Genomic DNA, 61,993 nt, shown 5'->3' with positions numbered 1-61,993 from the left:
CTCCAAAAACAAACTTTTGCCTCAGTTTTTAGTATCCCTGTTTCATGCTGGAATAAGAGATCAAATATCACGGTGCATAAGATTATGGCCTCACATCATGTTCTCATCCTGCAAGTCCTCTTTCTATGGTATCAATACTTTCAAATCCTCATTCCCATAAAGGGAGCAAAGGACTCTAAAGTCAAATGCTCCTCCACTCGTCCAAGAAATGGTTCTTGATCTTCAACCATGTGCATGTTTGTACTTTAGGGTCCTTGACACAGAGAGGGAGAACATTTTGGTTTTCCCCTATAAAATATATGTCTCCTTAGGTATCAGACAAGCATCACCCTTTCCAATCAGATCTACAATTGTTTCCTGGGTGTGGTGTTTCAGTTTTGTACAATGAAGAGTTCTGGAGAAGGTGGTGGTGGTGATAGCTGTATGACACTATGAGTGTTTTGAATACACTCAGTGGTATGTGTGCTCTGTCACTAAGTCGTGTCCAACTCTTTCTGACCCCATGGCCTGTAGCCTGCCAGGCTCCTCTGTCCATTGAATTTTCCAGGCAAGAGAACTGGGTGGGTTGCCAGTTCCTCCTCCAGGGGATCTTCCCGACCCAGGGAATGCACCTCCTGCACTGGCAGTCAGATTCTTCACCACTGAGCTACCTGGTGTGTACCTTTACCACAACTGAAAAAAAAAAAAAGGGAAAACAAAACAAAAGCAGATGTACAGAATTACTGTCTACTGTGGAGTTTTAAAAGGAAAGAGATAAATACAAAATGTATGTGCCTGCTCTAGGCCCTGAAAATAGAGGCAAGATGTATGTCCCGTGTCTTCTAGATCTGTACCATGTAGAGATGTACATGGACCATGTACATAGATGTACCATGTCTTCTAGATCTGTTCTAGACACTTCTGCCACTCCACAAACGTTAGATTTATTCTCCACACTGCTTACAATGTGGTCTTGATTATAATGAAATAGCACAAATAAAATACACCCAACTTAACATCAAAGTTCTTGATGAGTAATACAAGAACTTCCTTAAAAAAAGTCACATTTCCACATGAACAATTATATAAGAATAAATTTCTTCTGGCAAAGAATTTTAACCAGAAACTGGTAATAGTTACTGTCCTGCCCAGAACCAAACTAGGAGGCTAGGGCATAGAATTTGGATCCTGTATTTCTCTATGGTATGAATACAGGAAAATCAGTCCCTTACTGGACCAAAGCATATTCAGTCACCTCCTAAACAGGTGTGTAACCTGCTCTCCTTTCCTCTAGTCTGGCTCACCCCTCCTGTCACCTCCATGACCACCATGCTTCCTCTCAGTACCACCATCCACTATCCACACGGGGCAGGGGGTCCTCAGAACACAAACATGCCACCACCAGCCCCACATGCTCAGAAATCTCCCCTGGTGTTGCCCTCGGCCTGCTCACTAAGTTCCAGCCACACTGGCCTTTGGGAATGACCAGGTCCCTGGGCATCCCACCCTCTTTCAAGACTCAAGGCCTTTGCACATGCTGTTCCCTCCAAAGAATGCTCTCTGCCCACAGTTATTTCATCGCTAAAACCCACTTCTTCAAGCTCCAGCTGAAGAGTCTCTTCCTCGGAGAGAATTTCCAGGATTTCTCAATCTACCAATGTTTTCAGTGCATGACTCTCTCTCCCAGTGTGGTATTTTCCTTCACGGCAGGTACTCGGACCCGCGTTACCTGCATTTAACCTCTGCCTTCTGCATGACACTGTTTTGAGGGCCACGGGGGCAAACCTCTTGATTCTGCTGTTTACAACTGAAACACCAGAGCCCTTTATCAGCTCAAAACTGCTGAGTGCATATCTGTTGCATGAACAAATGAAGGACTTGGGAACCTGAGTGCAGGACTTTCCATTTCCCTTACATTTACTGCAGACCTCTTGCAGATAAGTTTCTCGTTCACCAGTATCTATCCTTAAACACAGTCACTGCAAAGTGTTCCTACTGTTCTGTGTACTCCACACACCCTAACAACTCGCTACTGATTTCTATGCCCAACTAACTGATGAAAACACTACCTAACAAGGCCAGGGACGAAATCTCAAGTTGCAGACAGACTTCTTTGCAGGAGAGCTCTCAATAACTCAATTTTCCTCCAGCAGTCAGTAGTCTTCTTCACCCAATCGCAGGTCCTCTGAAGTCTGTCATTCAGCTCAAATTCTCCTCTGTGCCAACTACCATGCTTGGATCTAACAGTCTGCAACTCCAGAACCCTCCAGCCTACCAAGCTGTAGTGTTCCACAGCACGAGTTCCCAGCCAACTTCACTCGAGCTTTTGGAAGTCACTGCTGCTCCTGCTAAATTTGCAAACTGCCTGTTCTCCCTTTAAACCCACTAAGGCCTCACCTGATGAAAACAAGTAGCGGAAGCAACACACTTCACTCATCAGGTCTGTTACTTGCTCCTGGGTCATCTCTTTTGCATCCACCCTAACTCCTTTCAAGTCACACCAGTCAGACAAGAAGCATTTACCGAACAGCTACCATGTGCCAGCACTATTAGGTCCCCAGAGACATAACAACCATTAACACAAATCCTTCTGCTTCTGTATAGCTAGGGTATGATCAGGCTCACAGAGAATTAAAAAAAAAAAAAAAACCATATCTAAAAACTAATGTTAAGATGATCTGACATCAGTATCATATTTCTTAAACTGTTTTAAAAGATCAACTTACCAACTTACACATCAGGTAGGTTTTGCTCGTATAAAGCTTTCATCTCCTCCAGAACTTGCCTCAGTCCATCCTCCTGGAACATATAAAATTACACTCATTAATTCCCCCACCAAGTTTGTAGCAATACTCTATGCTTATGTACCTTATGAAAAACCACTAGTCCTTCCACACCTACTAAGATGGCTATAATGACAAGTGTTGGAGAGGATGGGGAGAAACTGGAACCCTTGTCCAATGCAGGGAGGAATGTCAAATGGTACAGCCCTACAGAAAACAGCCTTGTGGGTCCACAAAAAGTCAAATTTCGAATTCCCATATTATCCAGCAATTCCTCTTCTAGGTATACATTCAAGAGAACTGAAAACCTATGTTCATACAAAGTATGTCTATTCAATGGAATATTACCCAGTCAAAAAAAAAAGTGCTGATACATACACAACACGAACTTTGAAAACACTGCTTAGTGGAATAAGCCAGACACAAAAGGACAAATATTGTATGATGCCACTTATCTGAAAAGTCTAGAATAGGAAAAGTCACAGAAACAAAGTAGATTAGAGGCTACCAGGCTGACAGGGGAGATGAGTGGCTAGTTACTGCTTAGAAGCTATAGAGTGTATCTGGGGGTATGAAAAAGCTTTGGAAACAGGGGTGCTGGTTGCACAACAATGGGAATATAATTAATGCCACTGAAGTGGACACAGAAGAATGGTTAGAAATGGCAACGTTTAAGTTTTGTATCGTTTACCACTATTAAAAAAAATAAAAAGGCATGAATTACTAACAAAATACACAATCAACATAGTCATGAGGGATAATCTTAAAGACAATGTGCTGAGAAATCAGACAGAAAGGAGTACACACTGTATGCTTCTCACTGGCCCTGTACAGAAAAGTTTCCAATTGCTGGCATGCTGACTGCAGAAATACAATAAAAAAGACAAATATAATCTGTAGGGCAAAGAAAATCCTTGGCTGCCTAAGGCTGCAGATGGGAGGTGCCACAGAAGAGAACAGGGAATCCTTGGGATAGCAGAAATCTTGGTTGGGTTGCTGCTTACAAGGATTGTATACATTTGTCAAAACCCTATTAAAATGTGTATTGTGTTGTACATAAATTATACCTCAATAAAGCTAATGACAAAAAACCAATAGTCTACAGAAGTAATAACACATGACAAAACCATGTAAATAACTTATTATTTATTGGAAAAGGATCTTAAAAGGTTACTACCAAAAAAAAAAAAAATAAAACAAAAACCTACACACTGCTAGGATAGAAAACAGAAAGGCCAAAGCAGTTTTTCTGCTACCTACTTTGGCAAATTTCTAAAAAAATTTCCCTTGGAAGGATAAAAATATTAGAATTATAAAATTCATAAATGCTACATAATGTCTGTCAACAAGCAACCCCTACACCTGAAACACTGTAAGTAAACTATATTTCAATTAAAATTTTTACCAAAGAAACCCCAATAATGCTATAACAATGAACCAAACAAAAAAAAATCTCAAAACAACAAGAAGCAACCCATCTCCTCTTAGAGCCAAAATAAATGCTTTAGCACTACGGGTATAACAACAAAATTACACTATTTAATGCTGCTTGGATGTAAGAAATGATTTCTAATGAAAAATGAAAGAATGACTTCTACCTACTCTTTCATCAACTGGTTAAAAAGATATCATGGAAAAGTCTGATTTACTAGAATTCACTAAATATTCCTTTTATCACAAATATTATTTTAAGGAACAGCTGAAGCTCTTGCACGATTAGGAGATCAGCAGGTATACAAAAGACAAGTATGAAATAAACTGGTAAAGATACAACTGAGTTTTCAGATTTAAATTTTTATTTCTTTTTTTAAGACTTAAATTTGTAAAATTTACACTGGGAATTGCATCATTTTGTGCTCCCACCTCCAGCTGTAAGCCCCTGGGAACTCAAGATAATTTTCCTAAAGACTCAAACGATGATCAGTTCTGCAGATACAAAGTGCATCATTCCAATTGGCCAAACACAGCACCTAACCATGAGGGATTCTGGAATGAAAAAGGCAGAGTCCCTGCCCTAAACCAGCTACCATCTGCCAGGGAGGAATGATTCTCAAAAGCATGTGTGCGTCCAGGGTGTGAGGGGTCAATCAGATCAAGACCAATTCTTAGTCTAACCCAGCTCAGCTGTCCCAATGGCCAGCCCCCAAAGGCAGCCAGGACTGCAAGAAAAGGTGCACCAACACCCTCTAAGACCCAGAAAAGCCAGTGATTTTACACTTCTAAGTTCACCCCTGATTCCCCCCCTCCACCCTGCCACTTCCCAAAGTGGGAAACCAACATTCAAGTCTGAGCGAAATAGACCGCTGGCCTCACACTCTGAAAAGCCAGCACCTGTGGGCACCGTCTGCGCCTTTGGGCTCCTTTCTTCCCACGTGGCCTAGTCTTTCCACCCTAGTGGGAACTTATTGGAAAGCCTCCACCCCTCTCAAACATCTGGCTTAAAACTCAGCATTCAAAAACTAAGATCATGGTATCCAGTCCCATTGCCTCATGGCAAACAGATGGGGAAAAAATGAAAACAGTGGCAGAATTTATTTTCTTGGGCTCCTAAATCATTGCGGATGGTGACTACAGCCATGAAGTTTAAAGACCCTGGCTCCTTGGAAGAAAAGCTATGACAAGCCTAGAGAGTGTTTTAAAAAGCAGGGATACCACTTTGCAGACAAAAGTCCCCATAGTCAAAGCTATGGTTTTTCCAGTAGTCGTGTACGGATATGAGAGTTCGACCATAAGAAAGGCTGAGCACCAAAGAATTGATACTTTTGAACTGTAGTGTTAGAGAAGACTCTTGAGAGTCCCTTGGACAGCAAGGAAATCAATCCAGTCAATCCTAAAGGAAATCAACCCTGAATATTCCTTGGAAGGACCGACGTTGAAGCTGAAGCTCTAATACTTTGGCCACCTGATGTAAAGTCCTAACTCACTGGAAAAGAACATGATGCTGGGAAAGATAGAGGATATGACGAAGGAGAAGGGGGCTACACAGGGGGAGATGGTTGGATGACATCACTGACCCAATGGACATGAATTTGAATAAACTCAGGGAGACAGGGAAGGACAGGGAAGCCTGGCGACATGCCTCAGTACACGCGGTCATAAAGACTGGGGCATGACTTAGGGACTGAACAACAAAGGCCCCTCTGAGTACTACTTCTCCAGTGAACCTCCCACTGTGGTCTCCTAACTTTTTAGATAAGGTAACTGCCTGAAGTTGCAAGAATAACAGACTGGAACTGAAGAAAACTGTTCAAGTTGCGGATCAGCTTCCAACACCTGCAAGTTCAGACATGTCCTTTAACTTGATCCCTAATTCCTAGTGGCTCAGCTTCCCCATCTGTTAAATGGCCCAAGTGTCAGACTAAGTGCTTTGGAATGTTCAAAACAAAACTCACCTTACCCAAAGGGTCTTCCTGCTGACCGCCAGATGTTTACCCTGCTGCCTGAGAGAAGCCTCCAGAGACGCGGTCCCTCCCTCCCCTCCCCCGCTACTCCTCTCACCTCCACCCCTGTCCTTGTACCTACAAGTCCTGTCGTCTCAGGACACGGTGTTCAGTGACCCCCGACCAGGCTGTTGACCACATCCATCTCTCCTGCTGTCTATTATACCCCACTCAGAACCAGTCTTTCTTCTATCTGATCCATTCCCCAAAGTGCTGCGTGGTGCTTTAGTCCCTAAATCGTGTCCGACTCTTGCAATCCCATGGACTGTAGACTGCCAGGCTCCTCTGTCCACGGGATTCTCCAGGCAGGAATACTGGAGTGGGTTGCCATTTCCTTCTCCAGAGGATCTCCCCAACCCAAGAATCAAACCCAGGTCTCCTGCATTGCAGGCAGATTCTTTACCGACTGAGCTATGAGGGAAGCCCCTTAATTACTGGGGAAGTCCCTTAATTAGTGAAGTTAAAGACGCTCAGTCTGACTTTTTGCGAAGTCTGACTCTTTGCGAGAGTCCATGCCAGAATACTGGAGTGGGTAGCCTTTCCCTTCTCTAGGGGATCTTCCCAACCCAGGACTGAACCCAGGTCTCCCCCACTGCAGGCAGATTCTTTACCAGATGAGCCCCTAGCGCTCTAACAGCTATCTAAACACAGAGTAATCCCATCGCTCCTCTGAAATGCCTTGGGAGTGAAGAGCGAGCCTCCCGCCCCAGAGCCCCCTTGCTGCCCGCCCTTCCCCGGAGGGGAGGGGAGGGTGTTTGCATGGCCGGCTCCCCGGTGGGGCTACACTCACCGCAGCCCTCAGGGCGCTGCTCTAACGCCCGAGCTATCCCGTCCCCACCTCCCTGGTGTAACTCGCACCTGAGCTCCAGCAGCCCGTCTCCGGGTCTCTCCGCGCGCCACCGGGGCGAGAGGCCCACCGCGCAGCCCGCGCGCACAGAGGCTTCGAGGACGCGGGGCGGCGGGGGTCGCTGAGGAAGTGGCGGCGTCCCCGGCGCGCGGGAAGCCGCCGAAACCGACCTGCCCACAGCCACGGAGTGGAACCACAGGCACACCCGCCATCTCGCACGCGGTTGTGCAGCTCCAGAGCAGCGGCCCCGGGAGACGCCCGCCCGCCCCCGCCCTCACGGCGCCCCGCCTCAGGCAGCCTTCCCTCGGCCGCGCGGGGCAGCTCCCGGGCCGGCTCCACGGGCTTCTCGCAGAACACGGCGCGGGCGCCGGGCGGAGAGCTTAGGCCGGGCCTCTGCGAGGGTCGGCGGCGCGCAGGGGGCGTGTGAGCGGCCAGCACCTGCCCGCGCCTGGGGGCGGGGTTGTGTGGGCGGCGAGCCCGGCGGGCGCCTGCGCGGGGGGCGTGCGGCCGGGGAGCGGGGCTGGCGTCGGGGGTTGTGAGAGCGGGAGCGCCGCACGCCGCACTGGGGTGAGGGCGGCGCGTGAGCGGCGAGCCGGGCCGTTGGGGAGCGGGGAGAAGGATGCGTGTGAGCGGGGAGCGTGAGCCGCTGAGCCCAGAGCGTGTGAGCGGGGAGCCAGTTCGTTGGGGAGCGGGGAGAGGGGTGCGTGAGAGCGGGGAGCGTGAGTCGAGAGCGTGTGAGCTGGGAGCCAGTTCGTTGGGGAGCGGGGGGAGGGGTGCGTGTGAGCGGGGAGCCGGGCCGGCACCGCAGGGGTCGTGTGAGCCCTGTTGGTGGGAAAGGCGCGCCGGCGCCCCGGGGCCCTGTGAGCCGAGGGGGCTGGCAGTCACCTTCTGGCCTGAGGGGCGGGCAGCTGGCAGTTGAACCCGGGCCCCCTCCGCGTGGGGCCGGCGAGGCGCCCAGAGAAAGCTGTGAGGCGCCAGCAGTGGGCTTGGCCAGTGCCTGCGTCCCGCTGCCACCGGGCTCCTAATTGTTTTTAATTTGAGGATAATGACAATATCCTGATTTTTTACCCTACACTTTGGGTTCTGAAGTGACGTTTATCTAAAAATTGCTGCATTATTCCAGGTCAGTCTATAGCCAAATGTTTGTGTCTCTGCCTTCCGTTCTCCCCTCGATTTTTATTGGAGTACAGTTGATTTACAGTATTGTGTTAGTGTCAGGTGTGCAGCAGAGTGAATCAGTTACGTGTATATATCAGCTCTTTTTAAAAAGCATTTTTTTCCGTATGGGCTCTTACAGAGTGTTGAGTTCCCTGTGCTATACGGTTGGTCCTCATTAGTTATGTATTTCCTACACAATAGTGTGTAGTGTGTATGTGTCAGTCCCAGTCTCCCAACCAAATGTGTGTTTCTTTGGTACATGTGCACCTGTAAAACTGCTAGAGAGCGTCAGAGAGCAACAGGCTGAATTGTGGGTTTTTTTTTTTTTACTTTGGCCTTGAAAAGAGAGTTCTTGAAACTTGAAAGTATTACTGCGTTTGAATTGTCAAGTTGATCTGCAAGGAACATTTCAAGAGACGCAAAGTATGGGGGATAGTGATAAATCTGTGGGCTTATGACAACAGCAGTTTGCTTTAGTGATGTTTTAACAAGGGCTTCCCTGATTGCTCAGTTGGTAAAGCATCCGCCTGCAGTGCAGGAGACCCCGGTTCGATTCCTGGGTCGGGAAGATCTGGAGAAGGGAAAGGCTACCCACTCCAGTATTCTGGCCTGGAGAGTTCCATGGACTGTATAGGGCATGGGGTGGCAAAGAGTCAGAGACAACTGAGTGACTTTCACTTTTACGCTAATAATACAAAGCATTTTGGATGTGCGGAGTACCTTTATGGCAGCCATACTTGAAGTAACAGAAAGTAAGGGTGCCCTGTTTGAAGGTGGCTCCAATGCAAGGAGATAGGAAGGGCCTGCTCTCTTCATTGCAGGCGGCTGCTGCCTGGTGATCCAGCACCGTGCCTGAAGTCAGCATCCTGGTTCTGACACTTAGCAGCTGTGGGATCTTGGCAAAACCTGTCTTACCTGGATTACACGTGGGCAGTTTGTAAAAGTAGGCTATTTTCTTAGAAAGGGTTTAGGAAATCTTCATGCAACTCAGTGTTCATTTTAACAGAGTATCTCTGAGAGCCTTCCACAGAAGTATGTGGATCATTTATCTGGAGCTGCTGGTCAAAGAGGAAAAGAAGACATTAAATGGACAAGTAGAAGGTAAGAACTAGATTTGATAGAAAGGTCATTTGACAGAACGTTGAATTAAAATGGGACTGCTGAAGTATTCTAATAGCCAAAGCAAATCACCTGTCGGATGGGTAGTGAGGAAAAAGTCGAGGAGGGATATAGTGTATCTTATCAGGTGTCAGCCACAGATTAAATTGAGAATGCCATTTAAGGAGCTAAATTATGAGTTCCTGGACTTCCTTGGAGGTCTGGTCCAATGGTTAAGACTGTGCAGTTAAGACTCTGATGCAGGGGGTGCAGTTTCGATCCCTGGTCAGTGTGATCCATGGCTGAAAGAAAAAAATTACTAGTTGTGTTTCAAGATACTCTACAACCTCAGGAAGGTTGAGAACTAAGAGGAAAGAGGGAATGAAGGATGAGAGAGGCATAGAGTTCAGGGAGGAAATGAAGGAAAAGAAAGCAAGGGTCTATGGGGGAAGGTGGCAAGAAATGTTAGGTCTTTAGAAAAAGGGAGAGTATTTGACATGGGCGATGAATTTGAAGTGAGCTTGTCCGAGAGGAACAGCAGAGTTTTCCTTGTCTTATTGTTTTTCTGGCTGTGAGAAGGCATTCAGGATTGAGGTCCCTGGGCACGCAGAGCTGTGTGTTAGCCTCTGTGCAGGAACATGGGCATAGGCGCTCAGCTGTAAATGTGTGCAAATTGATGTCATATGAGATGATGCCTCTTCATAGGATGGTGTCAGCTAGGCCAAAACAAAAGAACTGGAAGGAAGGAGAGAGCAGGGGCCATGATGGGGAGATCAAGGAACCGACAGCCTGATACAGTGTCCACTGGAAGTTTCCAGCTTCTAATGCAGTTTCAGTTTGGAGGGAAGTGTCTCCAAAGTGAGGGTAGAGTGAAGGTATGTTGCTGCTGCTGCTAAGTCGCATCAGTCATGTCCAACTCTGGGCGACCCCATCCACGGCAGCCCACCAGGCTTCTCCATCCATGGGGTTTCCCAGGCAAGAGTACTGGAGTGGGTTGCCATTGCCTTCTCCTGAGGGTAAGTTGAGGCTAAGATTTTAGAAGAATAAATTAAGTTGAGGTCATGTAGAAGCAGACTCAGTGTAGACCAGAGTTTCTCACATTTGAATTAGTTGCCTGGGGATCTTGTGGGAAGTGTACTTGCTGAGCAGGAGATCTGAGATTCTGTGTTTCTAACAGGCTTTCTGAGTAGCAAGGGTGTAGCCTTGCCTTTAGAGAAATCTGGAAGAGGAGCATCGGATAGTGCAGGACTGAACAGGATCGAGAAAAAGCATTATTTTGTTTTTCTTTCTGAGCGTGTTTATAGCCAGAGGGAAGCAAAGAGTTGCAGTAGCAATTACAGGTGTAAGATACCATTGCTAAGCAGAGAGGGAGAAAGAAGTGGTGGAGATGATCCATAGAAGGAATGTAAAGGGGGAAGAATTCAGACCACAGATCCAGAGATTACCCTTTGGAAAGGAGAGATTCTAGTGACAGGAGGAAGGGAGGAAAGTAAGTCCTTAGGGAGGTGAGTTTGGAGTTGATGAGGACACTTGAGAGAATTCCTTCTACATGGCTCCAGTGTATTTCCACTGAAAAGATAAAAAGTCATTGTTGCTCCAGAGAAAACTGGGGGTGGGGGAGAAGGGTGGTGGTGCTAGAAGTAGGGGAAACCCCACCCCTCTAAGTAACTCTCAGGCATCAGACGTATATGTTGTACTGGTGTTTGTTATTTGAAGTAGACTAATTTGAATATGGAAGGCATTGACTTTTTTTTTTTTTTTAAGATAGCTGATTTTTTGGCACTTGTTTCACAGAAATCCTCTGAAGCATTAGCATGATGTAGGAAATGAAACTAAGTTTTGAAACAAAACAGATTAATAGGGTTCTAAATGCTAGAATTGTTATTTTCAATAAATACGACACTGACTTTGAAACATGCAAGATTTTTAATATCTAATAATTCTGTGGCAATTTAATTATTCATAAAGTTCTTATGAAATACAGAATAGGGAACAGATTGAGTGAATCGATGTAAGTAACACTAGAAAAGTAAAAAGTAGAAAAAATTAGACACAGTAGTTAGCATCTCTTCATGAAGAGACGCCTACAGTGACATGTAAGATACAATAAGCTGTGAAGCAGTAGTGAGCTTAGGGGAGCAGGTCAGAGTTGTATTCTTCCTCACATTCTAATAAATGGAGACTTTGTTTTCATATTTTTCAGGTTGGGATTCTACCAGTTTGAGCCTCAGTAACGAGACTTGTCAGAGAGCCAGGCATTTGCAAGTTGATGATCAGTGTCTGTTGATTTCACAATCAATGACCAAAAATCAGTCAGCATCCACAGAATTGGGACAGATGACCTTGTTAGGTAGTTAGAATAGGAAAAACGAATCCAGAATGGCTGTGGCTAAAAGACAAGGAAGGGTAGAGTCCGCAAAGATAGAACAAAGGAAGGTCTGAGGACTGGAGTGAGGACCTCAGGTAGAAAAAACAGCACTCCTGGCTAGCCTGGTTTACATGGGGCAAGCCCAGGGGGAGGAAAAAAACATATAAAAAGAGAAGCCAAAGGTCCAGGGGTCTCTGTCCCATGCGTGCGTGCTCTGTCTCTCTCCCTCTCTCTCTTCGTTTCTTCTCTTCGTGTCTTTTGGGTTGGCGTGCCCTCATGCCTTGAGGATGTATTTTCCTTTATTTTCTAAGTAAAACTGAGCTGTAACATGGAGCTGTAACACTGAGAGCTGTGACACGCTGAGGGCTTTAACGTCCTTCGCTTCAAATGTTTGCTGTGACAAGACAGAACCGAGGAAATTACACACTCCCCTGACAACCTTAATAGATAAAGAAAAGGTGAATATTGGAGTGGTGTTTCTGGCAGGGACTTACACGCTCTATCAGCTGTGCAGGTCTCAGCTGCCAGAAAACAGAGAAAGCAAACAAGGTAGTGAAGAAGCCCAGAGCTTTCAGCCCTGGGCCACCTGGGCACTGACGTTTCCAAAATTAGATATTGTGGCAAAATCTACCGTGTGCTGACTCCTTTTATGCCACCTACAGGCAAACGGTATTTCTTAGAAAGGTGTTTGCATTCTTCCTCTTACCATAGTAAGACCATCATACCTGACAAAGAGAGTTAGGAGAAAGTAAATTCATTTAGGCTAGTATGTAGCACACCTGAGAGTGTGTAGCAGGATTACATTTGGAATTTTGCATCTAGTTGGGAGACCTAGGTAGACATCTAGAGATTGCCTTCTCAAAATGTGGCTTCTTAGATATATTTTTACATAGCTCTGAATTCATAAGTGTTCATTATAAATTATACTCAGTATGACTGCAAGAGCACCTCTGAAGCCAAATGCTAAAATATTTCTTGTGTTTTCTATGACTTTATATATTTTAGAATTGGCTTTCTGAGTGACAATGGGAGTCATGGGAAATTTGCTACATAGTACCTCCTCAGTTGTATCCATCTAATGTATCAACTTGTTTTATTATTTGTAATGAATTAATAGTTCAGAAGGAATATTGGTTTTAAGGAGTGCTGGAGGCCTGGCGTGCTGCGATTCATGGGGTCACAAAGAGTCGGACACGACTGAGCGACTGATCTGATCTGATCTGTATCATTTAAAAGCAGTATATAGAAAAGCAATTCTTATTCTACTGCGATGCCCAGTCTATTGAATAACCACATCTAATACGTGTTGTCCATAAATACCAATTAATTTAGTGCCTTCAATCAGTCATACAATCAGGGCTATGGTAAGAAATCATACACTTTCTTTTTTCACTCCTATCGTTTTTTTCTTTTCCTTCCTCACCTGTAGAAGTTACCTTTGCATTTACAAGATTCTCAGTTATCTCCTAGAATAGTGACTACAAGCTATAAACTCAAAGTGGTTTTTTTGTATTTTTTTACATCTCTACAAGTGACTTGTTTGCTGTTGTTTTTCAGTGAGCTTGGTAGGTCCAAGAAGCACAAATTCAAATAAAACACCTACACATATCCTTGCAACACTGGAAGATGTGACATAGGAAACCACCAAATAAATAGAAGCAACTTCAGACAGTTCACGCATATCATTTCTTTTCTCAGTCGATACCTTTTATCGAGTAACCGGCAGAGTCTACTCCTTCAGCATCCCAGGATTTGTACATGTATTGATTTCATAAAGATTTATTCTGTACTCAACCCAGAAAGTTTTATATCCTAAATATTTCTGGAAACACTCCCCCAGTTCAGGCCTGCATCACCTTTTTTTTTTTTTCATTATTAATGCCTTCAGATTCTTCTCCCCCCATTTATTTGTATGCCCTTCAAATTCCATCTCCTGTAGTGTTTAGAGTCACCTGTCTAAACAGCACATGTGACCATGAACCACTCGTCAAATCACATTAATATCTAGACATCTGAAAGTGACACGTGATGCTTTCATAATCTGACTTCTGCCTGACTCTCCACCTCTCGTCCTTTCTGTCCTTTGCTCTGGAATCCTGAACTTCTGTGGATGCCCTCCTCACCTGTCTTTGTACTTGGAACAAATATTTACCCTCTCATGTGTGTGCTTCTCTCCCCATCTTGCTGCAGCCTTCCGTGCTCTCCCTCACCTGCCCTCTGTTCCCTTGAACTGTAAGTCTGCGCTCAGGCAGTATCTCTTGAAAAGCCATCCCTGATACCTTTTATCTACATTTTTCTTTAAACTCCAGTGTATCATACTGAGTAGGAACCCCCAAAATAATTATTGGATAAAAGAACTAAAGACTTATGTATACCAGAATGATTTTTAAGTGCCTGTCCTCTGCAGTCTAAGGGCCAAGAGGGTAGACATGTGAAGAAATAATTTACATTCAGGTGATGAAGATACACTTGAAAAATCTATAAAGTCCTAAGGTAGCTACAAGGAAAGAGATACCTGTTTATCTGGGGAAAGACAGCTGTAATCAAGGACAACTTTACAAAGCAGGCTGAGTCTTAAAAGATGAAAAGTAATATGTTGGGAAAGAAGCATTTCAATTTAAGAAATTGAGAAAAGGAAAATCAAGGAATTTTGTAAACTGTGAATAATGTTGCAGTTGAAGCTTGGCGTGTTGTTATAAAAGGTCCTGTTATGAAATAGAGAAGAGAAGATATTGTGGCTTTATATATCTGTCCTGTATTTTGAAATTTTGTTTTGTTTCTGATTGTTTTGTTCACTGATGTTTGGGTGAATTTGTGAATGAATCCTTGAGATGTTTGTGTGCCTGTAACCTGATGAATTCTGGTATTTCCCACAAGGTTTCTTGAAGTCTGAGATCATTGGAAGTATTTCTTAAAGAAGTAAATATTCAGCTGAAGATTAAGATTGATATAAGCTGTCATTTGATAGAATGTTTTAAATATTCTGTCCTTTATCTAAATATTCTAAGTAATTAAAAAAAATTACAGATCTGTCAGAACTAGACTTAGAAATGACATGAGAGGAAGAAGAAAAATGTGATGGAGATGAAAATAACCATTCACAGGTGTGTAAAAATGTAAATTTGAATTTCTGGTTTAATTCTGTTTTCTATTCTTTAACAACATAATACAGTTTGCTGCAGAGTTCATAACAAATAAAATTTCCTTTCAAAAGTAGCCTTTTAGAATCAACAGATGATCACTTAAGTTTTTATAGCACTTCAATGAGAAAACTTAAAATATTGTTAGAATCTATTATAATTTACAGCTTGTGTTTGGAATTGAGGCAAAAAACTCTCTTGGCTATTGTTTACTTCTTCCGTTTTTATAATTTCTTTACATGATAAAGAAGGTGAGATCAAATACTGAATTCTAGGACTAAAGAATTGAATTTATGAACAATAGGACAATGATAGTCCCTGACCTAGATACGTGTAAAGAGAAAGCATTGCCAGTGGTCAAGGTTTTCCATTGAAACTGCCAGTCACTGACGCCAAGACTAAAGATTCATTCTGTCTGATATCTCGGCATAGTTGACTTCAGTTCAATTCAGTTCAGTTCAGTCGCTCAGTCATGTCCAGTTCTTTGTGACCCTGTGGACTGCAGCACGCCAGGCCTCCCTGTCCGTCACCAGTTCTCGGAGTTTACCCAAACTTAGGTCCATTGAGTCGGTGATGCCATCCAACCATCTCATCCTCTGTCGTCCCCTTCTCCTCCTGCCCCCAATCCTTCCCAGCATCAGGGTCTTTTCAAATGAGTCAGCTCTTCGCATCAGGTGGCCAAAGTATTGGAGTTTCAGCTTCAACATCAGTTCTTCCAGTGAACACTCAGGACTGACCTCCTTTAGGATGGACTTAGGGATGAATATTCAGCGACAGAGTAGGTCATAGAATCAGCCCAACTGCCTATTAAAAGAATTGAACCTTCCAGATTGGACCTTTGGTGTTAGGGTACAAATAATAACTTTATAACTTATTTCATTTCCAGGTGGGAAATCAGTAAATATTATTAAAAATGCTTTATCCACTTTCATCAGTGGCTGTTAAGATTTAATATAACTGAATGTAGGGGTTTCCCAGGTAGCTCAGCTGGTAAAGAATCCACGAGCAATGCAGGAGACCCCGGTTCAATTCCTGGGTCAGGATGTTCCCCTGGTGAAAAGGATAGGATACCCACTCCAGTATTGTTGAGAGACCTGGGTTCAATCCCTGGGTTGGGAAGATCCCCTGAAGGAGGTTGTGGCAACCCACTCCATATTCTTGGCTGGAGAGTCCCTGTGGACAGAGGATCTGGGCAGGCTACAGTCCTAGGGGATGCAAAGAGTCACAGACAGGACTGAGCACACATGTAACTGAAGGTAAGCAGGTAATATGTATCGACGTATAACATTATCATTATATATAATTTGCATTTATTTAGGAATTGGTTCCTCTTTCTGATTGGTGTTAATAGATTTTGGCTCCTAGTAATATAAAGTTTGTCTGTTCTCCAGATATTAGTCCTTAAAAAAAAAAAAGCTTTCAAATGTGCTGTAGGGACTCCCTGTTTAAGATATACTGATGGGAAATATTTTTAAGGGAAGCCAGCCTTTATAACATTAAAAACCATCTCCTAATTCATTTTTGGTAGATTTAATATACATGAATTAATTCAAACAAACAGGGACAAAATTGGGTTTTGAGTTCACGTTTTTCTCCTATTTTCAGGTAAGGCACGTTATTTTTCACTTAACCATGAAAGGGTAAGGTGAGGACGAGTGCCTTTGGCCAGAAGTCATTTCAGTGACTAGTCCCCTTGGAAGCTGAACTGTATCGCATACACGTAAACAGCTCCATAGGCACTATTTCCTGGGACAGGCAATGGAGAACTGGATGGTAACTGAAGAGGAATGGGGAGTTCAAAGGAGTTTCTTGTTTTATATTCAGAGGGGAGCTTTTAGTGTATATATGCTTTTGGAAATGAGCCAGCAGAGGATGTGTTCATTGAGTTCAATCTTGTTTCCATTTCTGATATTAGAAAGCTTATTGATTGTATGACATTATCTTTAAACTATTACGGTAAACTAATTGTACATAATACTTCTGTTCATATATAGTTTTATGGTAAGGGCTTGTTTATTGGTTCTGAAGTGTAATATTCTTATGTAATTGAATATGGAGATGATTACTTCAATTAATTCTATCATACATAGATTTTTAAAAATTATAGAATCATGAATATACAAACACTTAGGCTATACTGAATAGGATTGAATCATTCCTTGATTCTGGATGATCGTGCCATCATGAGTAGCTACGGTTTTGTAAGGTACTCTGAAACACCACATCATATTAACTTCATGTTGTTTATAGATTCCTGGGAAAAGGGGAAATTTTTGTTTATATTCAGTAGAAAAAGCTATTGACAATCTTTCATTAATTATTATTTTTGGGTCATAAAGTTCTAAATTACTGAAACCATCCTTCCCATCCTAAGAGTGTCGTTAACACATGTCTGCTCAATAAATGTGTGTCAGATGCATGAAGAAACGGCAGAATGGTTACATGAATGCCTATTGATGAATTTCTTTATGAAAAGCAAGTCTTTATTGCAAGTAGATTTCCAATATTGCCTACATGGAAAGATGTTTGATTTTTTTACAGTATACTAACGCATATATATGGAATTTAGAAAGATGGTAACAATAACCCTGTATACGAGACAGCAAAAGAGACACTGATGTATAGAACAGTCTTTTGGACTCTGTGGGAGAGGGAGAGGGTGGGATGATTTGGGAGAATGGCATTGAAATACGTGTAATATCATATATAGAACGAGTCGCCAGTCCAGGTTCGATGCACGATACTGGATGCTTGGGGCTGGTGCACTGGGACAACCCAGAGGGATGGTATGGGGAGGGAGGAGGGAGGAGGGTTCAGGATGGGGAACACATGTATACCTGTGGCGGATTCATTTCGATGTTTGGCAAAACCAATACAATATTGTAAAGTTTAAAAATAAAATAAAATTTAAAAAAATATGTTAAGATTAAGAAATTATCTATAGTTATTGGTAGACATTGAATAATAATATAGGTTCGTTTGCTATCATATTACTTAGAAAGACTTATTTAAATCTTGCTTTCTCAGCATGTTTTGGAACCACAGTGTTGAGGCCAGATTTCCTGGGTTTGAATTCTGGGTCTGTTGGTGACCTGCTGTGTGGGCTTGGACAAGATCCTCAGCCTCTCTGTGCTCCATTTCTCCCTGTGTAGAGGGCCTAATGCATTACCTGTCTCCGAGAATTACTGTGAGGATTAAAAATGCCTTAAGACATGTCAAGTGCTTATAATAATGCATAGCAGTTGCATTGGAAGTCCTCAGAAGGCTAATAGCATGGTTATTATGGATTTCTTAAAAATGGGTTTCTTTCTTATAAGGAATGAAGGAATACCTCCCAGATAGGTTTTATTGCCATAAAAGGTAGTTCTTATTGAAAATGACAACTGCCAAAACCCTGGTATACTGCTTCCTATCAAATAACACAAGTAACGTTATGTTTTTCCTTTTCCTTTGATCTAAATTCAGTGCTTTATTAGTATTATTCATATATTTTCTTTGTCCATTAATGCTGCTGCTGCTGCTGCTGCTGCCAAGTCACTTCAGTCGTGTCCGACTCTGCGCGACCCCATAGACGGCAGCCCCCCAGGCTCCCCCGTCCCTGGGATTCTCCAGGCAAGAACACTGGAGTGAGTTGCCATTTCCTTCTCCAATGCATGAAAGTGAAAAGTGAAAGTGAAGTCGCTCAGTCGCGTCCGACTCTTAGTGACCCCATTAATGCTACTCTTATTTATTGTTTAATCCTTTAGTAAAAAATTACTTCCCAGTACAATGGTTTTATGTAAAAAGCCAAAGTTTAGGTATTGTTTGTATTTTTAAGTATTTAATATTAGCCTGAAAAGAACCATTTGTCATTTTAGGGCTGTAAAGAAAGCATCTAATGAAAAGAACAAGGTATAATAAAAAAGTTAATTAAAAAAATATTATCCTAGTAAAAAATCTTTTGTAAAAGGAATAGTGGCAAAAGAGAAAATCTTCATTTGTTGTAGAGACATATACTTTGAGAACTTGATTTAAAAACACTATTGATCAAATCATCATTTTGATAAAAATCTGTCCTTTTAAGAAGTGTTTGTTTTTCATTTAATGATGCACTATTTATCACCTTTGTACAGTTAGTATATTTTATAAATAATTTAAGGATACTGTGAAACAGTATTATTTATGTGTAGGTCAAAGCACAGATTAATGACGTGAGCTACCTGAATGACTTAGTCATCTGAAAGTGCTTCCGAGGATGGTGATGTCTTTACTCTAAGAATTCCACGTTGCAAGTAGAACCACTTGGCTTGAGGTATAAAGGTGGGACCGTGGTGTAAATGTCAATATGAAGCCTGTTTGTGTATGGTGTAGTAATATAGGCTTACCTTGTCTAGTACTGCTCTAGAGCTACGGATATATTACAGTGCTGTGCATCTTAGAAATATGTTTTGTGTTAAAAGACAAATATGTTTTGTGTTAAAAGTGAGTGTATACGCTGAGCCTATGATCATTCTTATTGTACCTGAATTTATAATTACTATATATATATATATGTATATATGTAATTATTTTATTTCTCTTTCTCTTCTACTAGACTGCAAGCTAAACAAGAGCCAGGGTTATCTGTTTTATCTGGAGAGCTTAGAATAATGTCTTCCACTTGACAGACACTCAATGTCTATTCAGTGTATGGAGGAGTGAATATGAAAGGCACAGTCCTTTATACTCAAAAATTACTCATATCATGGTGTTTCTTGTTTCTTTGTGTTTTCTTCTTGTTGCAGATTGTGTTAGCTTGTTGAAAATATGGGATGCAATTCTTTTGTGTGAAAGATAAATGGAACTTTAAAAAAGCCACTGTGAACTACTTAGAGGAGAAATTAAAAAACTGGAAAATAAGGTTGGTGAGCTACAGAAAGAACTGTCTGAAAGAAAAGAAGTGAATCACAGTTAGGGCATCAGAAAGTGGAGTGGCAATGAGAGCTCGGTAGACTGAGGTACTGCGCATCCTAGTTTTAAAGAAATATTTGAACTGTTATTTACTTTAATACTGCAGAGACGTACTTGTGTTATAATTTTTAACTTACCCTCTGGGATTCTACAGGGGAGAATACGTCGTTAGTATTGTGGAGTGTGAAATTCATGGAAATAATGTAAGTTCTTAACAGTGAATGCTTCTAATGACTTAATGTATATTTTTCCAAATGATCATTTTCATGATCATACAGAAGTCCACCATAAGGGAAACCTCATTCATGATTCAACAGATTGACTTTCGGTTGTTTTTCACTTTCCTGTCTTATGTTTAATACTACAAGGAACATCTTTTCTACAGATTCATTTCTAATTATTTTGAATTCATTTTCTTCAATAATAGCATATTATTTGGTTAAAGTATGAGAACGTTTGGAAACAGTCTTTGATCCATATTTCTAAACTATTCTTAAGAAAGTTTAGATTACTTTTCATTCCCACCCACAGAAGGATAAAGTAGCCATTTTTCTCAAGACAGAAAAGAAAAAAATATTTATGCTGTTTTATTCTTAACCCTCTGCATGAAAACAGTGATCATTATTAAGTGTTCTTCATTGTATTTCCCCCCAATGTACTATTTTAAACATTATGAGGAGGGAATGAAAGTTACTGCAGCAGCGAATAGTCTCATGCTTTTTTAAGAAGAGCTCTATAAATTTTGCAGTTTGACCTTAAAGCAAGAAGAAGAGAATAGAAGAAATGCTGATATGTTATATGAAAAAATTAGGGAGCAATTAAGAAGAAAGGAAGACCAATATAGTAAAGAAGTTGAAATGAACAGCAACTAGAACTCACCCTCAGAGCTCTAGATGGAACTGAAGACTGAGAAATGATCTGAATCAGGTAGAGTAATTGTTGGTGAAAATTTCTAGCACCATTTTGTCAATATTATTTATAATATCCCTTTTATTTCATATGTATTATTTAGATTTCAAACAAAATGTTATCTCAACCTAGGAATGAACTGTGACATTCAGAGTTTATGTGATGAGTTTCTTGCCATTCTTGGCTTCTAGTAGATGCTGTGTATGTGTTTTCTGCGTGGAGGATTGGATGTAACTTGAGCTTAATTATTAACATAATGATTGGCACTTTTGATACATTAGACAAAGTAATCTTCTTAATTCCAATCCACGTCTTAATTTTGGCTTTTTAAATGTTAAAATACAGGCTAACTTGCCTTGAGACTGTGAAGGAACTAGTTAAATGTTTTGTAAAGAGATTTCCTTTCACAATACTATATCTGCATGTTTTTGCTCTGTGATAAATTTAGCAGACATTTAAATTAAAATTCGAGTTACTCACATGGGATAAAGATCCTTGTGCTTTAAAAGGCTACTTCCTTTAAACAGTTTTATTTCATTTTATATTCTGCTTCTAAGCTTTTAACTGTTTTTTTTTTTTAATGATATGGGCCCAAAAACTACATATAGTGTCTCTCCAGGTTATGGAAGGGCGACATATAACACTCAGAAGCAGCTTTCTGGAGAACGGAATGCCAGAATCTTACAGGAGAGAATCCTGACCAATCACTTGCCAAACAAAAGCAGAAAGAAATGGCCAATAAGGAAATGAACTCTGGGGTATTTTCTGTAGTCATTTATGTGTGTGTATGTATCTGTGTATGTATATATTTTATAAATGAAGAGTATGTACCTTAGAAAGTATAGAGGCTTGTGAAAGCCTATACATCTATATTTTGAGGAGGGATGACATTTTTCATGTGTCAGATAAAGTAATGCTTGTAATTAGATCCATTTGTCTACAGCAGTCAGGTAGGGACATTCGATGACCTTATCCAAGGAGAGGCCTTTAATATTTTCCATAGGAATTGATCTCAAAATTATTGCAACTATATTGGAGGAGCTGGCACCCTCCTCTGATTGCACTTTAGGCCAGGAAGACGGTGTGTGCTCCCCATCGACTGCGCTACACACCCAAGTCCTCTGCTTTGGAATGAGTGTGTGCATCACTCCATGCACATCATCACCTTCAGTGTCTAAATCAGAGTCCGTTCTTGGCTCCACTGTCATTTCTTTAACCAATGCCCTGTCAACGACCTTTGCACATCATTTACAGTTTTCCAACTTGTAAAAACTGCAAGATCAGTTGTAAAAACATTTTTGAACACTTTAAAAAAGTAACTTCTTCAGAATAAACTTATAAAAGTCCCTCCTCCTCTGCTCCCCACGAAGAAAAAAACATACCTCTTTTGCTAGCAATGCTGCTAAGTCCCTTCAGTCATGTCCGAATTTGTGCGATCCATAGACGGCAGCTCACCAGGCTCCCCATCCCTGGGATTCTCCAGGCAAGAACACTGGAGTGGGTTGCCATTTCCTTCTCCCATGCATGAAAGTGAAAAGTGAAACTGAAGTCACTCAGTCGTGTCCAACCCTCAGCGACCCCATGGACTGCAGCCCACCAGCCTTCTCCATCCATGGGATAGATACTCTTAATTTTTGGCAGTGATTTCCCTTCCTTGATAGATCATTGGGGTAGTTTATAACTTCCTCTGATGGTAGGGAGGAAAAGTATAGGCAATTCGGAGACTGTATTGTGGATGTCATTCTTGTAAGAAAATTAACACTTTGCTCTATGTAGTGTCCTATTTTAGTACAAGGAACTTCTGAAAACAGTGATAGATATGACATAATAAATATTTAGTGGTAATAAGTGTTTTTCATTGTCTATTGCATTATCTTACTATTTTAAACATTACAAAAAAGTATTGAAAGTTATGGAAACAGCAAATAATCTCAGGATTGTCTAAGAAGAGCTCTCTAAATTTTACCTATTTACCATTAGTGTATGCACCATGAGTGAAATAAGAGGCTTATTTTGTATTGATATGTTTGTACTAGAGAAGTAACCGTGGTTGGATGTAAGAGGACTAGTAGAGTCAGAAGACCTGGTGAAAAACCTGCACCTTACTTATATTTCTAACTTCTTCCTTTCCAGAATCATTATAGCTAATGAGTTAACTGATGTTTGTAGAAGTGCTTAGTGCAGCTATCAATAAGTATAATTCTTGTAGTGGACTATTACAATGTTAGAATGGAAGCATATTCTCAAGAACAATTTTTTTTACAAAATTTGATCTGTTTAGATATGTACAGAGCTAAGGCTCTTACTTTGGGGTAGCTGTATAGGTTAGGTATCAGATGTATTTTTTAAAGCTATCAAGTGGTTGTGTTTATTGGAGGTATTTGTTATATTTCTTGTGATAATTTTATTTTTCTTCATGTCAATTTATTTTGGGAAATATTTCAGCCTTGAATCATTTATTCTTATGGCCTGTCAACTGTTTAAAGGCATCTACTTGTCATTCAATCATAATTTGGGACTCAAGTGCTGAGGTTTACCCAAACACTTCTTGATTTGCTCTTCCATCTGCTATTTATGATTTACTTAGAACATTTTTGAATAGAAGAAATGCTGATATGTTATATGAAAAAATTAGGGAGCAATTAAGAAGAAAGGAAGACCAATATAGTAAAGAAGTGAAATGAACAGCAACTAGAACTCACCTCAGAGCTCTAGATGGAACTGAAGACTGAGAAATGATCTGAATCAGGTAGAGTAATTGTTGGTGAAAATTTCTAGCACCATTTTGTCAATATTATTTATAATATCCCTTTTATTTCATATGTATTATTTAGATTTCAAACAAAATGTTATCTCAACCTAGGAATGAACTGTGACATTCAGAGTTTATGTGATGAGTTTCTTGCCATTCTTGGCTTCTAGTAGATGCTGTGTATGTGTTTTCTGCGTGGAGGATTGGATGTAACTTGAGCTTAATTATTAACATAATGATTGGCACTTTTGATACATTAGACAAAGTAATCTTCTTAATTCCAATCCACGTCTTAATTTTGGCTTTTTAAATGTTAAAATACAGGCTAACTTGCCTTGAGACTGTGAAGGAACTAGTTAAATGTTTTGTAAAGAGATTTCCTTTCACAATACTATATCTGCATGTTTTTGCTCTGTGATAAATTTAGCAGACATTTAAATTAAAATTCGAGTTACTCACATGGGATAAAGATCCTTGTGCTTTAAAAGGCTACTTCCTTTAAACAGTTTTATTTCATTTTATATTCTGCTTCTAAGCTTTTAACTGTTTTTTTTTTTTTAATGATATGGGCCCAAAACTACATATAGTGTCTCTCAGGTTATGGAAGGGCGACATATAACACTCAGAAGCAGCTTTCTGGAGAACGGAATGCCAGAATCTTACAGGAGAGAATCCTGACCAATCACTTGCCAGACAAAAGCAGAAAGAAATGGCCAATAAGGAAATGAACTCTGGGGTATTTTCTGTAGTCATTTATGTGTGTGTATGTATCTGTGTATGTATATATTTTATAAATGAAGAGTATGTACCTTAGAAAGTATAGAGGCTTGTGAAAGCCTATACATCTATATTTTGAGGAGGGATGACATTTTTCATGTGTCAGATAAAGTAATGCTTGTAATTAGATCCATTTGTCTACAGCAGTCAGGTAGGGACATTCGATGACCTTATCCAAGGAGAGGCCTTTAATATTTTCCATAGGAATTGATCTCAAAATTATTGCAACTATATTGGAGGAGCTGGCACCCTCCTCTGATTGCACTTTAGGCCAGGAAGACGGTGTGTGCTCCCCCATCGACTGCGCTACACACCCAAGTCCCTCTGCTTTGGAATGAGTGTGTGCATCACTCCATGCACATCATCACCTTCAGTGTCTAAATCAGAGTCCATTCTTGGCTCCACTGTCATTTCTTTAACCAATGCCCTGTCAACGACCTTTGCACATCATTTACAGTTTTCCAATTTGTAAAAACTGCAAGATCAGTTGTAAAAACATTTTTGAACACTTTAAAAAAAGTAACTTCTTCAGAATAAACTTATAAAAGTCCCTCCTCCTCTGCTCCCCCACGAAGAAAAACCATACCTCTTTTGCTAGCAATGCTGCTAAGTCCCTTCAGTCATGTCCGAATTTGTGCGATCCCATAGACGGCAGCTCACCAGGCTCCCCCATCCCTGGGATTCTCCAGGCGAGAACACTGGAGTGGGTTGCCATTTCCTTCTCCAATGCATGAAAGTGAAAAGTGAAACTGAAGTCACTCAGTCGTGTCCAACCCTCAGCGACCCCATGGACTGCAGCCACCAGCCTTCTCCGTCCATGGGATAGATACTCTTAATTTTTGGCAGTGATTTCCCTTCCTTGATAGATCATTGGGGTAGTTTATAACTTCCTCTGATGGTAAGGAGGAAAAGTATAGGCAATTCGGAGACTGTATTGTGGATGTCATTCTTGTAAGAAAATTAACACTTTGCTCTATGTAGTGTCCTATTTTAGTACAAGGAACTTCTGAAAACAGTGATAGATATGACATAAATATTTAGTGATAATAAGTGTTTTTCATTGTCTATTGCATTATCTTACTATTTTAAACAGTACAAAAAAGTATTGAAAGTTATGGAAGCAGCAAATAATCTCAGGATTGTCTAAGAAGAGCTCTCTAAATTTTACCTATTTACCATTAGTGTATGCAGCATGAGTGAAATAAGAGGCTTATTTTGTATCGATATGTTTGTACTAGAGAAGTAACCGTGGTTGGATGTAAGAGGACTAGTAGAGTCAGAAGACCTGGTGAAAAACCTGCACCTTACTTATATTTCTAACTTCTTCCTTTCCAGAATCATTATAGCTAATGAGTTAACTGATGTTTGTAGAAGTGCTTAGTGCAGCTATCAATAAGTATAATTCTTGTAGTGGACTATTACAATGTTAGAATGGAAGCATATTCTCAAGAACAATTTTTTTTACAAAATTTGATCTGTTTAGATATGTACAGAGCTAAGGCTCTTACTTTGGGGTAGCTGTATAGGTTAGGTATCAGATGTATTTTTTTTTTTTAAAGCTATCAAGTGGTTGTGTTTATTGGAGGTATTTGTTATATTTCTTGTGATAATTTTATTTTTCTTCATGTCAATTTATTTTGGGAAATATTTCAGCCTTGAATCATTTATTCTTATGGCCTGTCAACTGTTTAAAGGCATCTACTTGTCATTCAATCATAATTTGGGACTCAAGTGCTGAGGTTTACCCAAACACTTCTTGATTTGCTCTTCCATCTGCTATTTATGATTTACTTAGAACATTTTTGCAAACAATTTGCTCATAATTCTCATTTTCAGTTCAATCAGTTCAGTTCAGTCACTCAGTCATGTCCAACTCTTTAAGACCCCATGGACTGCAGCATGCCAGGCCTCCCTGTCCATCACCAACATTTGGAGTTTACTCAAACTCATATCCATTGAGTTGGTGATGCCATCCAACCATCTCATCCTCTGTAGTCCCCTTCTCCTCCTGCCCTCAATCTTTCCCAGCATCATTTCAGTTCAGTTCAGTTGCTCAGTCGTATCTGACTGTTTCAACCCCATGAACCGCAGCATGCCAGGCCTTCCTGTCCATCACCAACTCCTGGAGTCCACCCAAACCCATGTCCATCGAGTCGATGATGCCATCCAACCATCTCATCCTCTGTCGTCCCCTTCTCCTTCTGCTCCCAATCCCTCCCAGCATCTGGGTGTTTTCCAATGAGTCAACTGTTCTCATGAGGTGGCCAAAGTATTGGAGTTTCAGCTTCAGCATCAGTCCTTCCAATGAATATTCAGGACTGATTTCCTTTAGGATTGACTGGTTGGATCTCCTTGCAATATAAGGGACTCTCAGGAGTCTTCTCCAACACTACAGTTCAAAAGCATCAATGCATCTGCACTTAGCTTTCTTTATAGTCCAACTCTCATATCCATACATAACCACTAGAAAAACCATAGCCTTGACTAGAAGGACCTTTGTTGGCAGTGTAATGTCTATGCTTTTTAATATGCTGTCTAGGTTGCTCATAACTTTTCTTCCAAGGAGTAAGCATCTTTTCATTTCATGGCTGCAGTCACCATCTGCAGTGACTTTGGAGCCTGAAAAAAAAAAAAAAAAGTCTACCAGTGTTTCCACTATTTCCCCATGTATTTGCCATGAAGTTATGGGACCAGATGCCATGATCTTCATTTTCTGAATGTTGAGCTTTAAGCCAACTTTTCACTCTCCTCTTTCACTTTCATCAAGAGGCTCTTTAGTTCTTCATTTTCTGCCATAAGGTTGGTGTCACCTGCATATCTGAGGTTATTCATATTTTTTCCAGCAATCTTGATTCCAACTTGTGCTTCATCCAGCCCAGCATTTTTAATGGTGTACTCAGAATATAAGTTAAATAAGCAGGGTGACAATATACAGCCTTGATGTACTCCTTTCCCCATTTGGAACCAGTCTGTTGTTCCATGTCCAGTTCTAACTATTGCTTCCTGACCGGCATACAGATTTCTCAAGAGGCAGGTCAGGTGGTCTGGTTTCCCATCTCTTAAGAATTTTCCACAGTTTGTGGTGATCCACACAGTCAAAGGATTTATCATAGTCAATAAAGCAGAAGTAGATGTTTTTAGGGAACTCTCTTGCTTTTTCAATGATCCAGCGGATGTTGACAATTTGATCTCTGGTTCCTCTGCCTTTTCTACAGCCAGCTTGAACAATGGAAGTTCACGTTTCATGTACTATTGAAGCCTGGCTTGGAGAATTCTCATTTTAAGGATGAATTACTTAGTGTCCACTAAGACTGAAGGGTGGCAGGATTTGAGAGCAGCAGGAATGGAGTGAGTCAGGGAGAGGGCTGTAGGGGCTGCGGTCCAGAGGCAGGTGGAAGCCAGGTTATCGAGGCTCCCTGAAGGCCATGGGAGAAACCTCACTTTCTAAATTTCATTTTTCTTTTATGTTGGAATGCACTTGATTTCCAATGTTGTGTTAGTTTCAGATGTACAGCAAGTTGATTCAGTTTTATGTATACGTATATCCCATCTTTTAGATCCTTTTTCTCATGTAGGTGACTACAGAATATTGAGTAGAGTTCCCTGTGCTATGCTGGTCCTTGTGGTTAGCCAAGAGCAAAGGTGGGGAGGAGGGATAAATTAGGAGTTTGGGATTAACATAGACACACTACTAGATATAAAATAGATAAGCCACAAGGGAATGGCCTCATTTTTTCTCTGAGATAGGAAACTATTGGAAAGATCTGAGCACTGGATAGACTATATGAAGATCTCTGAAGTTAATTACACCTCTAATAAAGAAGGGAAAAATGTTCCACAGCGTGCAATTTTCTACCAATTGCCCACATTCACATCTATTTCTTTCTGGACATGAGGTGGTGAAGCTCTGCAGATTTATCGGGAGGGGCTGGGCATGGACAGCAAGTCTGCATCTTTTTTCTGAGTAACTTAATATCAGGAAGGCTGGAGGGTGGCCACTTCTGTGTCTGTAACCAGATTCAGTGAGGAGGGAAAAGAAGGTGAGTAGATGTCTGTGGTGATAGTTTTCAAAGTCCATCAGTTCAGTTTAGTTGTTGCTCCGTCATGTCTTGACTCTTTGTGACCCCACGGACTGCATGCAGCACATCAGGTTTCCCTGTCCATCACCAACTCCCAGAGCTTGCTCAAACTCATGTCCATCAAGTCGGTGATGCCATCCAGCCCTCTTATCCTCTGTTGTCCCCTTTTTCTCCTGCCTTCAGTCTTTCCCAGCATCAGGATCTTTTCCATGAGTCTGTTCTTTGCATCAGGTGGCCAAAGTATTGGACCTTCAGCATCAGTCCTTCCATTGAATATTCAGGACTGATTTCCTTTAGGGCTGACTGGTTGGATCTCCTTGCAGTCCAAGGGACTCTCAAGAGCCTTCTCCAATACCACTGTTCAAAAGCATCAATTCTTTGGTGCTCAGCTTTCTTGATGACACAACTCTCACAACCATATATGACTACTGGAAAAACCATAGCTTTGACTAGATTTACCTTTGTCAATAAAGTAATGTCTCTGCTTTTTAATGTGGGTTGCCATTTCCTTCTCCAGGAGATCTTCCCGACCCAGGGATTGAACCTGGGTCTTCTGCATTGTAGGCAGACGCTTTACTGTCTGAGCCACCAGGGAAGTCCCAATAATGCTGTCTAGGTTTGTAATAGTTTTCTTGGAAGAAGCAAACATCTTAATTTCATGGCTGCAGTCACCATCTGCCTTGACTTGGAACCCAAGAAAATAAAGTCTGTCACTGTTTTCACTGTTTCCCCATCTATTTGCCATGAAGTGATGGGACCACATGCCATGATCTTAGATTTTTCAATTTTGAGTTGCAAGCCAGCTTTTTTACTCTCTTCTTTCACTTTCCTCAAGAGGCTCTTTAGTTCTTCTTTGCTTTCTGCCCTAAGGGTGTTGTCATCTGCATATCTAAGGTTACTGATATTTCTCCCGAAAATCTTGATTTCTGCTTGTGCTTCTTCCAGCCCAGCTTTGGCATGATGTCCTCTGATCTAAGTTAAGCAGGGTGACAACATACAGCCTTGATGTACTCTTTTCCCAATTTGGGAACCAGTCTGTTATTCCATGTCTGGTTCTAACTGTTGCTCCTTGACCTGCATACAGATTTTTCTGGAGGCAGGTAAGGTGGTCTGGTATTCCCATCTCTTGAAGAATTTTCCACACTTTGTTGTGATCTACAGAGTCAAAGGGTTTGGCACAGTCAATAAAGCAGAAGTAGATGTTTTCCTGGAACTCTCTTGCTTTTTCTATGATCCAGCGGATGTTGGCAATTTGATCTCTGGCTCCTCTGTCTTTTCTAAATCCAGCTTGAACATCTGGAAGGTCTCAGTTCACATACTGTTGAAGCCTGGCTTGGAGAATTTTGAGCATCACTTTGCTAGTGTGTGAGATGAGATCAAAGTACATATGTTGGCATTGTGTATTATTAACATAACATAATAGTAAAGTGATTTTATAAACTCAGTGACAGAGCATCTTATTAGGCAGTTGTGAGACAACTTCGACCAGAACTGACTGATATCCTAAGAAAGCAGTCTATTTCGGAGGCTTCACTGGAGGTCACGTCACGTTATTGTCCTAACTTAGAAGTTGAGGCACAGGATTTAAGGATCAACTTGCTTCAACTCACAAGTCAGGTAGGTGTGAAATTTGATGTGTCAACAGTCAATACGTAGGATAAAGTGTTTTAAGACACTCATTTTCATGGACAGCTTTCTTTTGTATTTTCATTACAAGTAATTTACTAGTTTTATTATCTTTAAATGCACTTGTTTCTTAAACTCTGACTTTCATTCTGCCATTTGCACTATATCTTCTCTTATGTTAGATATCCTTAGAAAAGTTGGGACTTGTGCCTCATTCTTCACAGAATTTGATAGACTTTTTTTAGTGAAGGCTGTATTATTGTGATGAGGCAAGGCAGATAAAATCAGAGGATAATGTTTAATGGAATGTTCCAGAAAATTGTCATTTCACATCTTCACTTCCGTGAAAGGCTGTAGAATTCTGTATATATTTATTGTGTGCATTTAAGAATAACTTGTGCAGAAAGGGTTTTAAATCAGTTGAAGTCAGGCATTGCCTTCTTTTCTTTTCATTTTAGATATACTGTAAAGGCATGGAGGTACTCAGATGGTATATAGTACGTTCATCCAAACTGGAGAATTAAGAAGATTATCTAGATCCTGCCATTGAATTTTTTTAAAAAGCTATTGAGGTATAATTCATGTATCATGGAATTCACACTCTGAACATGTGTAGTTCAGTATCTCTTAGTCTAGAGAGGTGTCACCTGTGACCACAGTCAATTTTAGAGCATTTCCATCAGCCCCCCAAAGAAACCCTGCATCCCTTAGCCACCACCTATGCCCCCTCCCATCTCCCTCAGCCCCAGGCAACCCTCAGTCTAATATCCGTCTCTGGAGACATGCCTGTTTTGGGTATTTTATATAAAGGGAATCATACAGTATGTGCTCCTTTGGGATTAGCTTTTCTCACTTGACGTCATGTTTTCGAGGTTCATCCATGTGATAGCACGTATCAGTTCTTCCGTTTCTGTTGATGGTCAAACAATAACCAGTATGTGACTAAGCCATGTATCCATCATCAGTTGATGGAGCTTTGAGTTGTTTCCGCTTTGAGGCTATTAATAATGCTGCTGTGAACATTGATTTACATGTTTCTGTGTGGACATGTTTTTATTTCCCTGTAGTGGGATTTTATCCTCAGAGTTCACTGGCTGATTTCTCCTTTTCTTGGCCTTTGCTCAGACTGTCCTTTCTGTCTTTACAGTTTCTTTTCTCTTGGGTAGTCCTCTGTTTATTCAGACCTGGTGCCCAGTCTCTCCTCCTCCAGAGCTTTCCTGACTGTCCAGCTCTCATGGAGCCTTTTCTCCTCAGCCCTTGTCATCGAGCCTGTGGAGAGCAGTTTAGCCCTTTAAATTTATGCTGTCGTCATTTTCTCCATGAGGGAGAATCTTGTTTAAGTACACACTAACAGGGAATATTTATTGATACACACAGCCCTTGTCTTGCACAAATGGAAAGTAACAAAAGATTACCAGAATGTGACATTTTTCTTTTCAGAAAAATGTATGGATCATCTCAGTAAACTCTTGGGAAATGGAATTTCTTTAGCTGCTTTGGAATGCAGTTCAAATGAGCAAAAAGTCTTTGTAGTTCAGAAAAAATCTTATGGGATTAGCATCCATATTTATAGATTTAGTCATTAGAGTCTTGTTTTCAGTCTACTTTTGGAGGGATTTATTGACTCAGTCCCAGATAACCCAATACAGTATCCCTTGCACTTCTTTGAAAACCGTGGGGCATTAAGATGGGGGGTGGGGAGGAACAAGAGATATTCGACTAAGAGGGGCCTTGTAGTCATTTTATAGAGGAAAGGTAGAAAAATATTAATTGTAGAACAATAAAAGTGTAAAATCAAATACAAATGTTGTGTGAGAAAGATGATGACAGTGAAGAGTGTATTTTCTGACTCTTGGTGGTTTGAACTTCTTTCTTGATTCTCTGAATAATTCCTGGACCTACCTTCTACAATACAGATACCATCCTATTTATTTGATCCTGGGTTTGAGTTAGGCTGTGCTCAGTCCACTTACCTCATTACCAAATGGTATTGTTTTCTACAATAGATGACCTTCCAGCAGAGCTGGGAACTGCATCTTCAAAATGGCTGCACCTGGATGCAGAAAAATCAAGTCCTTTGAGAGGAGTTATTATCTATGAAGGGAATGCAAAAGAAATGTGAAAAACTAGAGGAGAAGAAAAAGAAGTTGGAGCAAGAAGTAGTGACCCTCAAAAGTCATATAGAACTGAACATGATAGAACACAGTCAAGTAGAGCAGTATATACTGGGACTGAAGAGAGAGCGAGACGGGATCTCGTAGAGAAATGAAAGGAAGTCAGCCTGTTTTTGCAGGTTCATTTGTGGATCTGTCACGTGCTTGAATTCACCTCACTGTACATTACATTTCAATGTAGACAGTTTATGTGTTCCCTCTGCTTCCCTTAGAGCAGTTTGTTTTGTAGATTTCTGGAAGGAAAGGGACACTTGTTTCTCCCTTTAAATATTTCAGTTTCCATCACAGTTATCAGTAAACTGACCTTTCAGAATGATTCTCCACAAAGAATCCTTTTACTTATAAGACCAATTGGTATACAGCAAGACTATTAGGAGGAAAAGACAATATTGTGGTTTATAACCGGCACCATCCTCTTGAATTATTCTTAAGTTGTTTTGTTCATTGTTTACAATTTTAAGTTGATCTTTGTAGTCTTTGAATTATCAGATTATATAAGTACTCCTATACCATTGATTCCACTTTAATTTTGTAATTCAGATTTAATTCACTTCACATTGATGATAATTGTTTTAAACATCCACTCTTTATTTTTCACATTTAAAATTGCCCTCTGAATCACTGACTCAAAACTAAAGGGAACAAGTATAATTATCCAAGTTCTAATTATTTTAAAAATGTTATCTTTTTACATTTGCCTTACATACAGGCAGCATCTCAAGAGAACTTAGAGTATTTACGAGAGAAGAATAATGTTTCCATAAGAAGTCAGATGGAACTCAGAATTGAAGACTTGTAATCTGAACTCTTGAAGATGAAAACTTTGCCAGAAGATTATAATAAAGCAGAGTGGGGAAAATATAAGCAACTCTACCTGGAAGAGGACTTGCTTCCCTGGTGGCTCAGAGGTTAAAGTGTCTGCCTGCAATGCAGGAGACCTGGGTTCAATCCCTGAGTTGGGAAGATCCCCTGGAGAAGGAAATGGCAATCCACTCCATTATTCTTGCCTGGAGAATTCCATGGACGGAGGAGCCTGGTAGGCTACAGTACTGGGTCACAAAGAGTCAGACACGACTGAGCGACTTAACTTTCTACCTAGAAGAACTAGGAGTCAGAAAGTCATTGGCAAATAAAGTAAACAAGTAGTCAAGACACAGAATCACAGAAGCTAAATTTAGTCCATTAATTTCTCTCTGAAGCCTAATTTTTATAGAGCCAGGTTCCTGAGATTAGTAGGAAGTGAAAGCTAACTAGATTAGTCACTGCCTGAGGGCGCTGTATGACAATCTATGTTAATACTGTACCAAGTTTTTCTACACTACTTAAAAGCATGCTTGTGAAATAGGGGGAGTTCACACAGGGGTGAAAGGCAGGGTAATTCACAGAGTGGCTGAAGCTAGCATGGTGACCTGACTGAGGGGGTGTGTGGAGGCTGGAGAAGTTTCCCGGCCGTCTGAAAGCAGAGTGCTCCTAGGACTCCTTTCATAAGCCCAAAGAGCAGACAGCAAAGGAGCAGGTACCCGAGGACACATTCTGCTAGTCGATGCCTAAAATAAGTATACACAAGGGAAGCACAGGTGCCCACAGAGAGGGTTCAGGGCTGTGGAGACTTGCTGCTGGGATGTGGGGTGGGGCTTCCGGGGAAGGAGCTCGGTGGGGCCAGTCTCCCTGCTTGGGGAACACGATGCCTCTCACTGTTAAGACATACACTGAATGCTGTTTTGACATTTTGCCTTTTGAAATGAAAAATTCTCTTCACATTTTTTTTTTTTAATCAAAAACAGTTGCTGACATAGGCCTTCATAGAAGTAAGTGACTTTGAATGAACTTTGGAAAAGCAGGGGATGCTTGTAATTGTTTCTGGGGCTGTTTTAGCTCTCTTCAGTCTCACCCATTGACTTTCTCATCCTCCCTTCGAGATTGTGGCTCTAGGTGATTCCTCAGAGCCAAATGCTTAATTTCTCTGAGGTCATGAGAGAAACGTATGTACAAGGGTGGTGAGAGGAAGCACTTGAACGTGGCTTTGTGGGATGGTGTGTTTCTTCATCCTGACCTGTTTCCTGGAGGCAGGTTTGTCCCAGAGGCAGCAGGTGTCACTGTGAGGCCACCTCCCTTTCTCTCTGATGCCCTTTCTCTCCCTCCCAACTGTGACTTGTTACTGAGGAGTCCCAGACACATGTGTACTTCTTTCGAACAAGGTTACAACTATCATTGATTATAGTAGGTCTGCTGCTCTGTGTTTTCAGTGTTCAAACAGTTTAATGGGAATTCCATTTACTATATGGCAACTTAAAAAATTCCAATCATTTGGGGAAACATGAATGAAATTGGTGTTTTCCATCTTCCCTGGGACTAATGAGAGGCTGGCAGATGAGCATCAAACTTGAGGTGGAGAAACAGCAGAACAGATCTTTACTCAGCACTCTTAGCAGGCCAGTCCTGGAGTCCCCTTGTGTTAGAAATTTCTATAATACTTTAGTGTTCAAATGAAATCTTACTCCAAGAGCAAGTATAGTGGTTTCTACCTCAATTCCATGCCCTTTACATAACAGCTTTGAGACTTATTTGACTAAGGGCAGTTCTATTATCTTTTTGCTTTGAGTTTCAGATTTCTGATAAGTGATTCTTGTTTTTAATTTGGTGAACTTCTGAGCTGTTTATTTGACTTAGGCACACTAAGTAAAAGCCATCAGTGACTTTTGTGGTAATCAAGGACACAGAAATGTTGTGATCTTTTTTGGTCCTAGATTTCTCATTTTTAAGAGATATTGATTAAACTCTTAAATTTTCTTGAAAAGCTGCATTTAAACTCATTTAGAAATAGAATCTTATTGCCTAGTAACTGAAAGTATACATTCAGATGTCTGGCTTACTTTCTAATTGATTTCACTTTGGCTGTGCTTCATTATCATTTCCAAGCTCTACTGCACCCACTGCAGTTTTTCTACCCCTAAGCATAAGTGAACGACTGGCACCTAAACACTAATGACGTATGGGGTTTTTTTTCATTTGAAGGAATCATAAGAGAAACCCTTTTAATGAATTAAACCAACTTGTGATCCTAAGTCAGAAGATTAATTTCTGCTCTAGGTTAAGATTTTTTTGTTATTTTCTTATACAAGAGTAGATCTTTAATTACTATTTTACTTATAACCTTTTAATTTAAATTTCTAAAAAATATCTTGCTGAGCAGTTATACAAAGCTTGGAGATGATGGAATTCCAGTTGAGCTCTTTCAAATCCTAAAAGATGATTCTGTGAAAGTGCTGCACTCAGTATGTCAGCTAATTTGGAAAACTCAGCAGTGGCCACAGGACTGGAAAGGGTCAGTTTTCATTCCAATCCCAAAGAGAGGCAATGCCAAAGAATGCTCAAACTACTACACAATTGCACTCATCTCACATGCTAGTAAGGGAGAAGGAAATGGCAACCTACTCCGATATTCTTGCCTGGAAAATCCTGTGGACAGTGGAGCCTGAAGGGCTGCTATCCATAGGGTCGCACAGAGTCAGACACAACTGAAGCGACTTAGCATGCATGAATGCTCTGGAGAAGGAAATGGCAACCCACTCCAATATTCTTGCCTGGAGAACCCCAGGGACAGAGCAGCCTGGTCTACCATCTGTGGGGTCGCACAGAGTCAGACATGACTGAAGCGACACAGCAGCAGCAGCAGCAGCACACACTAGTAAAGTAATGCTCAATATTCTCCAAGCCAAGCTTCAGCAATACATGAACCGTGAACTTCCAGATGTTCAAGCTGGTTTTAGAAAAGGCAGAGGAACCAGAGATCAAATTGCCAACATCCGCTGGATCATGGAAAAAGCAAGAGAGTTCCAGAAAAACATCTATTTCTGCTTTATTGAGTATGACAAAGCCTTTGTGTGGATCACAATAAATTGTGGAAAATTCTGAAAGAGATGGGAATAGCAGATCACCTGACCTGCCTCTTGAGAAACCTGTATGCAGGACAGGAAGGAACAGTTAGAACTGGACTTGGAACAACAGACTGGTTCCAAATAGGAAAAGGAGTATGTCACGGCTGTATATTGTCACCATGATTATTTAACTTATATGCAGAGTACATCACGAGAAGCACTGGCCTGGAAGAAGCACAATCTGGAATCAAGATTGCCGGGAGAAATATCAATAACCTAAGATATGCAGATGACACCAGCCTTATGGCAGAAAGTAAAGAACTAAAGAGCCTCTTGATGAAAGAGGAGAGTGAAAAAGTTGGCTCAAAACTCAACATTTCAGAAAACTAAGATCATGGCATCCAGTCCCATTACTTCATGGCAAATAGATGGGGAAACAGTGGATAGACACTATTTTTTTCGGGCTCCAAAATCACTGCAGATGGTGATTGCAGCGATGAAATGAAAAGACGCTTACTCCTTGGAGGAAAGTTATGACCAACCTAGACAGCAGGTTAAAAAGCGGAGAAATTACTTTGTCAACAAAGGTCCGTCTAGTCAAGGCTATGATTTTTCCAGTAGTCATGTATGGATGTGAGAGTTGGACCAGAAAGAAAGCTGAGTGCAGTCAAAGCAATCTTGAGAAAGAAGAATGGAACTGGAGGAATCATCCTGCCTGACTTCAGACTATGCTACAGAGCTACAGTCATCACAACAGTATGTATTTCTTTTTGTTCCTGGCTATATCCTGCCTCTGCTTCTGCCATCCCTGTAGAACTATGCACCTGCACCCTGACACTGTTCTCAGAAAACATGGAGTGTATCAACTTGTCAAGTGTCTGGTGGTCGTTAGGCTAGGAAACCCAGACTCAAGCAGTTACCTCTGTCACTGTCACTTGGGGTGTGACCTTAAATTTCTCAGTCGTTGGTTTTGTCACTGGTTTATCTTTTGCCCTCAGGAAGAATTCCAGCCACCCACCTCAGTGTGGGTCCTGCCAACGTAGTCGGCCTTCTCTCTCTACCACCCACCTCAGTATGGGTCCTGCCAACGTAGTCGGCCTTCTCTCTCTACCACCACCTCAGTATGGGTCCTGCCAATGTAGTCGGCCTTCTCTCTTTACCACCCTCCTCTGCCCCTCAGCTCTGCATCTAACCAGACAGACTGTAGGATCCCACAGGTGGGGTTCCCACCTCCGGTCTTTGTACGTGCTTTCCCTCCCCTCCTGTCTTTTTCCTGTCCTTCAGGTATCTGCTTCCACAGCACCTCCACCAAAAAGCTGACAGGATTGACACAAAGCTGGCTGTCCCTTCTGAGTGTTCCTTGTGCCATCCTTTGTATCTTAGTATTTATGACTCTGTATGGAAATTGCCTGTTTGTCTGTTGTTCCAGTTTATGGGATATCATTTTTTAGGGTGGACTGGGTCACCTTCATCTTGTAATTCCAGTGTTTGTCACAGCACCTTTGCACATAGTTATTGAGAAATGAATGAAGAATGAGAAAACCAGAAGCTCTGATACTCAGCCACATGTGGGACCAAGGGCAGAGTGTATAATTGTAATCTTGTATTTTGTTTCCTGTCATCTATAGATATGTTTCATTTTTCGGAACATTTAGAAATAGCTCAAGTTTGTTTTGTTTCTTTTTTTATTTTTAACTAATACTGAACTCAAGTATTTGAGATAAAGAATGTAATCCTTTTTCTTTCCAGCTGCTGCTGAATTTGAATCTGAGTCCTATGAGGTGTCTCCTCTAGGATCTACAGATGGGTTGAATCTGTACAAGTTTTGAAGAAAAAAATATATGATCTGAAAGATAAATGGTAAAAATTTGGACTGTTTCTGGACTGTTTAGTTGTTTCCCATTAAACATGATGAGAAGGTCTTTATTAAGGGGAAATCTTTTTGTGTGTATGATGAAAATTGATATGGTATTTTAAAAATACTAATTTTACATATATTTATACTACTTTTAAGCAGTAGTACTTTTGATCCTAAGTGTTTTGTCTGCACCTAACTTACTTTAAGGCATATTTAAAACCCAGCACTATTACGTTTTCCATATTCAAAGTGAAAGCGTTAGTCACTCAGTCACGTCCGACTCTGCGACCAATGGACTGCAGCCCACCAGACTCCTCTGTCCTCCACTGTCTTGTGGAGTTAGCTCAAATTCATGTCCATTGAGTCAGTGATGCTCTCCAACCATCTCATCCTCTGTTGTCCCCTTTGTCGTCCTGCCTTCAATCTTTCCCAGCATCAGGCTCTCCTCTGATGAATCGTCTCTTCACATCAGGTGGCCGAAGTATTGGAGCTTCACACTCAGCATCAGTCCTTCCAATGAATATTCAGGATTGATTTCCTTTAGGATTGACTGGTTTAATCTCTTTGCAGTCCAAGGACTCTCGCCAGTCTCCTCCAACACCATGGTTTAAAAGCGTCAATTCTTTGGCCATCAGCCTTCTTTATGGTCCAACTCTCATATCTGTACATCACTACTGGAAAATAGTGTCTATGTTTTAACCCCAATCTCCTAATTTATCCCTCCCTTTATGTTTCCCCTTTCATAACCTTAATTTGATTTTGAGATCTGTGAGTTGGTTTCTGTTTTGTAAATAAGCTTATTTTGATTAGATTCCACATGTAAGGGATGTGATATTTGTTCCTCTCTGAGTGACTTCACTTAGTATTGTAATTTTGAGATCCTTTTGTGTTGCTGCAAATGGCATTATTTCATTCTTGTGTGTGGGGTGTGTGTGTGTGTGTGTACACTGCATCTTCTTTATCCATTCTTCTGGTGATGGACACTTAGGTTGCTTCCATGTCCTGGCTATTGTCAGTAGTTCTGCAGTGAACATTGGGGTGCATGTACCTATTTGAATTATGGTTTTCCCCAGATACATGCCCAGGACTGGGATTGCTGAATCATATGGCAAGTTTATAGTTAGTTTTTAAAGAAACCTCATAGAGCTCCCAACAGTGGGTGTACCTAGTTGCATTCCTTTTTTTTTTTGTCTTAAAATGCATTTTTTTTTCCAACTGCAATTTTATTTTATTTTTAAACTTTACAAAATTGTATTAGTTTTGCCAAGTATCAAAATGAATCCGCCACAGGTATACATGTGTTCCCCATCCTGAACCCTCCTTCCTCCTCCCTCCCCATACCATCCCTCTGGGTTGTCCCAGTGCGCTAGCCCCAAGCATCCAGTATTGTGCATTGAACCTGGCCTGGCAACTCGTTTCATACATGATATTTTACATGTTTCAATGCCATTCTCCCAAATCTTCCCACCCTCTCCCTCTCCCAAAGAGTCCAAAAGACTGTTCTATACATCAGTGTCTCTTTTGCTGTCTCGTACACAGGGTTATTGGTACCATCTTTCTAAATTCCATATATATGTGTTAGTATACTGTATTGGTGTTTTTCTTTCTGGCTTACTTCACTCTGTATAATAGGCTCCAGTTTCATCCACCTCATTAGAACTGATTCAAATGTATTCTTTTTAATGGTTGAGTAATACTCCATTGTGTATATGTACCACAGCTTTCTTATCCATTCATCTGCTGATGGGCATCTAGGTTGCTTCCATGTCCTAGTTGCATTCCATACGCAGTGTAGGAGAGTTCCCTTTTCTCCACACTCTTTCCAGCATTTATTGTTTGTCGATTTTTTGATGGTGGCTATTCTGATTGGCGTGAAACGATACCTCGTTGTAGTATTTCTGCATTTCTCTAATAATTAGTGATGCAGAGCATCCTTCTTGAGCATCCTTTCATGTGCGTTTTGGTTGTCTGTGGGTGTTCCTTACAGAAATGTATATTTAGAGCCTACACGCATTTTGTGATCAGGTTGTTTGTTTTTTGATATTGAGCTCTTTGAGCTGTTTGAATATGTTGGAGATTACTCCCTTGTCAGTTGCATCATTTGCAAATAGTGTTGCCCATTATGTGGGCTGTTGTCTGTCTTGTTTATGATTTCCTGCGCTGTGCCAAAGCTTTTGAGTTTAATTAGATCCCATTTGCTTATTTCCGTTTTTAATAGTCATTATTCTAAGAGGTGGATGAAAAAAGATACTGCCTTAATTTACGTCAGAGAGTGTTGTGCCTATATTCTCCTCTAAGAGTTTTTTAGGGCCTGTCCTTATATTTAGGTCTTTAGTCCATTTCGAGTTTATTTTTGTGTATGATGTTAGGGAGTGTTCTAATTTCCTTCTTATACCTGTAGCTGTTGAGTTTTCTCAGCACCACTTATTGAAGAGGGTGCTTTGCTCCTTTGTACAGTCTTGCCTCCTTTATCCTAGATTAATTGACCATAGGTGCGTAGGTTTCTCTCTGAACTTTCTCTCTTGTTCCATTAATCATTCAGTATATTTCTGTTTTTGTGCTAGGTCCAGTGTTTTGATTACTGAAACTTGCAGAGTAGGCTGAGGTTGGGGTACCTGATTCTGTCAGCTCTTGCTTTTCTTTCTCAAGATTGCCTTGGCTATTTGGGGTCTTCTGTTTCCATTACACACTGTAAAAGTTTTGTTCTAGTTCTGTGAAAAATGCCATTGGCAATTTGATAGAAAATGCACTGAATCTGCAGAGAAGGCAGTGGCACCCTACTGCAGTACTCTTGCCTGGAAAATCCCATGGACAGAGAAGCCTGGAAGGCTGCAGTCCATGGGGTCGCTGAGGGTTGGACATGACTGAGCGACTTCAGTTTCACTTTTCACTTTCATGCATTGGAGAAGGAAATGGCTACCCACTCCAGTGTTCTTGCCTGGAGAATCCCAGGAAGGGGAGCCTGGTGGGCTGCCATCTATGGGGTCGCACAGAGTCAGACATGACTGAAGTGACTTAGCAGCAGCAGCAGCATTGAATCTGTAGATTGCTTTGGGTAGTATAGTTATTTTGACAGTTATATAGTTTTAATGCTGCTTTGACTTCTGTGTTTATTTCAGTTTCCTGTTTTTCCTTCTTAGTTTAGGTAAGGGTTTATTGATATTGTTTGTTTCTTTCAGAAAATGAACTTACAGTTCTTGCACATGCACACTTGTCAGGCTGGCCCACCAAGCCCCTGTGCGCATGGGCAGTGTGTTTTGAGGTGTTGCTTAGCAACGATCATTCTGGGATGAAAGATTCTAAACCGTTGAACTTCCCAGCTGGGAGGTGGTGGCAGCTGCTGTAAACTGCTGTAAACTGTAAACTGCTGTAAACTGTAAACTGCTGTAAACAGCAGAGCTGTAAACTGCTCTGGTTTACCTGTAGTGCTTGTGTTGGGTTTAGGAGACTCTGAAGAGCTGAGGGGGAGGTGAGGTGTGGTTGGAGCTTGTAGGCTCTGTGACAAAGAAGATTTTTGGCTTCAGGAGTAAGAAGGGCATTTCACCCTTTGGCTCCTCCATCAACCCGGTGAGAGAGAGCAGTCATAGAATCAACTTCCAGCCCGGGAACTGCATCCGAAACGAGGACCTTGGAAAGATCCACAAAGCTGCCAGTATAGGCAAAGTAGCCAAAGTGCTGCAGGTTCTGTTGCTCGGAAAGAATGGCCTGAACGACAGGGACAAGATGAACAGGTAAGCGGGGTGGAAGGGCCTGGTAGGGGTCCCTCCTGTGAGTTTCCCCTCCAAGGCTCTTGGACACCTTCCTGGGATCCAGCACCCCAAAGACTTTATAGGCAGCAAAAAGCCTTAGCTGATTTCAGACCCACTTGTAATTCCCCTCATGGGGGGCACTTTGCTGATCGTTTTGAAGTCATTTAACTGAATGTCAGTAGTCACAGAAATGAAATGAAATATGAATAGCATCTGTTTTTTCTGTCTTCTTCCTCCTTTTTCTTTGCATGGGTTAGCATGATGTACTCATGAGTAAGAGCTCTCAAGTTCTGTAGCCTTCAAGAAATCTTCTGGAACCTCCTGGCTCTCACATTTTTTCTCATGTGATTTATGAAAACACTTCTTCATGGATCGCCTATTGTGGATCATGGCAGTGGACAGATTTCTGATGTTGTCAGCGTCTTATTTTTAATGTATACATTTTTATTCTGTAAGGTTATATATTACAGAAAACTGCCTAGTGAGCAAAATAATTCCCATGATAGGTCAACTTCTGGATTAAAAATTCTTCAGCTCCAATTCAATATCCGTTTTATATCAGTGTACAGTTAGGTATATATGTTCTTTGCTGAAGGACCTTAGAAGACAGGTTTGAAGTAGGAAGCTGGCTGTGTCCTTGAATAGGAAGACATTTTCTTAGGATGTATGGTCTTTCTATACTTAAACCAAATCAATGTATTGTGATTTTAAATTTTGGGTTATCTATGCTGCCTTTAATTGTGATGAAATTAAAATTTTACATGGTAGACTTAAGACTTGCCCTTCTTGATATCAAAATGTGCTGTAAGTGCCCACAATGTCTTCATTTACTAACAACTGAAAGGGGGATAGACAAATGAATGGAACAGAATAGAAAATGCCCAAACACCCAAATGTATGTAAAGCTTTAGAACTTGATACTGGTGACATTTTCTGTTAGAAAAGATAAATTGTGTGTAGATGATGGAGAAATAACCTGATAAAAGAGAAAAGTAACTAGATTTTTATCTCACCAAAAAGTTTCAGATGGAGTGTGGATCAAACATTTTAAATATGCACAGTGAGAAAAGTACCAGAAGAAAACTCAAATTCCTATTTACACAGTTTTTTTCTGCTGACAGAGACCTTTTTTTTTTCTATTTCTATTGTTTCTTAATCTTAATTTTTTTTAATTGGAGAATAATTGCTTTACAATGTTGTGTTGTTTTCTGCTGTATACAATCATAAATCAGTTCTAAGTATACATATATCCCCTTCCTGGTGAGCCTCCCTCCCACCCCAAAGACCTCGATAAGAATTATTTCAAAATTCTTTTTTTGAAATAATGGAGTTTCCAGGATTTCAGCACAAAAAAAAAAAACCAAAAAAAAAAGAAGGAAATCTGGAGGTTGAATTAGCATTTTAACAACACACAAAAAATTAAAACTCTCTGTCGATCAAGCTGCCTATAGACAAGTCAGATTAGTAGACAGGGCTGGTCTTTTTGACACTAATAGGGATGTAGCAGAGATTAAAAATAATTTGTCACTTTCAATTTTTTTTTAGAATTTTTTTTGAGGATTGATATCTTCTGACAACTTTCAGCCCTTTCATAAGTCAAGGGAATCTTGGGAGTTGCTTGGCGGTCCAGTGGTTAAGACTCACTGCTGTGGGCCCAGGGTTAGATTCTTGGTGGGGTAACTAAAATCCTGCAAGCTACCAGGATATATGTACACCATAAGGAATATAGGCAATATTTTATAATAACTTTAAATAGAGTATAATCTATAACAATTGAGAATCACTATGTTGTGTACCTGTAATATATAATAATATATAATATGCATCATCAATGCTTTCAAAACAGCAACCTTAAGCAAAAAGACCTAATGATAATTAGACCAACAGGAAAAATAAGCAAGGAACAAACAAAAATGCTACTAATTATAGTTGTACAGACATTGTGAATTATAAATTTCATTCCAATGTCAGAGGTGTTAAAATGTGAGAAAATGAGGATATTAGAATCATCGAAGTACAATGCTGTCTGTAATCCTCAAAATATATCTGCAAAGGATGTGTCATATCCTTTGACTTCATTGAGATGTTGTCCTTGTAAACTAGTAGTACTAGTAATAAATATGATAATATGACCTAACAGTTACTGAGCTGTTGTCTGTGCCAGGAACGGTTCTGCACCCTTTGCATGGCTCTCATGTAAGCATCACAGTGCTGTCCTGTGAAATAACTACTACTCCCTCTCCATTCTGTTGATGAGGAAATTGAGGCACAGAGAGGCTGAGCAATGGCTAATGAGGGACAGAGTGAAAGTCAAATACAAACCCAAGTTGAGCTGAATCTCAAGGTCACGCTCGTTCTATTCAAGTAGATGGTTCTTTCATTACTGTGGTAAGAAGAGCTAAAGCAAATATAGACTGTTCTTACTCCAGAAGAAAACGAAATATTTGTTTTAAAGTGATAGGAATAGCATGCTATTGAATGTTTTCAATCACAGGAACGATTGTTTGCTTTGAAACAGTAACACTAGAGTTTCCTAAAAACTGCTCTTGCTTTTGTAGGACTGAGCTCCACTTGGCCTGTGCCAATGGCCGTTCAGCAGTGGTAACTCTCCTCCTGGAGAGAAAATGCCTGCTTAGCCTCTGTGACAATGAAAAGAGGACAGCGCTGATGAAGGTATGGAGCAGCGAACTGTGTCCACATGAGATGGGTGTGATTTCCTGAGACTAAAAGTGAATTTATCTCATTGAAATATAGCAAACTGGTGAAGCTTGTGGCCTGTTTACTTTGAATTCCTAGAATTCACACTCTTGTTTCTTGCCACAACACTAACAGGCCATAGAATGCCAAGAGGAGGAGTGTGCGACTCTTCTGCTGGAGCATGGTGCTGACCCAAATGTCATGGATGTCTGTGGCAACACCGCTCTCCGCTACGCTGTCTTTTGCCAGAATCTATCACTCGCAGCAAAGCTGCTTTCCTATGACGCCTATATAGAAGCCAGGAACAAGGTATCGGTCACCTAACTTTATTTACCAAATATTTGTGAATCATTTTTTTAATATACATGTGTTTTATTTACAACAGTATGTAAATAGGGAAACTGAATAGTGTCCATGAGGCCCTGTTATCATGGAAACAGTTCCAAACCCGAGTCAAGGGGCGGGGATGAAAAATGTCGGCACCCCCAGAAAGGGCAGAGCTCTGTCTGCCACCCACCCTTCTACCTTAGAAGGAAGGCTTTCCCATTAGAAGGTGCGTGGGAGTGGGTGGTAGGCTCTGAGCCCACAGGAAATGAAGGCCTGTGGGGAGTGAAGTGATGTGGGCACTGGCTGTTTACAGGGGCTCAGGGAATGTGAGCCCCTAGGGGTGGGCAGAGGAGGAAGGAGACCCAGTGCCCAGCAGGGAGGCCTGGGTGAGTGCAAGTGGGCCTGGGAGGCAGGCCTGGAGCCCTGAGCCCTCCAGGACCCCGGGTTCTGAGATCCAGCCAGGCGGGTCAGGTCATGTTTGACACCCAGCAAGGGCATTCTCTTGTGCTGGTGACCACTTGGTTCACCAGGTACCCCTCGGGGTCTTCACGCTCAGCCCTGGGGAGCTGCTCCGCAGGGTGGCAGCTGTGCATGGGGAGCTGCCCCTCCTGCTCTTTCTTCAGGAAGCATGTGAAGTCCAGCCTCTGCAGCCCCGCCAGGAACTCCCTCCACTCTCACAGGTGGCCTCAGTTTTCCGTGTTTGGAAGCTCCAGCCTTCCCTGAGTGAAAGTATTTTGAAGAAACCAAATTGTCTACGATTTCACTTTAATCCTGATATTTCTCAAGCATTAGAGAGTAAAGCATTCCTTTATGTGTTTATGGCCGGTATTCGTGATAACACTGCACTTGTTAGAGGTAAAACATTTTCCAAATAATTTCCCCAACTTAAGGTTTTTTTTTTTTTTTTTGTAATCACTCTAAAATAACACAGTAAAGCAAAATTTGCCTCAGTAGACTTTGTCTTAAAATTCAAACATAACGAAAGCATTTTACAACATAATAGAAATCTTACTGCTGTTGACAAATTCCCATTTTATTAAAAATGGTTTCTATAAACACGGTTTCTCTCTCACTGCCCAAGTCTTAAGAGGGTAAAAGGAAAGAAATGGAGCAGGCAGGTGAAAAGTGCAAATCGAGCTGGAATTTTGGCAGTTGGGAAATGCCAAGAAGAGGGTTTATTTATTTTAACATTTATTTATTTGGCTGTGCTGGGCTTAGTTTCAGCATGTAGGATCTAGTTTCCTGACCAGGGGTCAAACCCAGGCCCTCTTTACTGGGAGCACTGAGACCCAGGCACAGAACCACCACGGAAGTCCCAAGATTTTGGTTTGTGCTTTTTATTCCCTTCAGTGTATATATTTCTGTGAGGTGCTTTTCAGTTTTCAGGAATAATAGTTGTTATTTTGAAAAAGAGTGTGAGTGAATTGTAAACTTGCCTAGGTGCCAGTTTTAAGAAGACTCTGAGCAGAACAGACTGGCAGTGAACAGGTGGCGATTAAATGGGAATTAAGAGAGAAGAACAAATAATTAACTGATTTATTATCCTATTCTGGCAGAACCATCCACTTAGATAAGAGTCTAGACTCTGCTCTCCCATCTAGAATGTCTTGATGGGAAGGAAGTAAGGGGTTTATAAATAATGAGATCAGGTTGCCTTTTGGGTTTACTAGTCCCTGTTCTACCACTGTTTACCCAGGAAATTTTTAAAAATTGCAGTTTTGATGACTCTTGCCTCTTACACTTTTCTTTTTTATTCAAACCTTCATGTAAGAGAAGGAATTGGCCGTGTGAGTAAGAGATGAGACTGGAGTGGTTGCTGCATTAAGTCCCAGCTATATTCTGCTGGTGAACCACAATTATTTGGGAAAACGTATTGAAAAAATTTACAAGCCTAGGCTGTTCCCTGAAGATTTTGACTGAGTAAATCGAGGAATGCTTGGACGTGTGCATTTAGAACTATTCCCTTGAGATTCTTTTTTTAAAAATATATATTTATTTTAATTGGAGGCTAATTACTTTACAATATTGTATTGGTTTTGCCATACATCAACATGAATCTGCCACAGGTGTACACATGTTCCCCATCCTGAACCCCCCTCCCACCTCCCTCCCTGTACCATCCCTCTGAGTCATCCCAGTGCACCAGCCCCAAGCATCCTGTATTATGCATCGAACCTGGACTGGCAATTCGTTTCATATATGATATTATACATGTTTCAATGCCATTCTCCCAAATCATCCCACCCTCTCCCTCTCCCACAGAGTCCAAAAGACTGTTCTATACATCTGTGTCTCTTTTGCTGTCTCGCATACAGGGTTATCATTACCATCTTTCTAAATTCCATATATATGCATTAGTATACTGTATTGGTGTTTTTCTTTCTGGCTTACCTCACTGTATATACTAGGCTCCAGTTTCACCCACCCAATTAGAACTGATTCGAATGTATTCTTTTTAATGGCTGAGTAATATTCCATTGTGTATATGTACCACGGCTTTCTTATCTGTTCATCTGTAGACGGACGTCTAGGTTGCTTCCATGTTCTGGCTGTTATAAACAGTGCTGCGATGAACATTGGGGTACACGTGTCTCTTTCAATTCTGGTTTCCTCGATGTGTATGCCCAGCAGTGAACCACAATTATTTGGGAAAACATATTAAAAAAATTGGCAATCCACTCCAGTATTCTTGCCTGGAAAATCCCATGGACAGAGGAGCCTGGCGGATTTAGCCTGGCGGGATACAGTCCATGAGGTCTCAAGAGTCGGACACGACTTAGGAACTAAACTAGTACTACTAACTATTAAAAAAATTTACAAGCCTAGGCTGTTCCCTGAAGATTTTGACTGAGTAAATCGAGGAACGCTTGGACGTGTGCGTTTAGAACTATTCCCTTGAGATTCTTATCCAATCCTTGATGAATAACTATGGAGTGAACACATGTAATTTCTAAATGACACCCTTCATAAAAGAAAGTAGTCTCCTGAAGTTTGATCAATGCTAGCTACTTCCATCAGCTCCCTCCTTTCCAACAACATTAGCCAGACTTTTTCTCTGCCCCTGTGTTTGAGATATTAAAAGGAGTATCTTTGGCAGTATCTATGGGCTTTCCTTTTCCTTCCAACCACTCTTCATTCAGTGACACTCTGAGAGTCTTTAGTGATTTCCTCATGGCGAAGTCACTTTGTAGAGTCTGACCCTTTAAGGATTTTACACCTTCTCTTACCATCCAGGTCATTAGGTCAATAGATGTTTGTTACTAACAGGGTTTTCCTGACTGCAGTAATAGTAACTCATGAGCCTTTTTTGGTGTCAGCTGCAGGACAGACTCTTGCAGTGTATCTGTTAGAATTGCTGATTCCTGGCATAAGCAGATGAGAGCTTTAAAACCCCTGAAGTTAGTTAATAGTACAGAGGGGAATTGTTTTAAGCATTTATTTCCAGCAGGCGTGGAAACTCATTATCCATTTGATTAACAATCTAGAAGAATTCTAGAGATAGATTGTAGTTTCAACAGGCAGTGGAAACATTCTTGACTGTGAATTATGAGTCTTTTTAAAAGAATTTATGTTTACTTGAATTATGAGTCTTAATAGCCATATTTATTACATATTGGGACCCACTTTTTTTGTGAAACATATGATACTAAAGAAAGGAAAGGTTTCACATACAAATATTTGCTTTATACCCACCTGTTTGGAAACAGCAAACATAAAACCAAAAGTGGGCCATAAACCAAACATGGCCCTTGGATATGTTTAGTTACCTCCACACATTGAGTCAACATTTCAAATTTAGGAGGCTCATGCAGAAGTTCAGGCTTCTCCAAGGACCAAATCTGGATGCCCTTGAGCCCATCCTACTGTTTGGTCTGCATGCAGAGGCCACCCCTTCTTGGGACATGTGTTTTTGGGATTACCGGTCTCATCTGACTTTATCACTTAATCAGGTCATCAGCTTTCCATCCATAAGCATTTGAATTTCCAATTTTTGATTGATAGTTTATTTTGATAAATATTTGAAGCTTTTAAGACAATCTAATTAATCTATTGTTGATTTCATGTTTTAAAAAAATATCTTAAGAATGGGATTGATTTTTAAAATTAGACTTTTTAAGTTGATTGTGGCGGTTTTGCACTGAGTAACTCTCACAAACACACAAGATTATAAGGGACAGCTCAGGGAGATGTGGTGGAAGAGCAACTCCCCGAGAAAATGTTGAGCATGTATTTATTGGTAATTTTATGTTGCAGTCTTTAACTAAGAGCAGTAAAGCAAGACAGACACCAGAACTCTAGGATTTTGGAAGCTTCTTCCTGGTGGTCTGGAGGTAATCACATGAGAGTCATCAAGAAGGGTCTTTGAAGAGAAGGTGGGGAGGGCGCTCATTCTGCATGCAGTTAGCATCTAGCTAATGCTGACCTCTCAGCCAGAACGTCTAACTTAAGGAAGGGCAGTGGAAAGAGCAAGCAAGGAAGAGAGAATGAGTAAGATTAAATTCCAGGAGACTTTTCTGAGAAAGCAGTAAAACAGGGTTCCCACAGTTGATTTTTTGAAAAAAAGAAAATGTTTCTCTTTGCATGTTCATGTAGAGAATAATATTCCCACTGGAATGTCTGTAAACCTTTTGAGTTTACTCATGGTCATCCTTGGATAGGTTATGCATGCTACAGATAGTATTATATATTTCTGCCTCAGCATTGTCCCTAAAATATGCAATTGATACAGTAGCTAAATGATACCCACACCCCCTGCATTGGGAGCTTAACACTTAGCCATTGGACCACCAGGGAAGGCCCAGAGAAGGAGCAGATTAAAAAGAAAGAAGATGCACAGGGTGATGAGGAGGAGGGGGCTCTCTTTCATTTACTTTCTGGTTTTTATTTTTAAGTTCGGAGAATCTATTACATGATTTTAATTTCAATTTAGAAATAGGTTAACTGTGTACATTAGAAATGGTTTTCCCTGTTTTACAGGATGATCTGACACCACTGTTACTTGCTATACATGAAAGAAGAGGGCAAATGGTGGAGGTTTTAGTGAAGAAAGAAGCAAATATACATCGGTTGATAAGATGAAAAGGTACCGTTGTTCTTTTTCTTTTAAAAACCCTTAGTGCTGTTCTAGGATGGTAATATCCAGATTAAATGAATAAGAGGATTCATTTGTGATCAACACATCATCACTTAGGTAGAAAGTCAGTTATTCTGACTGGGAATCATGAACAATATATAGCAAGAATGTATAGCAGGATTCATATTCCTTTATAATATTGACTGATCTCATATGCAACCTGTTTGTTTGGTTGATCTTGTAATAGCTGAGGGAGTTGAAATTAGTTTTATTGGTTTAATGCAATATGGAGTCTGCTTTTTAGTTTACCTCATGACAGTATCGAGTTTCTTAATTCTTTTAAAAGAATTCTTTAACCTCTACTTTATATGTATGTATTTTTAAAAGATGCATAGTAAACCTAAAAGACTTGATTTTGTCTTTTGGATAACTCTTGGCTTTAAATTACTTTGTTTAAAGAATGCTGATGTTATTAGGTTTCAAAAGAGTCAGATATAACATAGCGACTAAATAACAACAGCCACAAAAAGGTGATTATGACTCATGGTCACCAGATCCTGTGGACTCATCAGGTTTTATCCTTTCTCATTTTAGTACATTTTGATATTTTCATTTTTAATGCAGGTAGAAGGAAGAAAGATAGCTTTGATTGGATAAAAGTTTTAACAAAGACAAGTCAGAGGTGGACAATACAGATGAAAATGATGGGCTTTAGATTCAAACTAGGTTCAATTCCTAGGTTTCCTACCAATTAGGGTTATTTATCATTAGCAAATAAGTTTCCTAATATGAAAGGCAAATAGTAATGCATCTTTCAAAGGTGCCTGTGTGTAAGAAAGATTTTATATATAGTATTTCATTTTCAGTGCCTAGCACATGCTTGTCCACATCATTAACTGCCACCATGATTATTTATATTCCCATTATTATCAATATTTTTGAATTAATCCTGCAAGTAGCCTTTCCTAGTCAACCTCTAGCTGACTTTGAAGCTGAATATATCAGACTAAGGAGGAAATGGGGAATTCATCCCTTAAATAGTCACCTGCCTCAGATAAGTGACCTCAGCATGGTTTCTTGTCCATCGAGGACTTTATTATTATTTTTAAAAAACATGTATTTATTTGGCTGCATGGGGTCCTAGTTGTGGGAACTCTTAGTTGCAGCCTATGGGATCCATTTCCATGACCAGGGATGGAACCTGGGCCCTCTGCATTGGGAGCCTGGAGTCTTACCCCCTGGCCCACCAGGGAAGTCCCCATCAGGGACTTATGAAATAGGAAGTGCTGCTGCCTGGCATCCCAGTGGGACAGGAGGCTTCTTTTCTGTCCCTTCATTTTAGCCTTGGAGGTAATTTACAAAGATGAACACTTGAGCCTGTAAATGGTCAGTTCTTCATGAAAGGGCAAGGCGTTCACTTGGTGAAGCATATCAAATTAACTGTGTAAGTAAGTTAACTCAGCTTCCTGAGGCTGAAGTCATCTCTCTGTTGTTTTAGAACAGCCCTCATGCTTGCTGTCAAGTATGAATCAGCAAATGTTGTCAGACTTCTTCTTCAGCAAGGTGTTGACATCTTTTCTCAAGATGTTTTTGGATGGACTGCAGAAGAATATGCTGTTATTAGTGGTTTTAATATGTAAGTGTTCACATTAAAATGCCAGTTCTCACTAAACTGCAGCCAAAAATAATTTTAACTGTTACTTGCTACGTGACCAGTGAGAGTTCCAGTTTGGTGCAGGCAGTTTGGAGAAAGGTGGTGAGATGTTCCCCCTCAAGAGCTGAAAGCCAAGCAAAGGCCACTTAGTGACTCTTGGCTGTGGGCTCAGAGTGCTTTATCTCAGGACATGTAGACCTTGATCCTTAGAAAGGTTGACATTAGCCATTTCATTCCAAGTGTGACCTCTCAGTATGGGGTATGAACACTGTCACACTTGTGATATTTCTAACTAGTTCCTTGGGTTTTGAAATATTTAGTTCAGCAGCAAATCCTGTGTTTTTCCTGGAGGACTTGCCTCTCTATACACTTCCGCTTGAATTTTCCAAGAACCCAGTAGATTCCCTAAGATCAATGAGACAGTCCTCTTGCACAAGTCATTTGAGGGGAAAAACAGTTCCTTCTCACCATTCTGTTGCTTGCATTGATTCTACTGCTGCAGCACTGCTGCTACAGCTGGTCTTGACAGGGTCTGCTTGGCAGGTGGATCTGGAGTCTGGATGTGGCTCTATAAAGACCTTTAATAAAATCATTTTAAAAGGAAAAAAAAAAAACTCATCCTGTAGTGGGCTCACGATTGACCTTTGCTCCGGAACTTTAAGGTGATGCACACGTAGACTTCAGAGTGAGAGCTCCTTTGTGTTCATACATACGCTTGTCGCTCAGTCACTGTTGCAAAGCACCAGCACCCAGTTCGGGCAGCTGGGCTGCCTAGCTTCCCCCTCAGTCAGAGACCTTATGTGGAGCCCACGTGTAGGCCTAGATCTTCACGATGAGGTGCCCTTGAGGCTCTTATTTATCTTTTCTGCTAGCAGATGTCGGGGGGGGGACCATTTTAGGCTGTCAGAGAGGGTCAAGTGCTCCTGCAGGGATTGAGCGGACTTCCCTTTCTCCTTTGTATCTAGACTTGAACCTCAAGGTGGCTTTCTGTCCTGTGGGGGCACCTTTTCTTAGGTCACAGGTTCCCTGTCATCCTTCCCAGAGTAGTGGGTGCCAGCTTGCCTGAGATTCCCTAATTATGCTTGGCCCCTCATGGGATCTGTTTCCTGGAATAATGAAAATCTTCCAATGGATTCCTATCCGCCTCTACCTTAAATGTTTTCAGAATCTGCCCCATAAGGAACCCATTTCAGCAGAAATCCCTAAATCTCAAGTATTTGAGATAGTTTTTTTGAGATACGGAATTGAGAGAGGTAAGCCCTGTCTAGAGCTTGCCAGTGTCCACTGTAAGAGTAGGGATGTGTCTTCAAGTGAACTGGAGAGGGACATGGAGATTAAGCATCATTGTCAGAAAGATCTGCTGGTTCAGAGTCTGAGCAGGTAGAGAAGGAAGAGTAGTGGTCCAGGCCAGGTCTTGATTGTGATTAGCTCTTGGTGTGATTAGCTGCAATGATGGGGGATCATTATGTTCTCTAATGTAGTGAATGCATATGTTATAAATAAATTTAGGTACACATTATTTCAGAGCTGAGATTCTCTATATTACAAACCACAGAGAACAGCTGATCACCAGAATTAATAACAGTTTCATGCAACACCTGAATGTTAAACGTATGAAAAAGCGCACATCGGGTTTTACTTGGAAAGTAGTTCCAGCAATGAAGTTCAAGAACAAATTATTCCATTCTTTGACTGTTTCAGCAAGCATTTGCTGGGTATATTATCTTATTAAATCCTCTTAATCCTCTTGTGAAATCAGGCAGTAAGATCCCAGTTGTGTAGAGGAAGACTGCGAACTGAAGAGAAGCAAATCCTGCGGGAACAAAGTGCAGTTGGTTATAGAGCTAGGATTTGCAAGCTCGAGAGAGTTTTCATATGCCAAGCTGAATCTAGTTAGTTATTGGAGCTGTACTGCCCTGAGCTCAAGACTACTTCATCTTCCTTTTCTTTCTTTCTGCAAGGAGATCCAACCAGTCCATCCTAAAGGAAATCAGTCCTGAATATTCTTGCAAGGACTGATGTGGAAGCTGAAGCTCCAATACTTTGGCCATCTTATGTGAAGAACCGACTCATTGGCAAATACCGATTCTGGGAAAGTTTGAAGGCGGGAGGAGACGGGGACAACAGAGGATGAGATGGTTGAATGGCATCACCAACTCAATGGACATGCATTTGTAAAACCTTCAGGAGTTGGTGATGGAAACAAAAGCCTGGCATACTTCAGACCATGGGATCGCAAAGAGTCACACACAACTGAGCAACTGAACTGAACTGATGTTGATATTTTCATAAAATTTGAAAAACAGTGTAGATGCATGAAAATATATGAATAAAATTATATGAAACAGAGGCTTTGCTCATAGTATATCCTTAAGAATACTGATATATTACTGAACTATTGTATATAAATTCTAAATATATGTGTTTCTCCATATACCTTATTATACTTTTTTTTTTTCTGTAAAGTTTGTTCTTGACTAGGAATGTCTCACTTTTTCCTTCTTCCTCCTCTACTTTTTAAAATTTTTTTTTTTAATATTTACTGTTAACCTAATTTTTCCTTGCAGAACACATTTCTTCAGGGTCTGTTCTTTCAGTCCATCTCTCTCTGCCTCTATTGTGAACGTGTTTGCTTATGGCTTTCTGTTTAGAGTGTTTGTGGCTTTCTTCATGATGCTTGCCCTACTGCTTTACCCTTGTTTTTTTTTCCCTGTTTCTTAGAAGGAGCTGATTTTTTCCCCTGTTTCATTGGCCTCTAGCTGTTTGACAAACAGAACAGAAGTAGCTTATCCTGTTTGCAGTTCTAGCCCATCTAAATAAGGTTCTGCTAAAACCTAAACTTTCATATTTCCCTTCCCAAGTGATAATCCATGTATATATTAATCATGGAAGCAAATTTCAAAATATAGCAATTAATTTAAATGTCTTAGTTTTTCAATAGTGCTCTAAACTACCGGGGATAAATTATTACTCTAGAACATTTTGGTAGAGAAAGTAATCTAGTGGGTGTCCTAGTATTTGTATTGCAGTCAATTAGGGGTAAAGAGAGGAGCATCTGGGGCTTCTGATGTCATCTGTCATAATCCTTTCCCCATGAGCAGGTCAGTCAGTGGCAGAAATGGGATTTGAATCCACCTCTGAATGACTCCAGAGCCTGTGCTCTTTGTGTTAGATCATAGAGGAATGGGGGATGTTATAATTTTTTTATTCAGGTTGATACTTGTTATATTCTTCAAGCTCTTATTTTCTTTTCCAGCATGTCCTGAAACCAAAGTTAACAAAGCTAATGAAGGCTTCTCAGCAATCCAAGAGAAACAGGAAGTTATTTGAAGACTGTCCTCCTGGTGTTATTCCTTGATTTGAAATGACACATGTTCTCATGTACTCTCTCCTGTTTTCACTGTACTAGAAACAAAATGTGGCATTTTGAGACCAGAGAGTACAACTTTCTCTCAGGACAATAATTCTGATAGTAATGTTGAAGATGTGGTTGAAACATTTCCCAAACCATCACCCTGGTGTGAGGGCATCTGTCATCCTTCCTTCCCATCGCCTGAGCCTGTTCCAAAACTTCTCAAGTCTGTAGCAGGCCTCGGTCGTACAAAGGGATGTCGTTCTGTTTGTAACTCTTCTTTCCCTGTACTTTTTCACATACCATCCCCCTGATCCTTATGATGACAAAAAGGATCCCACCACAGAAATAGAAGCCCTCAAAGTCACGATACGAAATGGTGTGATAATAAGAGCCATACATGTGCATGATTCAGATTTATAAAGATTGGCATACTAAGTATGCCCTTATTAAAGAAAAGAATTACAGAGTGCTCAGGAAAAACAACTAGATGAATAGGAAAATGGGGAGGAGGATGAAGGGGAAGAATTCCTTTAAGAAAGACAAGATGAATATAAGATGAAATGAGGGTGAAGATGAGGCAGATTATTATACAAACACAACAGAAATAGTGGGGGTCAGTCAGACCAGGAACTCTATATGATAAATATGCAAGAAATTATTTCAATTTCAACTTAAGAGAAAGTGAGGTCATGAAAAAACAATGCTCATACACTTTTGAATGACATATAGCTGATTTTTATGAAAAACTGAAAGAAAATGTGTTCCTTATTTTTTTGGTGATTGTTTTCGATGATGGTGGTGGTTCTTGTTTTTTCCTTCAGTTGACATGTAGTCAGTTTAAAATATTGTGTAAGTTTCAGGTGTACAGCAACGTGATTTGTTTACACTTGTGTGTGTATATATGTTTTTTGAACATAGTTCCTTCTGGAAGTTCATTTAAATTTGAAGTGATTTCTCATTTTAAAGAAATTCTCACTTTGAAATTAATGAAGTGATGTCTTCTATTTAACCTAGTAAAACTTTCATTTAGAGACAATTCAAAATGAGCCCTGTTTTAGGCCTTCGGAGACGTATTATGAATTAAGAATTTTTGGCCCTTCTGTTTCTTGTGGTTTCTAACTTCAGTTCAGTTCAGTCGCTCAGTCGTGTCCGACGCTAGACACTTAATGTACTTACCTAATTTATCTTACTGTTTGCTATAACCTTGGTGGGTGTTTTAAATCTTTCTGAAAATAAAGAGGAAACAAATAAGCATTTTATCTATTCTTTTTACTAAAATTATAATTTATAATTTTGTAAATGAAATTCTTAATCTCTCTTCATTGAGAAAATTTTCAGCTGCAACAATCTAAAAGAAGAAATGTAGAACTATATTTTTTCCTCTAGAGATTCTGATTTCTTTTTTCCAAATGTCAGCAAATAATGGGTAATTACATACATTAAATGAATGAAATCATGATTTATGCTTTTTTCTTATATAGACTACTTGTTATTATAAAATCATAAGGAAAAAAAATTACCACCAGAGTTTATAAAATTTCTGTGGAAGATATTTTTTCTTTTAAAAATATCTCCAGCAACATGTACATTCCATGTTATTTTCAGGAAACTTTATTAATTTCAGTATTTATAGGTGTTAAATTACCATGTCAATTCTCTGTTATACATGTGAAACTGACATGTAAATTCTTCCATATTGAAAAGTTAGTCATTGTGGTTACTTGATTTTTTTCATTTGTTTTTTCTTTCCCGATGTGAATATTGAGTCCTGCTTGATCATCATAAATGTATTTGAAAACTTTTAAACATTCAACTTGGATAATCATAGTTTTACTCCTTTTTTTATATCTAGATCATTGCTTTAATCTTTACCTGCCATTCCAGAAGACAGATAAGAAGTTAGAGTCGTTAGTGTACTGTTTACTGGGAAAGAAGCAGTAAACCATGTGAATGTTCAAATAGGGTTGTAGAAAACTCATTTATTCTTAATTGAAGGATAATTGCTTTCTGGAATTTTGTTGTGTTCTGTCAAACATCAACAAGAATCAGCCATAGGTACACCCATGTCCCCTCCCTCCCAAACCCCTCTCCAATCTCCCTCTCCATCGCACCCTTCTAGACTGTTGCAGAGCCCCTCTTTGAGTTCGCTGAGTGATAGAGCAAATTCCCATTGGTTACCTATTTTACATATGGAATTGTAAGTTTCCATGTTACTCTTTCCATCCATCTCACCCTGTCCCCTCTTCCCCTTCCCCCATGTCTCTAAGTCGTTCTCTCTGTTTCTCCATTGCTGCCCTGCAAATAAATTCATCAATACCATCTTTCTAGATTCCATACATGTGCATTAGTATATGATATTTATATTTCTCTTTCTGACTTAATTCACTATGTATAATAGGCTCTAGGTTCATCCACCTCAATAGAACTGACTCAAATGCATTCCTTTTTACAGCTGAGTAATGTTCCTTTGTCTATATGTACCACCACATCTTCATCCATTCATCTGTCAATGGCCATCTAGGTTGCTTCCATGTTCTAGCTATGATAAACAGCACTGCAGTGAACATCAGGGTGCATGTGTCTCTTTCCATTTTGGTTTCCTCAGGGTGTACTCCTGGGAGTGGGATTGCTGGGGCATATGGTGGTTTTATTCCTAGTTTCTTAAGGAACCTGCATACCGTCTTCCATAGTGGTTGTATCAATTTACCTTGCCACCAGCAGTGCAAAAGGGTTCCCTTTCCCCTACACCCTGTCCAGCATTCATTGTTTGTAGACTTTCTGATGATGGCCATTCTGACTGGTGTGAGGTGGTATCTCATTGTGGCTAAGTAGTGAAGAATCTGCCTTCAGTGGGAGACCTGGGTTTGATCCCGGAGTTGGGAAGGAGGGCATGGCAACCTACTCCAGTATTCTTTCCTGGAGAATCCAATGGAAAAGGGAGCCTGGCAGGCTTCAGTCCGTAGGGTCACACAGAGTCAGACATGACTGGAGCGACTAAGCAGCAGCAGCAGCAGCAGTCTTTTGGATGGTGGCCATTCTGACTGGTGTGAGACGGTATCTCATTGTAGCTTTGATTTTCATTTGTATTGTGGTTTTTTACCACATCCATGTTGATAAGATAGTGCTTGAAGCTTGAATGTATTACTACATTTGGATTGTCAGGTTGATGTGCAAGGAACATTTCAAAAGAAGCAAAAAATGGGAAATAGTAATAAATATGTGGGGCTTTAATAACAGCATTTACCTTTAGTGATGTTTTAGTAAGTACAAACCGTTTTGCATAGCTTAAGTAGCACGTGCAGAGTACCTTGATGGCAGCCGTACTTGAAGTAACATAAAGTAACGGTGCCCTGTTTGAAGGTGGCAGCTATGGAAGGAGATAAGAAGGACCTGGTCTCTTAGATGTGGCAGCCACTGCTTGGTGATGCAGCACCTTGTTTGAATTCAGCATCCTGGTTCTGTCACATAGCAACTGTGGGATCTTGGCAAAACCTGTCTTAACCAGGTTAAATGTAGGTTATTTCTTCAAAAGGTATTAGGGACTCTTCATGCAACTCATTGTTATCATTCATTCTAGCAGAGTATCTCTGAGATCCTTCCAGAGAAGTATGTGGATCATTTACCTGGAACTGCCGGTCAAAGAGGAAAGAAGACATTAAATGGACAAATAGAAGGTAAGAACTGTGTTTTACAGAAAAATCATTTGACAGAACGTTGATTGAAAATGGGAATGCTGATACATTCTAATAGGCAAAGAAAATCACCTGTTGGATGGGTAGTGAGAAAAAAGATGAGAAAAGGAGGGCAATTATGCATCTTATCATGTGTCTACCACAGATTACATTGAGAATCCAGTTTAAAGAGCTAAATTATTAGTTCTTAGACTTACTTCACGGTCCAATGTTTAAGACTTTGTCCGGTTAGGACACTCCAAAGCAGGCAGTGCAGTTTTGATCCCTGCTCAGGGAATTAAGATTCCATGTGACACATGACCAAAAACAAATTATTAGTTCTCTTTCAAAATACTCTACAACCTAAGGAAGGTCAAGAAATAAGAGGCAAGAGGGAATGAAGGATGAGAGAGACAGAGGGTACAGGGAGGAAATGAAGAAAAGGAAGCACAGGTCTGTGGGGGAAGGGGGCAATAAATAATGAAGGTCTTTAGATAAAGGGAGAGTATTTGACACGGATGATGAATTTGAAGTGAGCTTCTGGCACCAAAACTTGTCAGAGAAGAACAGCAAAGTTCTCACCTCTTCCTGTTTACTCGTTATTAGGAAGACGTTCAGAACTGTGGTCCCTGGGTGTGCAGAGCACTGTGTCATCCTCTGTCAGTAAGCGTGGACATAGGTACTCAGCTGTAATGTGTGCAAATTGGTGTCATATGAAATGTTGCTGCTTTCCAGCATGGTGTCACATGGGACTAAAGAGAACTGGAAAGAAGGAGAGAGCAGGGGGCGTGATGGGGAGACCAAGGAACCACAGCCTCAGAGAGAGTCCACTGGAAGGTTTCCAACTTCTAATGCCATTTCAGTTTGGGGGGATGTGTTCGCGTGAGGAAGGCAGAGGCTGAGATTTTAGGAGAATGAATTAAGTTGAAGTCATGTAGAAGCAGACTCCGTGTAGACCAGAGTTTCTCAAATTTTAATTAGTCTCTTGGGGACCATGTGTGAAGTGCACATGCTGAGCAGGAGGTCTGAGGTTCTGTGTTCCTAACAAGCTCTCTGAGTAGCAAGGGTGTAGCCGTGCATATAGAGAAATCTGGAAGAAGAGCATTGGATAGTGCAGGACAGAACAGGATCAAGGAAAAGCAGTATTTTGTGTTTGTTTCTGAGCGTGTTTATAGCCAGAGGGAAGCAAAGAGTTGAAGTAGCAGTTATAGGTGTAAGATACCATTGCTGAGCAAAGAGGGAGAAAGAAATGGTAGGTGTCAGGGAACGTTTAACTTTAGGACTCCTGTATGTTGTTTTCTGTTTCTCATGAACCCTCTGTTCCTTATCAGTTCCTGGTATACAGGAACGAGTGGAGCGGCACGCTGTTCCCAGGACTGAGGTCATGGGACGGAATGCATACGTGGATTTCCTTCAGTACCTTCTACCCTACAGTAACACTGTTTAGTCACAACCCTCTTACTGAAGATATGGATTGTCTTCTGGCCTTGTGACGATTGTTATTCTTTGTTATTCCCTTGGTAACGGTTGTTATACGTCTGGTTTTTGTTTTCTTAAATTTATTTTCTTGCCTAAAGCTTCCTTGTATAACAATATATAAACTCACACAAACATGAATAATGCACCCTTGTTCCACTAGAGACTTGGGTCCCCTGTGTCCTTCGTTCTCTCTCTGGCTAGGTCTTTGGAGCATGGAGGCCTGCCAAGCTCATTTTCCTGCCCGGGCTTTCAAGACCTCCTTGAGAGGACGCCCTGTGCCTTAGTGAGTGGTACTAGCCCTATTCTAGGGCTTTATTGGTTTTCCATTAACCCAGGGAATATTAGTCTCTCTCTTTTGCTTTCTTTTCGTTGACTTCGGTCCACCAGGCCCCAGTCTGTAAAGAAGACCACAGGTAGGGATGATCCATAGAAAGGATGTCAAGGGGGAAGATTTAAGTCCACAGATCTAGAGATTACCATTTAGAGAGGAGAGAATCTAGTGAAAGGACAAAGGGAGGAAAGGAAGGCCGTAGGGAGGGGAGTTTGGAGTTGATGAGGACACTTGAGAGAACTCCTTCTAGATGACTTCAGTGTATTTACCCTGAAAAAAGATAAGATCATTATTGCTCCAGAGAATCCTGGAGCTGGGAGGGGGTGCTAGAAGTGGGGGAAACTGCAGCCCCTCTGAGTAACTCTTAGGCATCAAAGATATATGTTGTACTGGTATTTGTTATTCAAATCAGATTAATTTGTAAAAGGAGGCATTGACTTTTTTTATAAAGATAGCTGATTCTTTGAAAGTTGTTTCATGGACATCCTCTGAAGCATTAACATGATATACCAAACCAAACTAAATTTTGAAGCCAAACAGATTAATAAGATTCATTCCCTAAATGTAGAAATACTTTTAATAAATACTACACTGATTTTGAAACATGCAAGATTTTTAATTTCTAATAATTCTTTGGCAATTAAATATATTATTTCCTTTTTGATCATTGTATTTCAATATTGAGAATTTATTATACATTATTTCCTAGATGTGTCTTATATACCTTCTTGCATGAGTGGATTGAGAAACTTTAAGATGGCTAGACTAGAGGAGCCAAGACAAGTAGGCATTCCAGTAGCCCACACGGATATGGAAAAATAATGAATATTTTTATGAGCCATTTTTCTACAAGTGTATATCCAGGCTAATCAGTTCATTACTCTGTCTTTGATGAGAAATGAATTATACATTCTGGTGAACTGTCATCCCAGCTGTGCACTTCTTAAATGACTGGACAGATTGAAGAACATGATAAATACTTATCGCATAATGGTGGAAATGATAACTGCTGTGTTGCATTCAAGATGTGCTGTTGCATTTTACCATCAGCTTTCACGTTTATGTTCTTGGGTTCATGACTTGCTCCTCTGATTCAGATCCACTTTCTCCTCATCAGTCAGCACGTTCACATTGGTCTGTGTGCACTTTAATGTTTTATAAAGCCATTGAAAACGTAATGTTACTTTTGAAATCTTAACTGCACGTTTTGGTGAGCCTGTATTCCTGTTTTTTCTTCACTATCTTTAGTGGATTCCTGTGTCTGTCTTACCAGTGTCCTAAGATCCCCTAAAAACAAGACACTAAAACAATGTATTCCATGCCAAGGCTGAGCTCAGAGGATTCTGCCCGGTACTAACTCTGCATGAATGTACCTCTGGCTTTCATATTTACATGTAATTAACTCTGTGTCCCTTTTCCCTCTTAGAGTCTCCTGGGAAATATCCTAATGTGAAGGTAAAAACGTTTATGATTTTATCTTGAATTCTGAACTGTGGATTGTCTCCTATGTACATTATTTAGTAATCAACTTGTTTCCAAACCCCATTCAGCCAGCAGTCACAATGAAAGATTCTGTTCCTAATAAAACAGTCAGAAAAAAAGATTTCCAAACATCCATTTCAGGTAAATTTTGCAGTACACAGTTAACTCTGGAAAGAGGACACTGAAATATTTGAAATGCTTAGTCTTCATACTTCTAACATTTTCTTTGCAAATTTAATTGAAGAATTGGATATACATAAGGCAAATGTTCGGAGACGGCAATGGCACCCCACTCCAGTACTCTTGCCTGGAAAATCCCATGGATGGAGGAACCTGGTAGGCTGCAGTCCATGTGGTCGCTAAGAGTCGGACACGACTG

At 40.6% G+C, this 61,993-nt stretch overlaps 1 protein-coding gene across 2 annotated transcripts; it reads left to right on the top strand.

Moving 5' to 3' along the window:
• The first annotated feature begins 33,726 nt into the window (after window positions 1–33,726).
• Window positions 33,727–56,409, top strand: LOC138987010 (ankyrin repeat domain-containing protein 26-like). 2 transcript variants are annotated; one of them, XR_011463509.1, is made up of 8 exons: window positions 33,727–36,693; window positions 37,435–37,522; window positions 41,320–41,526; window positions 44,103–44,217; window positions 44,377–44,550; window positions 49,546–49,651; window positions 51,141–51,278; window positions 53,258–56,405. XR_011463509.1 is itself a non-coding variant. In XM_070366987.1 (7 exons), exons 2-6 carry the CDS (start codon window positions 37,464–37,466, stop codon window positions 49,645–49,647), a joined length of 657 nt encoding a protein of 218 aa, XP_070223088.1. In that variant the 5' UTR covers window positions 33,727–36,693; window positions 37,435–37,463; the 3' UTR covers window positions 49,648–49,651; window positions 53,258–56,409. The 2 variants fall into 2 exon arrangements, 1 of the variants encoding a protein (XP_070223088.1); XM_070366987.1 differs by lacking the exon at window positions 51,141–51,278 and having other exon boundaries at window positions 53,258–56,409.
• The last annotated feature ends 5,584 nt before the right edge of the window (window positions 56,410–61,993 follow it).

This window comes from Bos mutus, unplaced genomic scaffold, assembly GCF_027580195.1.
Source record: "Bos mutus isolate GX-2022 unplaced genomic scaffold, NWIPB_WYAK_1.1 CTG419, whole genome shotgun sequence".
Lineage (NCBI taxonomy): Eukaryota > Metazoa > Chordata > Mammalia > Artiodactyla > Bovidae > Bos > Bos mutus.
This window is presented reverse-complemented; position numbering and strand designations above follow the sequence as displayed.

Bases quoted from the DNA above. Each gene is read 5' to 3' on its own strand.
- LOC138987010 (XM_070366987.1), top strand. From the start codon at position 37,464: ATGAAGAATGAGAAAACCAGAAGCTCTGATACTCAGCCACATGTGGGA. The intron at 37,523-41,319 runs GTGTATAATTGT...TTTTGGCTTCAG, and splicing joins CATGTGGGACCAAGGGCAGA to GAGTAAGAAGGGCATTTCAC. The intron at 41,527-44,102 runs GTAAGCGGGGTG...TTGCTTTTGTAG, and splicing joins GACAGGGACAAGATGAACAG to GACTGAGCTCCACTTGGCCT.